This window comes from Ranitomeya variabilis, chromosome 6 (assembly GCF_051348905.1).
Source record: "Ranitomeya variabilis isolate aRanVar5 chromosome 6, aRanVar5.hap1, whole genome shotgun sequence".
Taxonomy (NCBI): Eukaryota; Metazoa; Chordata; class Amphibia; order Anura; family Dendrobatidae; genus Ranitomeya; species Ranitomeya variabilis.
The window spans coordinates 499,142,396-499,214,484 of NC_135237.1; positions in this window are offsets into that span (position 1 = coordinate 499,142,396).

Genomic DNA, 72,089 nt, shown 5'->3' on the forward strand with positions numbered 1-72,089 from the left:
TTATGCCCCTACCTGTTCATCTATAGTAGTAGGCTTGTAGCAAACTCCAATTAGCAGCTTTCCATTATTGACATCCCAATGTACAGTACACCTAACTGTACTGACTCTACATTGTTGCTGCTCCCCCCAATGTCATAATTGAACACTTGTCTTAAGTTAGATTTAATAAAAATTATACACCCCTCCACCTTTTCTGCCTTTTCCATCCTTTCTAAATGTAGTGTAACCCTCTATGTCTCCAGTTCATACATTTTGTTTGCAAGACTTCTTGCTTTTGCCAGTAGACATTTAATACTTTTAGGACATTTATTACTCTCTTACCTTCCTATGTTCCTTGCATGCCCCAGCCCCCCCTAAATCCTCATTAATCCCTACTGTCTTAGTCTCTTTCTCTGCTCTATCCCCTTTTTAGCACATCTACCCTTCCTACCCCCAGGATTCTAGTTGAAACCTCCTTTATCCCTCTATTTTCCCCCAAGCACAGCTGCACCCTCTCCATTGTGGTGTAACCAATCCCTACTGTAGAGTCTGTAGCCGACAGAGAAGTCAGCCCAGTTCTCCATAAACCCAAACCTTTCCTTTCTGCATCAATTTCTAAGTCACTTATTTATCTCCCTAAGCTCTCGCTGTCTTTCTAGTGATGCTTGTGGCACTTGCACGAAACGGCTGTCCTTTTTAGAAGTCGTTCACTATCCTCCAGCTGAATCTGTTGTTCCATGATTAACAGATGTGCGCAAAAACAGGCATCATTTATAGAAGTGTCGTGAAAAATTGCAAAGTTGCTATTGTTGTACCTGTACATTGTGGCGCCCAGTACATTGTAGTGCCCAGTATGTTATGCCCAGCTCGTGCTTCTGGAGACATGCATCAAATTAGAGATATGTACTAAATTAGGCAGGCTCTCATCGCTATAGAAATGCCAAACATGTCAATGCTAAATGTGGTTTAGGCACACTGTGGGGCTTACGAGGGAGGGGGGGCATTTGGATTTGGGTGTGCAGAATTCGCTGAATTACTTTTTGGGGGAGAGGTGTTTTTCCAGAGCCTTTGTACTACCGGTAAAATGAAAGCCCCCTATATTTCCATTAACAGATGACAGATCTGAGTGGGGACTTTCTTTTTTGTGGATTGAGTTGAAGCTTTTATTGGGAACATATTTTACCTAACATTTTGGATCACATTTATCCTGTGCTCTGCACTGACCACTTACATCAGGGTTTCCATCTAAATCTCCAAATTACGTGATTTAGGTGAAACCTCCGAGTGATCCATTCACTATAATGAGGCAGCAGAGTTACTCTGGACTCCAACTGACCTCTGTGTTTTTCTTTTCAGGGTGCATAAAACTGACCGACTGCTCCTTAATGCAAACCTAAAAAGACGCATACAACCGGATCATAGTCCAGACGGAGTCTGCAGTGTGCCCTTCTGCCTCATTATAGGGAATCTTCCGCCGGAGGTTCTGTCTGAACCATGTATTCAAGAGATTTAGGTGAAAGCACTCAGCGTAGAGCACAGGATAAATGTGAGCCTAGCTTTACTGTGATCTTTGGGAGGCAGAATGAAAAAATCAAAAGGAGGTGAAGAATTGGTTTTATTTATTTTTTACACCGTTCCTCATTCGGTATAAGTGATAAGGTGATACCAGATTTATATTGAGTTTTTATGTTTGGCTGCTGCCACACACTAAAAGATGTTTTGTTTTTTTTGCAAAAACAAGTTTTTGAATTCCCATATTTTGAAAGCTATAATTTTTCCATATTTCTGCCAACAGAGTCATGTGAGGGCTTTTTTGTTGCAGGGCAAGTTCACGTCTTTATTTGTACCATTTTTGGTTACATAACTTTTTTGATCGCTTTCTATTTTTGGGAGGCATAATGAACAAAAAACAGCAACTCTAGAATTTTTTTTGCGGGGGGGATTTTTATGCCATTCTGCATGCTGTAAAATAGATAAGGCGGCTTTATTCTTTGAGTCACTATGATTACAACGATACTACATTTAAATCTTTTTTAATATTTTGGCACTTTTACACAATAAAAACTATTTTATATAAAAAATTATTATTACGACAGTATTAACCCAAACGATTTTAATAATGAAACATAACCTGGTGCCTGCACCAGAGTGTTAGCCCAAATGATTTTGATTATGAAATGTGGACTGGTGCCTGCTTCACAGTATTACCACAAAGGATTTATATTATGAAATGAAAGCTGATGCCTACACCAGTGTATTAGCCAAAAATATTTTGATTGTAAAATGCGGGCTTGTGCCTGCACTAGAGTATTAACCCAAATTATTTTGATTTTGAAATGAGGCCTGGAGCCTCCACCAGAGTATTTGCGCAAACGATTTTGATTATGAAATGTGGCCTGGTGCCTGCACCAGTGTATTAACCCAAACAATAAAAAGCTGTAAAATTAAAACCATTTTATAGAAAAAAAAAAATCGTTATTTTTGCATTTCTTTTTACTGAGAGCTATATATTTTTTTACTTTTCTGAGAGCTTGATTTTTGCATGACAAATGTTTTCAACAATACCATTTTTATTTACAACAAACTTTTTGATTGTGTTTTATTTAATTTTCTGTTCGGCTGTATGATTAAAAACCATAGTTTTAGCCTTTTTTTTTTTTTTTTTACAGTGTTAACTGAATGACTTAAGTAGTGTCACAGTTTTATAGGTCATGCAAGCCTTATTCATGGTTAAAGACCAGGGTGAATATGCGTAACACGTTTATTCACGCTGGTCTTTAACCATGAATAAGACTCGCATGAGCTGAAATGCGTTACTTTCATCAATACTGGCCAGAATTGCCCACTACAATGTTTTGACTTTTATTCTTCTACAATAAATTCTGGACTTTTAACGCATTCACTTGCACTGTGATAAATTTCTTCCTTTTGATTTCTTGTGCATAGCCGGATTCCGGGCTTGTCCGTGCACACCTACAATTGGACTGATGCTGCAACAAGTGGTGAGCTGACTCTCCTTTTTCCTGTCCCAGTCTTAGTTTTTCAAGTTTTATGGGTCGTTCGGGACTTTTCTATTTATATTTATTTACATAAAAATAGTTATTTATGGGTACACTATATATTTATTTTTTTATTATTATTTTGTGATATTTTTTTTTATAATTTTACGATGTTTTTTACTTTTTTTACTTTTTTACGTAGTTTCTATATGGTGCTTTCACTTTTAGCAGTCTGATAACTTATAAAGCATATAAATGCTTTATACATATTAGTTCTTCACTGACACAAGTTTGTTAGACCATGCACGGAGTATGGTCTATCAAGCTTGCTAGCCCTGGTGACCTGGATGTCGACTATGTTGAAATCTCATGGCAAGAAGCGGCCCCTCACGATGATGTCACAGGGCCGCCTCCCCTCCGCTCCTGTGTTCGGGTGATCACCATGATGTATAAATATACCTCATCGATCACAAAGTAGTTCCCAACCATGACCTATATATATATACTGCAAATGTCAAGAAGTGGACAAATATAAAAATGTATTGAACATTCATTCTGCAACTATATTGGAAATTAATTCTTGTGATTTTTCCTTTTCTCTTCAAAGCTTCTCTTGATACCTTTTCTCTTATTGAAGGCCTGCAGATCTTCTCTGGGAAGCATCCAGCAGTAGTCCCCCATCATATTCACATTCAATCTACCTTGGTATCATCATTACATCTCCTTGATATCCTGATGAAATTTTTCTCCTTGCTCTTTGCTTACATCATCAAGGTTTTCATGAAAGTTGTCCAAATGGGAATGTAAAAAATGTAACTTCCAATTCATCAGACAACCCAAGGCTTTGAAATCTTTCAGCATGTTCTCCATGATGGATCTTTGTTGTTACCTAGAAATTTCTTCATGACTTCCCAAGTCCTTTTCTCAAAAGCTTTCATTTTTGTTTCAAACATGTTGTCTTTCATGAGATTCTGAATATAAGAACAAAAATGCCTTCCTTCAGTTTTGCTTTGGATATTCCCTGAAACTTGATACACAGGTGCTTAAAAGTCTCTCCTTCTTAGGGGAGAGCTTTCACAAACTTCTTCATCAGTCCAAGCTTAGTGTTTAGTGGTGGCAGGAGAACTTTAGTGGGATCTACTAAACTTTCCGCAACTATGTTCTTGAGTCCAGGTTGCAAAGATGTTCTCGTTGGCCAACTTTTTTGGCTCCAGTGATGAGTCTTATCCCAGCAGTCCCATTCATACAAAAAGTATGGCTACTTTGTGTATCTTTGTGTATATGGTGGCACAGTGGTTAGCACAGTAGCCTTGCAGCGCTGGAGTCCAGGGTTCAATCCCATCCAAGGACAACATCTGCAAAGAGTTTGTATGTTCTCTCCGTGTTTGCGTGGGTTACCTCCGGGCACTCCGGTTTCCTCTCACATTCCAAAGACATACTGATAGGGAATTTAGATTGTGAGCCCCATTGGGGACAGCGATGATAATGTGTGGAAAACTGTAAAGTGCTGTGGAATATGTTAGCGCTATATAAAAATAAAGATTATTAAATAAAGATTATTATCCTCCTTGCCGATCAAGGAGCAAAGAGAGAACTTTCGGATCACCACTAATTGACCATCCTTGATCCTGGGAGTTGAGTTTCTTGTGAATAAAATCTAAATTCTCTTAGCTTTCCTTCAAGTGCACAGAATACCCTACAGGTACTGAAGCATACTTGCAGCCATTGTGCAGTAGCACAGTTTTAAGAACTCTTTTGGATGAATTAGTGAAGAGTCTCCACTCACTCACATTGAACTCCATGTTACATTTTTCCATCAGCCCAGGAACATCACTGCAATACACTAGAGCACCATCTTGATCAAAGTATAGAAGGAATTCCTTTTATCTGCTTCTATACCATGAAAAACAGGTAACAGGATTGAGCATGTTCGTTCCCTTTAGTCTAGGGCCTAAAAGGCCTGCAGAATGTTTAAGAAGGTTCAAGTCCCTGACTAAATTATTTAATTATTTAATTTCAGCTGTTAAAAAAGCTGTGGTTCGTTTGGACTAGTATGAAAGTCTTCTCCAGAATCCTGCCATCTCAGGTGTATCTTCAAGTTTCTCCAGAGGTGAAAGGACAGGTATTTCTGGACCGTGAGGCACAAGACAGGGAGAACTGCTGATGGGGGCCCAGGTATATAATTTCCTTCTTTTTTTTAAGGTTGAATCCGTTCACATTGCACGTACAAAAGTAGCAGCCATTACTATGATGCCGTGGTTCCCTCCACATCATAGGCACGCCAAAGCAAAAATGCTCTTTCTTCCCTTTAGATCACTGTTATAGTTCTTCCACGCAAACAGAAAACAGTACATGTGGAGCCCACGACTTGTCCTGATCACCTAGTTTTACACCTAAGTATGCATAATACACTTTTTTTTCCCTTTCGTGATTTCTTCACAACAAAACAACCTCAAAAGTTGTGAATTACAACACCCCCTTGTAGCCATTTCAATCACATTGTTAGAAACAGAAGCTTAATCCACCACAACCACTAAATACTGAAAGGAATCAGGATAAGCACACCACCACACTTCTATGAACTTTGTCTTAAGGAAAATCTGCCTTTACTCCCCATAGCAACCAATCACAGGGCAGCTTTCAGTTCGTATACTGCTGAGGTAAAATGAAAGATATGCTATGATTGTATGCTATGGATGCCATCACACTCTTTGGAAGCTGGGTTAATAAAATCATCTCAACCCACAGTAGCCAATCGCAGCACAGTGTCCATTAATTTCTAACCAAACTAATGACATCAAAATCATCCACCAAAGGTCACACAAAGGGTTCAAAGTATGGAGCAAGAAAAAGCTTATGGAGTCAGTGTTTGTGACAAAACTGAACGTGATGGAATTTTTTTCTATATTTTTACTGAGTTCAGTGATCGAAAGTTTAAAAAAATCTCCTCTTACTTTTCAAACTATTTTACCCATGCAGACTCATTAGGCACATGTGTGGTCAAGTAGTTCAAGGGCCAAACCATTAAGGTATCTAGATATAAACAGCATATTAAATTTGAAGCAAACCCGGGTTTATTTATAGTGATGGGCGAGCACTAAAATGCTCGGGTACTCGTTGCTCAGGTCGAGCAAATTGGAATACTCGGGTACTCGGCCAGAACAACGAGCCCAATGTAAGTCTATGGAAGACCCGAGTATTTTTACACGATCCCCCCGGGGGTCATTTTAAGGTCTAAAAATGTCTTAAAATGATGGAAACACTGCTTAAATGACACAGGAACCTCATGGGGATCGCCCCTGGAAGCATTCCTGACTCCTACTTCACAGTCCTAATCATTTTTTTCCCAGATTCATGCCATTTTTCCCGGTGCCCCAAAAAACACATGAAAACGAAAACAAAACGGGTTTTGCTTGGAAATATGTCAAGGTACATCTTTTGCAAGTTAATGATTTGCCTGTAAGGCCAAATATTTCACCCCAGACCGAAAATGTCCTCTCCCACTTTAGCTTAATTCAGACGCTGAGTTTTTGAAGCGTTTTTCAACTTTAACATTGCTTTCAACCACTACAAATGCATTCACTGGGAAATGTCATTGTAACATTTAACACCCCTAGCTGGCCATGTGGTGTGTGACACATAAGCAGACCCATCTTGTTTCATTTACGAAGGAGGGACTCTTAAAGTCACAGGGCCTATTTTTACTGGTGCATCAGGCGGCATTAATCTTCTTAAAGGGCCATTATGAAACAGTGGGTCTCCAAAGCTTTTGTAGCCTATGCTGTGAGTGGATGGGCTGCCAAGAATTACAACGCACAACAATACCCCCGTCATAAGATGTCCAGGGGGGACTCCTGAACAAGTGTTGCATTGAATTCAAGGCCTGCCCTGCTACCAATTCATATGCACCCCAATAAGCCTTTGAACCCACATAGTGGATGGGCCCATTAAAATCCACTTCACAATATGCATTTTGTGCACCATACTCCTTTGTTTTACACATTGGCGGCAAGGTCAGCCCTGCTGTATAGTCAGTCATATGCACCCCATTACGCTTTGGAACCCACATACTGGATGGGCCCATGAAAATCCACTTCACAATATGCATTTTGTGCTCCATACTCCTTTGTTTTATACATTGGCAGGAAGGTGAGCCCTGCTGCATAGTCAGTCATATGCACCCCATTACGCCTTGGAACCCACATACTGGATGGGCCCATGAAAATCCACTTCACAATATGCATTTTGTGCTCCATACTGCTTTGTTTTATACATTGGCAGGAAGGCGAGCCCTGCTGCAGTCATATGCACTCCATTAGGCCTTGGAACCCACATACTGGATGGACCCAGGAAAATTCACTCGTATTTTTTAATGGTATGATGGTTCCCTCTTTGCACAATTATTAACATGAGAATTTTGCAATTTTATTTGACATATTTTTAACACTAAGGTTCAGCTTTAAAAAAGGCAAATACTTGCAATACAAGGCAATTTTATTGCAAACTACAAAATTCAAGGAATAGTATGATTGAATAGTGTGAGTGCGTACACTTTTGTATGTGTTAACATACACAGGTTAATAAGTACATATAAGGATTAAATAAATATAGTGATTACGTATATATGAAGATTAACTACATACAGTATAGTTAGATCATCACCAAGAGGCTTTTAAACATCATCCGTCTGGAATATCAGAGAAGCAACGCCAAGACAGAGAACCCCTGGGAGATTACCTACACTGCATGGGCGTCCCCAATTATTCAGGTATCAGCACACTGTACATGTACAGGTACCCCAGTTTTGGCATCTGTCTTAGTCATGTTTCTCTGGTCTTATATAGTGAAAAACACTATGTAGTAACTCTAGTTTCACCCACACCTTCAAGTGGCCACTTTTCAAGGTTGGATGAAACTGAGATATCATGGAGCCATCAGACAAGGGGCCATAAACCACTAAAAATTAAAAGCCACAAGGAGTTAGATCAAACCACCACCGGCATAGTTTCAGTAAACCTTAATGTTTTACAATGACAAACAGCAAACATATAGAGGCTTAGAACTGTTTGTGAAGTGAATAAACAAACATTTATCAAGATTGTGTAACTATGAGCATTGTCTTTCACATCTTGTTTACAAATCGCCATTTGTATATTCTTCATTTGTACATTTGAGGCAGACAAAGTTAAGGCTTGCAAGGAGAGAAACAAATATAGTGTACAAAGCTATATTTTTAATGAACTACTGAGGCAAAGTAACAGCATTACTTTATCAAATTTATTTGAAGTGTATTATGTCCAATGTTAGCAACCAGGCAACACAAAAAGGAACTTTTCAAGTGAGCTCTTTAAGGTACACAAATGTTATGAAGTATTTGCCAATAGGGTTGAGCGACTTTCATTTTTGTAAGATCGAGTCGGGTTTTGTGAAACCCGACTTTGTCCAGAGTCGAGTCGAGTGCAGTCGGCCGATTATCGCTAAAAGTCGGGGATCGACCGAAACACGAAACCCAATGCAAGTCAATGGGGAAGCATAGTCGGCAGTGAGTGGAGGCCAGGAAAACACCTACAGTGCCCATTTTAATGCCAAAAACATCCATTCTTGTTTCTGAAGCTTGTCAATCTTAATTAACTTTATAATAATAGTTGGGCATTGGAACTTGGGGGTCATTTGGCAAAAGTTGTGGGGGGTAGGGCTGGTTCAAGGTTTTAGTAGGCCCAGGAAACGTGGACTACGTCACGGCGGTGGAGCAGGGAGAGGTAAGTATTTCAACGTTGCAAGTGCTGTGATCCTGAGCAAGCAGGGGGGGCCAACTCATTCGCATTGGCACTGGCACAGGGCCCCTCAAAGTACAGCGGTGTGTTTGCACGGCGGGGGCGCCTCCCACCAGCAGCGACACTTTTGCGTACTCTGAGGGGCCCTGTGCCAGTGACGTCGCCAATGAGTATGCCCCCCCCTCCTGATGAAGGAACCTGCACTTTCATCTGCACCTTCCTCTTTGTCCCTGTGTAAGGTGGTATAACATGCGGGAAGGGGAACCTTACTTTCAGCAGGGTCAGATTCTGGCTGTGTAGAGTGCAAGGGGAATGTAGTGGTCTAGGTCAATGTACCAGCAGACTTATCTAGCAGTGGCTGGGCAATGGGCAGGATGAGGAGGAAACAGATATAGGGCCAAAGAATAAAGTAGGCTAAATGCAGTTCAAAATTGGTAACAGGACTAAACAGGCAGCATTGCTTTGTTCAGTGGAGTAGTAAACCCAGGAGCAGCAGACACTGTTTTAAGGGCCCAACCACACTAGTAGGCCAAATGCAGTTTAATATCTGCTACTATAGGCCAAAAGCCAGAAGGTTGAAGCTCAGCTTTATTCAGTTGAGGAAAAACACCAGGGAGGGGCAGAAACCGTTAGTAGGCCGTAACCACCAATTTTTTAAAAAACAGCACTTAATGAGAGCCAGAAGGTTGAAGCTCAGCTTTATTCAGTTGAGGGAAAACACCAGGGAGGGGCAGACACCGTTAGTAGGCCGTAACCAAAGTTGAAGGCCAAATGCAGTTTAATATCTGATACTATAGGCCGAAAGCCAGAAGGTTGAAGCTCAGCTTTATTCAGTTGAGGAAAAACACCAGGGAGGGGCAGACACCGTTAGTAGGCCCTAACCACCAATTTTTTAAAAAAACAGCACTTAATGAGAGCCAGAAGGTTGAAGCTCAGCTTTATTCAGTTGAGGGAAAACACCAGGGAGGGGCAGACACCGTTAGTAGGCCGTAACCAAAGTTGAAGGCCAAATGCAGTTTAATATCTGATACTATAGGCCGAAAGCCAGAAGGTTGAAGCTCAGCTTTATTCAGTTGAGGAAAAACACCAGGGAGGGGCAGACACCGTTAGTAGGCCCTAACCACCAATTTTTTAAAAAACAGCACTTAATGAGAGCCAGAAGGTTGAAGCTCAGCTTTATTCAGTTGAGGAAAAACACCAGGGAGGGGCAGACACTGTTAGTAGGCCCCAACCACCATTTTTTGGTTAAAAAAGCACTTAATGAGAGCCTAAAGGTTGAAGCTCAGATTTAGACAGTGGAGGACAATTTGAATTAGGGACTGCAGACAGACTTAGTAGGCTGTCCCCTGTGGACCATGCATCCACCACATTAACCCATTGCGCCGTAATGGACACGTAACCTTCCGTGGCCATGCCTACAGGTCCATGCGTCTGTTGTCAGGTGCACCTTTGTACTCACAGATTGCCAGAGTGCATGGACAATGCGGTCTTTTGCATGCTGGTGGAGGGTTGGGATGGCTTTTCTAGAAAAGAAGTGCCGACTGGGTAGCTCGTAGCGTGGTACAGCGTAGTCCATCATGGCTTTATTAATAATAAATAAAATATATAAATAGGCTCTATGAACTTCTAAATAGGTTCCAGGGGTACACGGGCAGCATTGGTGTGGTCAGTGGAGGAGTATTGCAAGGAGTGACCGCAGACAGGCTAACGAAGGCCTAACATAACAAAAAATATGCTCATGGCAGTTTTAAATCGGTTACATGTGTGACGCCCGGGAGACCGAGGTACCCAGCACCAGATCAAAGAGGTCCATCTCTTGAGGGGGATGTCACTAGTGGCTTGACCCGGTGCTGTGGCCTCAGGCGATGCACAGTGCAAGGGATATCATGAAGGAACAGACACTTACTTGATCAGCAGCAGGTCCTCTCAGCTGTGATGACCCCGATCCTGGATCGATGGCTATTGTCCAAATGAAAGACTGAGGCGCTGAAACGTTTAACCAGTTTACTTCAACAAAAAGGGATTTGCAACCAATACTGTCACCGGAGTCTGTTTAAGAACTCTGAATTACTTTACCCCTGTCAGGATTTCCACCTCTTATTATGCGCAGTTTCTGTATGGCCCTGCTGCTGTTTGTGACCTGGCTGCCGACCCAATCTGTCTCTTCTGTGCTCTGGTTCGACGGACAACCCGAGTCCTTTTTTGTCGGCTTACCCCCTCTGGGAGTACCGCTGAACTCTGTGTCTGTTGCTGCGTCTTACCCTGGTGAAGCTGATATCACCTCACTTTCTTCCGGTTGCTGTATTATATATAACGAATATAGCCACGGATCCGGTATCCGTCTCTGCGCCTATTTTGGGTAGAAATTATTGCTACCCGGTTCTCACAATGTCCTTTTTCTCTATTCCTCTTTTCCTACTATGGGTATTACGGGCCTATAATCCGTCATAGGGCTGTTAGGAGTTCAGTTATACGACCTCTCACTTTCAGCTCCTCAACCCAACTGCCAGTCCTTTTCTCAGACCAGAATAGATCAAGGGGAGTCTCTGGAGCTCCCCCTTCTGGCCGGAGATGGTAGTGCAGTCTGGCTATTTTAATATTTGTATTTGGTGTCAATAACTATTTTTGTGGCAAATACCCCTAGGGGCGCCACACATGGATACACAGGCAGCATTGTGGTCAGCGGAGGAGGATTGCAAGGAGTGACCGCAGACAGGCTAACGAAGGCCTAAAATGACAAAAAATAGGCTCATGGCATTTTTAAATAGGTTACATGGATACACAGGCAGCATTGTGGTCAGCGGAGGAGTATTGCAAGGAGTGACCGCAGACAGGCTAACGAAGGCCTAAAATAACAAAAAATAGGCTCATGGCATTTTTAAATAGGTTACATGGATACACAGGCAGCATTGTGGTCAGCGGAGGAGGATTGCAAGGAGTGACCGCAGACAGGCTAGTGAAGGCCTAACATAACAAAAAATAGGCTCATGGCAGTTTTAAATCGGTTACATGGATACACAGGCAGCATTGTGGTCAGCGGAGGAGGATTGCAAGGAGTGACCGCAGACAGGCTAACGAAGGCCTAAAATAACAAAAAATAGGCTCATGGCATTTTTAAATAGGTTACATGGATACACAGGCAGCATTGTGGTCAGCGGAGGAGTATTGCAAGGAGTGACCGCAGACAGGCTAACGAAGGCCTAAAATAACAAAAAATAGGCTCATGGCATTTTTAAATAGGTTACATGGATACACAGGCAGCATTGTGGTCAGCGGAGGAGTATTGCAAGGAGTGACCGCAGACAGGCTAACGAAGGCCTAAAATAACAAAAAATAGGCTCATGGCATTTTTAAATAGGTTACATGGATACACAGGCAGCATTGTGGTCAGCGGAGGAGGATTGCAAGGAGTGTCTGACACAGTTAGTACTCACAAAAAATAAATAGATGTTAATGTCTCGCAAAACAACAAAAAAAAAATAGGTGGCATACTTAGGTACAGGGTGGGCTCATCTGCTGAGTTTCTGACAAAGTAATTTGGCAGTAACTTGGTATTTACTGGTGTCAATATAGGACACTGACCCAGACTACTTTAACTAGCATCATAGATGTCAACAAATTGGTATTGTCAGTGCCAGGCATTGAATGATGTCAGCGCATAGATTAAACATTGGTGGAGCTGTGCAAGATAATTTTGCACGTGGTAGAGCACATGTTTGAGCTGGGGGGGTGGGGGAACTCTCTTGTGGCCGGCGGTACCGTCCCAGGGCCCCTCATGTTACAACGGTGTGTCTGACGTTGGGTGCGCACCACCACCGCCAGAGACACTACACTGTACTATGAGGGACCCAGTGGCAGTGCCGTCGACCAAAAGCGGGCACACCCACCTCTTCAGACAAACAGCACTGTAACGGGTGCTTGCGACAAGTGGCGAGACCACGGCCCCGTGGGGGGAGTTTTCCCATTGGGGGAGGTGTAAACATGTCGTATGCTGGACAAACAGCTGCTGCAAATTAAGAGATTGGAACACTCAGTAAGACCAGTCCACAAGCAAGACCTTTTTATAGGAAAGCTAGGTGTCAGCCGGGAAAGGTGGGGTAAAATAATTTGAAATCCAGGAGTGGTTCATTTTAATGAAGGTGAGATCATCCACATTTTGGGTAGCCAGACGAGTCCTTTTTTCGGTTAATATTGAACCAGCAGCACTGAATACTCTTTCTGATAGCACACTAGCTGCTGGGCAAGCAAGCTCCTGCAATGCATATTCTGCCAATTCAGGCCAGGTGTCTAATTTGGATGCCCAGTAATCAAATGGGAATGACGCTTGAGGGAGAACATCGATAAGGGATGAAAAATAGTTAGTAACCATACTGGACAAATGTTGTCTTCTGTCACTTTGAATAGATGCTGCAGTACCTGTCCTGTCTGCGGTCATTGCGAAATCACTCCACAACCTGGTCAGAAAACCCCTCTGTCCAACGCCACTTCTGATCTGTGCACCTCTAACACCTCTGCCCTGTAGCCCCCTGCAGCTTGTGTGAGAACCATCACCAGCGCTGTGTGCTGGGAATGCCTGAATCAAACGGTCTACAAGAGTAGCTTGTTTGGTTGCTAATATTTGTTCGAGGTTCTCATGTGGCATAATATTTTGCAATTTGCCTTTATAGCGAGGGTCAATGATGCAGGCCAACCAGTAATCGTCATCGCTCATCATTTTAATAATGCGTGTGTCCTTTTTGAGGATACGTAAGGCATAATCCGCCATGTGGGCCAAAGTTCCAGTTGTCAAATCTGCGGTTGTGCTGGTTTAAGGGGCAGTTACAGGCAAATCTACGTCACTTGTCTCCCTTAAAAAAACAGAACCCGGCCTTGCAACGCCACTAATTTCTGTTGGCCCAGGAGAAGCTTCCTCATTAAAAATGTACTCATCCCCATCATCCTCCTCGTCCTCCTCCTCCTCTTCGCCCGCTACCGCGTCCTCTACACGGCCCTGACCAGACAATGGCTGACTGTCATCAAGGCTTTCCTCTTCCTCGGCTGCAGACGCCTGCTCCTTTATGTGCATCAAACTTTGCATCAGCAGACGCATTAGGGGGATGCTCATGCTTATTATGGCGTTATCTGCACTAACCAGCCGTGTGCATTCCTCAAAACACTGAAGGACTTGACACAGGTCTTGTAGCTTCGACCACTGCACACCTGACAACTGCATGTCTGCCATCCAACTGCCTGCCCGTGTATCCTCCCACAAATACATAACAGCACGCCTCTGTTCGCACACTCTCTGAAGCATGTGCAGTGTGGAGTTCCACCTTGTTGCAACGTCGATGATTAGGTGATGCTGAGGAAGGTTCAAACAACGCTGATAGTTCTGCATACGGCTGGAGTGTACGGGCGAACGGCGGATATGCGAGCAAAGTCTGCGCACTTTGAGGAGCAGGTCGGGTAACACCGGATAACTTTTCAGGAAGCACTGCACCACCAGGTTTAAGGTGTGAGCCAGGCAAGGAATGTGTTTCAGTTGGGAAAGGGCTATGGCAGCCATGAAATTCCTTCCATTATCACTCACTATCTTGCCTGCCTCAAGATGTACAGTGCCCAGCCATGACTGAGTTTCTTGGTGCAAGAACTCGGACAGAACTTCCGCGGTGTGTCTGTTGTCGCCCAAACACTTCATTGCCAATACAGCCTGCTGACGCTTGCCACTAGCTGTCCCATAAGGGCACACCTGGTGTGCAACAGTGGCAGCTGCGGATGGAGTAGATGTGTGACTGCGGTCTGTGGACGAGCTCTCGCTTCTGCAGGAGGAGGAGGAAGAGGAGGAGGGGGGGCGAACGCCTACAGCCAACTCTTTCCTTGACCGTGGGCTAGGCAGAACTGTCCCAATATTGCTGTCCCCTGTGGAGCCTGCATCCACCACATTTACCCAGTGTGCCGTGATGGACACGTAATGTCCCTGGCCATGCCTACTGGTCCATGCATCTGTTGTCAGGTGCACCTTTGCAGTCACAGACTGCCTGAGTGCATGGATGATGCGGTCTTTAACATGCTGTTGGAGGGCTGGGATGGCTTTTCTAGAAAAGGTGAGCTGGACTGGAGAGCTGGAGATCGTGGAACTAGCGGTGGTGCCGGTGGACATGGGTGAGTGACAGAGGGTTGGAGATGTTATTCTTGCCGGTGCCCAACATGCAGTGTTTCCTACTGCAAACCTGGTGATTCCCTGACTGCTTTGGCCTGGCGACGAAAGCGGCACACATACTGCAGGTGGTGCGGGAAGTGGTGGGTTTACAGTGAGGGAAGGGATGTAGCGTTGCTGACTAGCTTCAATGGCCGAGGGTGCTGCAACCTTTAGGGATGTTTGGTAGTTAGTCCAGGCTTGCAAATGCATGGTGGATAAATGTCTATGCATGCAACTTGTATTTAGACTTTTAAGATTCTGACCTCTGCTTAAGGTAGTTGAACATTTTTGACAGATGACTTTGCGCTGATCATTTGGATGTTGTTTAAAAAAATGCCAGACTGCACTCTTTCTACTATCGGATACCTTTTCAGGCATTGCATACTGAGCTTCTTTAACCGGATGGCCACGCTGTCCTCCAACAGGTTTTGGTTTTGCCACGCGTTTTTGGCCAGATACGGGCCCCGTAGTTGGAACCTGTTGTGAGGTTGATGCCTGCTGCGGCTCCTCCTCCTCCGCTTCAGAACTACTGCCGCCTGCACCCTGTTCCCCCAATGGCTGCCAATCGGGGTCAACAACTGGGTCATCTATGACCTCCTCTTCTATGTCGTGTGCAACTTCGTCTGTGTCACCGTGTAAGCCGGTGGTATAGCGTTCGTGACGGGGCACCATAGTCTCCGCTGGGTTTGATTCTGCCTCAGTACACTGCGAGGGCAATGTTCTGGTCTGAGTCAAAGGAACAGCATAGTAATCTGGCTGTGGCTGTGCATCTGTGCACTCCATGTCCGATTCAACTTCTAATGGGCATGGCCTGTTAACTGTTTCACTGTCTAACCCAGGAACGGTATGTCTAAAGAACTCCATGGAGTAACCTGTTGTGTCGACTGATGCATCCTTCACTGTTGTTCTGGGTGAAGGACACAAGGAAGCGACTTGTTCCCGACCGGGAGCATCCACTGACGATGCACTGCTCTGACATTTGGCACTTTCCGAGGAGGAGGAGAAAGAGCTAGAGGCAGAGTCAGCTATGAAAGCCAATACTTGTTCCTCCTGCCCCGGCTTCAAAAGTGGTTTTCCTACTCCCAGAAAAGAGAGCGTTCGAGGCCTTGTGTAGCCAGACAACGAACCTGGCTCAACAACTTGAGACTTAGGTGCTGTACTGCTTTTACCACGGCCACCTGATGCACCACCACCACTACCATCATTACCGCCCACGGCCACGACCTCTTCCACTAGACTTCCTCATTGTTTGCAACACGTAATCAAAGTAACGGTATTTGTTACTGTAAAAAAAAATAAGGTGAACTCAAACTTCTGTAGGATTTATATCCTTTACAGGTGCATGACACTGAAAGGAAAATCAGGCCCAATGTTACACACTTGGTTTTCTGTGCCCCAATAATTTGAGACAGATGGCACACACAGGAACGGCACTCAAGCAGAAATGCCAATCTTAATCTCCCACTATTTTTTTTTTCAGGGAGAATTGAAAAAAAAACAAAAAAAACAAACAAAAAAATATTACACACTAGGTTTTCTGTGGCACACAATGAGAGACAGATGCCACACACAGGACTGGCACAGAGGCAGACTTGCCAATCTTTATCTCCCAGACTCCCACTCTTAATTTTTTTTTTACAGGGAGAATTTACCCCCCCCCAAAAAAAGGCCAAGTATTACACAGTGGTTTTCGGTGGCACACAATGAGAGACAGATGCCACACACAGCAATGGCACAGAGGCAGACTTGCCAATATTTATCTCCCACTAATTATATTTTTTTGAAAAGGGAGAATTTGTAAAAAAAAAAAAAATGGCCAAGTATTACACAGTGGTTTTCGGTGGCACACAATGAGAGACAGATGCCACACACAGCAATGGGGCAGAGGCAGACTTGCCAATCTTTATCTTCCAGACTCCCACTCTTAATTTTTTTTTTTACAGGGAGAATTTACCCCCCACCAAAAAAAAGGCCAAGTATTACACAGTGGTTTTCGGTGGCACACAATGAGAGACAGATGCCACACACAGCAATGGCACAGAGGCAGACTTGCCAATATTTATCTCCCACTAATTATTTTTTTTGAAAAGGGAGAATTTGTAAAAAAAAAAAAAATGGCCAAGTATTACACAGTGGTTTTCGGTGGCACACAATGAGAGACAGATGCCACACACAGCAATGGCACAGAGGCAGACTTGCCAATATTTATCTCCCACTAATTATTTTTTTTTTTTGAAAAGGGAGAATTTGTAAGAAAAAAAAAATGGCCAAGTATTACACAGTGGTTTTCGGTGGCACACAATGAGAGACAGATGCCACACACAGCAATGGCACAGAGGCAGACTTGCCAATATTTGTCTCCCACTAATAATTTTTTTTGGAAAAGGGAGAATTTACCCCCCAAAAAAATGGCCAAGTATTACACAGTGGTTTTCGGTGGCACACAATGAGAGACAGATGCCACACACAGCAATGGCACAGAGGCAGACTTGCCAATATTTATCTCCCACTAATTATTTTTTTTTTTTGAAAAGGGAGAATTTGTAAAAAAAAAAAAATGGCCAAGTATTACACAGTGGTTTTCAGTGGCACACAATGAGAGACAGATGCCACACACAGCAATGGCACAGAGGCAGACTTGCCAATATTTGTTTCCCACTAATTATTTTTTTTGGAAAAGGGAGAATTTGTAAAAAAAAAAAAAAAAAAGGCCAAGTATTACACAGTGGTTTTCGGTGGCACACAATGAGAGACAGATGCCACAAACAGCAATGGCACAGAGGCAGACTTGCCAATATTTATCTCCCACTAATTATTTTTTTTGAAAAGGGAGAATTTGTAAAAAAAAAAAAAATGGCCAATTATTACACAGTGGTTTTCGGTGGCACACAATGAGAGACAGATGCCACACACAGCAATGGCACAGAGGCAGACTTGCCAATATTTATCTCCCACTAATTATTTTTTTTGGAAAAGGGAGAATTTGTAAAAAAAAAAAAAAAAAAAGGCCAAGTATTACACAGTGGTTTTCGGTGGCACACAATGAGAGACAGATGCCACACACAGCAATGGCACAGAGGCAAACTTGCCAATATTTATCTCCCACTAATTATTTTTTTTTGAAAAGGGAGAATCTGTAAAAAAAAAAAAAAAATGGCCAAGTATTACACAGTGGTTTTTGGTGGCACACAATGAGAGACAGATGCCACACACAGCAATGGCACAGAGGCAGACTTGCCAATATTTATCTCCCACTAATTATTTTTTTTGGAAACGGGAGAATTTGTAAAAAAAATAAAAAAATGGCCAAGTATTACACAGTGGTTTTCGGTGGCACACAATGAGAGACAGATGCCACACACAGCAATGGCACAGAGGCAAACTTGCCAATATTTATCTCCCACTAATTATTTTTTTTTGAAAAGGGAGAATTTACCCCCCCCCCAAAAAAAATGGTCAAGTATTACACAGTGGTTTTCGGTGGCACACAATGAGAGACAGATGCCACACACAGCAATGGCACAGAGGCAGACTTGCCAATATTTATCTCCCACTAATTATTTTTTTGGGAAAAGGGAGAATTTGTAAAAAAAAAAAAAAAAGGCCAAGTATTATACAGTGGTTTTCGGTGGCACACAATGAGAGACAGATGCCACACACAGCAATGGCACAGAGGCAGACTTGCCAATATTTATCTCCCACTAATTATTTTTTTTTGAAAAGGGAGAATTTGTAAAAAAAAAAAAATGGCCAAGTATTACACAGTGGTTTTCGGTGGCACACAATGAGAGACAGATGCCACACACAGCAATGGCACAGAGGCAGACTTGCCAATATTTATCTCCCACTAATTATTTTTTTGGGAAAAGGGAGAATTTGTAAAAAAAAAAAAAGGCCAAGTATTACACAGTGGTTTTCGGTGGCACACAATGAGAGACAGATGCCACACACAGCAATGGCACAGAGGCAGACTTGCCAATATTTATCTCCCACTAATTATTTTTTTTTGAAAAGGGAGAATTTGTAAAAAAAAAAATAAAAAATGGCCAAGTATTACACAGTGGTTTTCGGTGGCACACAATGAGAGACAGATGCCACACACAGCAATGGCACAGAGGCAGACTTGCCAATATTAGTCTCCCACTAATATTTTTTTTTGGAAAAGGGAGAATTTACCCCCCCAAAAAAAATGGCCAAGTATTACACAGTGGTTTTCGGTGGCACACAATGAGAGACAGATGCCACACACAGCAATGGCACAGAGGCAGACTTGCCAATATTTATCTCCCACTAATTATTTTTTTTTTTGAAAAGGGAGAATTTGTAAAAAAAAAAAAAAATGGCCAAGTATTACACAGTGGTTTTCGGTGGCACACAATGAGAGACAGATGCCACACACAGCAATGGCACAGAGGCAGACTTGCCAATATTTATTTCCCACTAATTATTTTTTTTGAAAAGGGAGAATTTGTAAAAAAAAAAAAAATGGCCAAGTATTACACAGTGGTTTTCGGTGGCACACAATGAGAGACAGATGCCACACACAGCAATGGCACAGAGGCAGACTTGCCAATATTTGTCTCCCACTCTTAATTTTTTTTTTTACAGGGAGAATTTACCCCCCACCAAAAAAAAGGCCAAGTATTACACAGTGGTTTTCGGTGGCACACAATGAGAGACAGATGCCACACACAGCAATGGCACAGAGGCAGACTTGCCAATATTTATCTCCCACTAATTATTTTTTTTGAAAAGGGAGAATTTGTAAAAAAAAAAAAAATGGCCAAGTATTACACAGTGGTTTTCGGTGGCACACAATGAGAGACAGATGCCACACACAGCAATGGCACAGAGGCAGACTTGCCAATATTTATCTCCCACTAATTATTATTTTTTTTTGAAAAGGGAGAATTTGTAAGAAAAAAAAAATGGCCAAGTATTACACAGTGGTTTTTGGTGGCACACAATGAGAGACAGATGCCACACACAGCAATGGCACAGAGGCAGACTTGCCAATATTTGTCTCCCACTAATAATTTTTTTTGGAAAAGGGAGAATTTACCCCCCCAAAAAAATGGCCAAGTATTACACAGTGGTTTTCGGTGGCACACAATGAGAGACAGATGCCACACACAGCAATGGCACAGAGGCAGACTTGCCAATATTTATCTCCCACTAATTATTTTTTTTTTTTGAAAAGGGAGAATTTGTAAAAAAAAAAAAATGGCCAAGTATTACACAGTGGTTTTCAGTGGCACACAATGAGAGACAGATGCCACACACAGCAATGGCACAGAGGCAGACTTGCCAATATTTATTTCCCACTAATTATTTTTTTTGGAAAAGGGAGAATTTGTAAAAAAAAAAAAAAAAAGGCCAAGTATTACACAGTGGTTTTCGGTGGCACACAATGAGAGACAGATGCCACAAACAGCAATGGCACAGAGGCAGACTTGCCAATATTTATCTCCCACTAATTATTTTTTTTGAAAAGGGAGAATTTGTAAAAAAAAAAAAAATGGCCAATTATTACACAGTGGTTTTCGGTGGCACACAATGAGAGACAGATGCCACACACAGCAATGGCACAGAGGCAGACTTGCCAATATTTATCTCCCACTAATTATTTTTTTTGGAAAAGGGAGAATTTGTAAAAAAAAAAAAAAAAAAAGGCCAAGTATTACACAGTGGTTTTCGGTGGCACACAATGAGAGACAGATGCCACACACAGCAATGGCACAGAGGCAAACTTGCCAATATTTATCTCCCACTAATTATTTTTTTTTGAAAAGGGAGAATCTGTAAAAAAAAAAAAAAAATGGCCAAGTATTACACAGTGGTTTTTGGTGGCACACAATGAGAGACAGATGCCACACACAGCAATGGCACAGAGGCAGACTTGCCAATATTTATCTCCCACTAATTATTTTTTTTGGAAAAGGGAGAATTTGTAAAAAAAATAAAAAAATGGCCAAGTATTACACAGTGGTTTTCGGTGGCACACAATGAGAGACAGATGCCACACACAGCAATGGCACAGAGGCAAACTTGCCAATATTTATCTCCCACTAATTATTTTTTTTTGAAAAGGGAGAATTTACCCCCCCCCCAAAAAAAAATGGTCAAGTATTACACAGTGGTTTTCGGTGGCACACAATGAGAGACAGATGCCACACACAGCAATGGCACAGAGGCAGACTTGCCAATATTTATCTCCCACTAATTATTTTTTTGGGAAAAGGGAGAATTTGTAAAAAAAAAAAAAAAAGGCCAAGTATTATACAGTGGTTTTCGGTGGCACACAATGAGAGACAGATGCCACCCACAGCAATGGCACAGAGGCAGACTTGCCAATATTTATCTCCCACTAATTATTTTTTTTTGAAAAGGGAGAATTTGTAAAAAAAAAAAAATGGCCAAGTATTACACAGTGGTTTTCGGTGGCACACAATGAGAGACAGATGCCACACACAGCAATGGCACAGAGGCAGACTTGCCAATATTTATCTCCCACTAATTATTTTTTTGGGAAAAGGGAGAATTTGTAAAAAAAAAAAAAGGCCAAGTATTACACAGTGGTTTTCGGTGGCACACAATGAGAGACAGATGCCACACACAGCAATGGCACAGAGGCAGACTTGCCAATATTTATCTCCCACTAATTATTTTTTTTTGAAAAGGGAGAATTTGTAAAAAAAAAAATAAAAAATGGCCAAGTATTACACAGTGGTTTTCGGTGGCACACAATGAGAGACAGATGCCACACACAGCAATGGCACAGAGGCAGACTTGCCAATATTTGTCTCCCACTAATATTTTTCTTTGGAAAAGGGAGAATTTACCCCCCCCAAAAAAATGGCCAAGTATTACACAGTGGTTTTCGGTGGCACACAATGAGAGACAGATGCCACACACAGCAATGGCACAGAGGCAGACTTGCCAATATTTATCTCCCACTAATTATTTTTTTTTTTGAAAAGGGAGAATTTGTAAAAAAAAAAAAAAATAGCCAAGTATTACACAGTGGTTTTCGGTGGCACACAATGAGAGACAGATGCCACACACAGCAATGGCACAGAGGCAGACTTGCCAATATTTATTTCCCACTAATTATTTTTTTTGGAAAAGGGAGAATTTGTAAAAAAAAAAAAAGGCCAAGTATTACACAGTGGTTTTCTGTGGCACACAATGAGAGACAGATGCCACAAACAGCAATGGCACAGAGGCAGACTTGCCAATATTTATCTCCCACTAATTATTTTTTTTGAAAAGGGAGAATTTGTAAAAAAAAAAAAATGGCCAAGTATTACACAGTGGTTTTCGGTGGCACACAATGAGAGACAGATGCCACACACAGCAATGGCACAGACGCAGACTTGCCAATATTTATCTCCCACTAATTATTTTTTTTGGAAAAGGGAGAATTTGTAAAAAAAAAAAAAAAAAAGGCCAAGTATTACACAGTGGTTTTCGGTGGCACACAATGAGAGACAGATGCCACACACAGCAATGGCACAGAGGCAGACTTGCCAATATTTATCTCCCACTAACTATTTTTTTTTTTTGAAAAGGGAGAATTTGTAAAAAAAAAAAAAAAATGGCCAAGTATTACACAGTGGTTTTCGGTGGCACACAATGAGAGACAGATGCCACACACAGCAATGGCACAGACGCAGACTTGCCAATATTTATCTCCCACTAATTATTTTTTTTGGAAAAGGGAGAATTTGTAAAAAAAAAAAAAAAAAAGGCCAAGTATTACACAGTGGTTTTCGGTGGCACACAATGAGAGACAGATGCCACACACAGCAATGGCACAGAGGCAGACTTGCCAATATTTATCTCCCACTAACTATTTTTTTTTTTTGAAAAGGGAGAATTTGTAAAAAAAAAAAAAAATGGCCAAGTATTACACAGTGGTTTTCGGTGGCACACAATGAGAGACAGATGCCACACACAGCAATGGCACAGAGGCAGACTTGCCAATATTTATCTCCCACTAATTATTTTTTTTGAAAAGGGAGAATTTGTAAAAAAAAAAAAATGGCCAAGTATTACACAGTGGTTTTCGGTGGCACACAATGAGAGACAGATGCCACACACAGCAATGGCACAGAGGCAGACTTGCCAATATTTATCTCCCACTAATTATTTTTTTTTGAAAAGGGAGAATTTGTAAAAAAAAAAAAAATGGCCAAGTATTACACAGTGGTTTTCGGTGGCACACAATGAGAGACAGATGCCACACACAGCAATGGCACAGAGGCAGACTTGCCAATATTTATCTCCCACTAATTATTTTTTTGGGAAAAGGGAGAATTTGTAAAAAAAAAAAAAGGCCAAGTATTACACAGTGGTTTTCGGTGGCACACAATGAGAGACAGATGCCACACACAGCAATGGCACAGAGGCAGACTTGCCAATATTTATCTCCCACTAATTAATTTTTTTTGAAAAGGGAGAATTTGTAAAAAAAAAAAAAAAAAATGGCCAAGTATTACACAGTGGTTTTCGGTGGCACACAATGAGAGACAGATGCCACACACAGCAATGGCACAGAGGCAGACTTGCCAATATTTATCTCCCACTAATTATTTTTTTTTGAAAAGGGAGAATTTGTAAAAAAAAAAAAAAAAAATGGCCAAGTATTACACAGTGGTTTTCGGTGGCACACAATGAGAGACAGATGCCACACACAGCAATGGCACAGAGGCAGACTTGCCAATATTTGTCTCCCACTAATATTTTTTTTTTGAAAAGGGAGAAGTTACCCCCCCAAAAAAATGGCCAAGTATTACACAGTGGTTTTCGGTGGCACACAATGAGAGACAGATGCCACACACAGCAATGGCACAGAGGCAGACTTGCCAATATTTATCTCCCACTAATTATTTTTTTTTGAAAAGGGAGAATTTGTAAAAAAAAAAAAAAAAAAAATGGCCAAGTATTACACAGTGGTTTTCGGTGGCACACAATGAGAGACAGATGCCACACACAGCAATGGCACAGAGGCAGACTTGCCAATATTTGTCTCCCACTAATATTTTTTTTTGGAAAAGAGAGAAGTTACCCCCCCCAAAAAAATGGCCAAGTATTACACAGTGGTTTTTGGTGGCACACAATGAGAGACAGATGCCACACACAGCAATGGCACAGAGGCAGACTTGCCAATATTTATTTCCCACTAATTATTTTTTTTGGAAAAGGGAGAATTTGTAAAAAAAAAAAAAGGCCAAGTATTACACAGTGGTTTTCTGTGGCACACAATGAGAGACAGATGCCACAAACAGCAATGGCACAGAGGCAGACTTGCCAATATTTATCTCCCACTAATTATTTTTTTTGAAAAGGGAGAATTTGTAAAAAAAAAAAAAAGGACAAGTATTACACAGTGGTTTTCGGTGGCACACAATGAGAGACAGATGCCACACACAGCAATGGCACAGAGGCAGACTTGCCAATATTTGTCTCCCACTAATATTTTTTTTTGGAAAAGGGAGAATTTACCCCCCCCCAAAAAAATGGCCAAGTATTACACAGTGGTTTTCGGTGGCACACAATGAGAGACAGATGCCACACACAGCAATGGCACAGAGGCAGACTTGCCAATATTTATCTCCCACTAATTATTTTTTTTGGAAAAGGGAGAATTTGTAAAAAAAAAAAAAAAAAATGGCCAAGTATTACACAGTGGTTTTCGGTGGCACACAATGAGAGACAGATGCCACACACAGCAATGGCACAGAGGCAGACTTGCCAATATTTGTCTCCCACTAATATTTTTTTTTTGAAAAGGGAGAAGTTACCCCCCCCAAAAAAATGGCCAAGTATTACACAGTGGTTTTCGGTGGCACACAATGAGAGACAGATGCCACACACAGCAATGGCACAGAGGCAGACTTGCCAATATTTATCTCCCACTAATTATTTTTTTTGGAAAAGGGAGAATTTGTAAAAAAAAAAAAAAAAAATGGCCAAGTATTACACAGTGGTTTTCGGTGGCACACAATGAGAGACAGATGCCACACACAGCAATGGCACAGAGGCAGACTTGCCAATATTTGTCTCCCACTAATATTTTTTTTTTGAAAAGGGAGAAGTTACCCCCCCAAAAAAAATGGCCAAGTATTACACAGTGGTTTTCGGTGGCACACAATGAGAGACAGATGCCACACACAGCAATGGCACAGAGGCAGACTTGCCAATATTTATCTCCCACTAATTATTTTTTTTTGAAAAGGGAGAATTTGTAAAAAAAAAAAAAAAAAATGGCCAAGTATTACACAGTGGTTTTCGGTGGCACACAATGAGAGTCAGATGCCACACACAGCAATGGCACAGAGGCAGACTTGCCAATATTTATCTCCCACTAATTATTTTTTTTTTTGAAAAGGGAGAATTTGTAAAAAAAAAAAAAAATGGCCAAGTATTACACAGTGGTTTTTGGTGGCACACAATGAGAGACAGATGCCACACACAGCAATGGCACAGAGGCAGACTTGCCAATATTTATTTCCCACTAATTATTTTTTTTGGAAAAGGGAGAATTTGTAAAAAAAAAAAAAGGCCAAGTATTACACCGTGGTTTTCTGTGGCACACAATGAGAGACAGATGCCACACACAGCAATGGCACAGAGGCAGACTTGCCAATATTTATCTCCCACTAATTATTTTTTTTGGAAAAGGGAGAATTTGTAAAAAAAAAAAAAAAAAAGGCCAAGTATTACACAGTGGTTTTCGGTGGCACACAATGAGAGACAGATGCCACACACAGCAATGGCCCAGAGGCAGACTTGCCAATATTTATCTCCCACTAACTATTTTTTTTTTTGAAAAGGGAGAATTTGTAAAAAAAAAAAAAATGGCCTAGTATTACACAGTGGTTTTCGGTGGCACACAATGAGAGACAGATGCCACACACAGCAATGGCACAGAGGCAGACTTGCCAATATTTATTTCCCACTAATTATTTTTTTTGGAAAAGGGAGAATTTGTAAAAAAAAAAAAAGGCCAAGTATTACACAGTGGTTTTCTGTGGCACACAATGAGAGACAGATGCCACAAACAGCAATGGCACAGAGGCAGACTTGCCAATATTTATCTCCCACTAATTATTTTTTTTGAAAAGGGAGAATTTGTAAAAAAAAAAAAATGGCCAAGTATTACACAGTGGTTTTCGGTGGCACACAATGAGAGACAGATGCCACACACAGCAATGGCACAGAGGCAGACTTGCCAATATTTATCTCCCACTAATTATTTTTTTTGGAAAAGGGAGAATTTGTAAAAAAAAAAAAAAAAAAGGCCAAGTATTACACAGTGGTTTTCGGTGGCACACAATGAGAGACAGATGCCACACACAGCAATGGCCCAGAGGCAGACTTGCCAATATTTATCTCCCACTAACTATTTTTTTTTTTTGAAAAGGGAGAATTTGTAAAAAAAAAAAAAAATGGCCAAGTATTACACAGTGGTTTTCGGTGGCACACAATGAGAGACAGATGCCACACACAGCAATGGCACAGAGGCAGACTTGCCAATTTTTATTTCCCACTAATTAATTTTTTTGGAAAAGGGAGAATTTGTAAAAAAAAAAAGGCCAAGTATTACACAGTGGTTTTCTGTGGCACACAATGAGAGACAGATGCCACAAACAGCAATGGCACAGAGGCAGACTTGCCAATATTTATCTCCCACTAATTATTTTTTTTGAAAAGGGAGAATTTGTAAAAAAAAAAAAATGGCCAAGTATTACACAGTGGTTTTCGGTGGCACACAATGAGAGACAGATGCCACACACAGCAATGGCACAGAGGCAGACTTGCCAATATTTATCTCCCACTAATTATTTTTTTGGGAAAAGGGAGAATTTGTAAAAAAAAAAAAAAGGCCAAGTATTATACAGTGGTTTCCGGTGGCACACAATGAGAGACAGATGCCACACACAGCAATGGCACAGAGGCAGACTTGCCAATATTTATCTCCCACTAATTATTTTTTTTTTGAAAAGGGAGAATTTGTAAAAAAAAAAAAAATGGCCAAGTATTACACAGTGGTTTTCGGTGGCACACAATGAGAGACAGATGCCACACACAGCAATGGCACAGAGGCAGACTTGCCAATATTTATCTCCCACTAATTATTTTTTTGGGAAAAGGGAGAATTTGTAAAAAAAAAAAAAGGCCAAGTATTACACAGTGGTTTTCGGTGGCACACAATGAGAGACAGATGCCACACACAGCAATGGCACAGAGGCAGACTTGCCAATATTTATCTCCCACTAATTATTTTTTTTTGAAAAGGGAGAATTTGTAAAAAAAAAAAATGGCCAAGTATTACACAGTGGTTTTCGGTGGCACACAATGAGAGACAGATGCCACACACAGCAATGGCACAGAGGCAGACTTGCCAATATTTGTCTCCCACTAATATTTTTTTTTGGAAAAGGGAGAATTTACCCCCCCAAAAAAAGTGGCCAAGTATTACACAGTGGTTTTCGGTGGCACACAATGAGAGACAGATGCTACACACAGCAATGGTACAGAGGCAGACTTGCCAATATTTATCTCCCACTAATTATTTTTTTTTGAAAAGGGAGAATTTGTAAAAAAAAAAAAAAAAAATGGCCAAGTATTACACAGTGGTTTTCGGTGGCACACAATGAGACAGATGCCACACACAGCAATGGCACAGAGGCAGACTTGCCAATATTTGTCTCCCACTAATATTTTTTTTTGGAAAAGGGAGAAGTTACCCCCCCAAAAAAATGGCCAAGTATTACACAGTGGTTTTCGGTGGCACACAATGAGAGACAGATGCCACACACAGCAATGGCACAGAGGCAGACTTGCCAATATTTATCTCCCACTAATTATTTTTTTTTTGAAAAGGGAGAATTTGTAAAAAAAAAAAAAAATGGCCAAGTATTGCACAGTGGTTTTCGGTGGCACACAATGAGAGACAGATGCCACACACAGCAATGGCACAGAGGCAGACTTGCCAATATTTATTTCCCACTAATTATTTTTTTTGGAAAAGGGAGAATTTGTAAAAAAAAAAAAAGGCCAAGTATTACACAGTGGTTTTCTGTGGCACACAATGAGAGACAGATGCCACAAACAGCAATGGCACAGAGGCAGACTTGCCAATATTTATCTCCCACTAATTATTTTTTTTGAAAAGGGAGAATTTGTAAAAAAAAAAAAATGGCCAAGTATTACACAGTGGTTTTCGGTGGCACACAATGAGAGACAGATGCCACACACAGCAATGGCACAGACGCAGACTTGCCAATATTTATCTCCCACTAATTATTTTTTTTGGAAAAGGGAGAATTTGTAAAAAAAAAAAAAAAAAGGCCAAGTATTACACAGTGGTTTTCGGTGGCACACAATGAGAGACAGATGCCACACACAGCAATGGCCCAGAGGCAGACTTGCCAATATTTATCTCCCACTAACTATTTTTTTTTTTTTGAAAAGGGAGAATTTGTAAAAAAAAAAAAAAATGGCCAAGTATTACACAGTGGTTTTCGGTGGCACACAATGAGAGACAGATGCCACACACAGCAATGGCACAGAGGCAGACTTGCCAATTTTTATTTCCCACTAATTAATTTTTTTGGAAAAGGGAGAATTTGTAAAAAAAAAAAGGCCAAGTATTACACAGTGGTTTTCTGTGGCACACAATGAGAGACAGATGCCACAAACAGCAATGGCACAGAGGCAGACTTGCCAATATTTATCTCCCACTAATTATTTTTTTTGAAAAGGGAGAATTTGTAAAAAAAAAAAAATGGCCAAGTATTACACAGTGGTTTTCGGTGGCACACAATGAGAGACAGATGCCACACACAGCAATGGCACAGAGGCAGACTTGCCAATATTTATCTCCCACTAATTATTTTTTTGGGAAAAGGGAGAATTTACCCCCCCCCAAAAAAAAATAGTCAAGTATTACACAGTGGTTTTCAGTGGCACACAATGAGAGACAGATGCCACACACAGCAATGGCACAGAGGCAGACTTGCCAATATTTATCTCCCACTAATTATTTTTTTGGGAAAAGGGAGAATTTGTAAAAAAAAAAAAAAAAAGGCCAAGTATTATACAGTGGTTTTCGGTGGCACACAATGAGAGACAGATGCCACACACAGCAATGGCACAGAGGCAGACTTGCCAATATTTATCTCCCACTAAATATTTTTTTTTGAAAAGGGAGAATTTGTAAAAAAAAAAAAAATTGCCAAGTATTACACAGTGGTTTTCGGTGGCACACAATGAGAGACAGATGCCACACACAGCAATGGCACAGAGGCAGACTTGCCAATATTTATCTCCCACTAATTATTTTTTTTGGAAAAGGGAGAATTTGTAAAAAAAAAAAAAGGCCAAGTATTACACAGTGGTTTTCGGTGGCACACAATGAGAGACATATGCCACACACAGCAATGGCACAGAGGCAGACTTGCCAATATTTATCTCCCACTAATTATTTTTTTTTGAAAAGGGAGAATTTGTAAAAAAAAAAAAAAATGGCCAAGTATTACACAGTGGTTTTCGGTGGCACACAATGAGAGACAGATGCCACACACAGCAATGGCACAGAGGCAGACTTGCCAATATTTATCTCCTACTAATTATTTGTTTTTTGAAAAGGGAGAATTTACCCCCCCCCAAAAAATGGCCAAGTAATACACAGTGGTTTTCGGTGGCACACAATGAGAGACAGATGCCACACACAGCAATGGCACAGAGGCAGACTTGCCAATATTTATCTCCTACTAATTATTTTTTTTTGAAAAGGGAGAATTTACCACCCCCCAAAAAAAATGGCCAAGTAATACACAGTGGTTTTCGGTGGCACACAATGAGAGACAGATGCCACACACAGCAATGGCACAGAGGCAGACTTGCCAATATTTGTCTCCCACTAATAATTTTTTTTGGAAAAGGGAGAATTTACCCCCCCCCAAAAAAATGGCCAAGTATTACACAGTGGTTTTCGGTGGCACACAATGAGAGACAGATGCCACACACAGCAATGGCACAGAGGCAGACTTGCCAATATTTATTTCCCACTAATTATTTTTTTTGGAAAAGGGAGAATTTGTAAAAAAAAAAAAAAGGCCAAGTATTACACAGTGGTTTTTGGTGGCACACAATGAGAGACAGATGCCACACACAGCAATGGCACAGAGGCAGACTTGCCAATATTTATCTCCCACTAATTATTTTTTTTGGAAAAGGGAGAATTTGTAAAAAAAATACAAAAAATGGCCAAGTATTACACAGTGGTTTTCGGTGGCACACAATGAGAGACAGATGCCACACACAGCAATGGCACAGAGGCAGACTTGCCAATTTTTATTTCCCACTAATTAATTTTTTTGGAAAAGGGAGAATTTGTAAAAAAAAAAAGGCCAAGTATTACACAGTGGTTTTCTGTGGCACACAATGAGAGACAGATGCCACAAACAGCAATGGCACAGAGGCAGACTTGCCAATATTTATCTCCCACTAATTATTTTTTTTGAAAAGGGAGAATTTGTAAAAAAAAAAAAATGGCCAAGTATTACACAGTGGTTTTCGGTGGCACACAATGAGAGACAGATGCCACACACAGCAATGGCACAGAGGCAGACTTGCCAATATTTATCTCCCACTAATTATTTTTTTGGGAAAAGGGAGAATTTGTAAAAAAAAAAAAAAAAAGGCCAAGTATTACACAGTGGTTTTCGGTGGCACACAATGAGAGACAGATGCCACACACAGCAATGGCACAGAGGCAGACTTGCCAATATTTATCTCCCACTAATTATTTTTTTTGAAAAGGGAGAGTTTACCCCCCCCCAAAAAAATGGCCAAGTATTACACAGTGGTTTTCGGTGGCACACAATGAGAGACAGATGCCACACACAGCAATGGCACAGAGGCAAACTTGCCAATATTTATCTCCCACTAATAATTTTTTTTTGAAAAGGGAGAATTTACCCCCCCCCAAAAAAAAATGGTCAAGTATTACACAGTGGTTTTCAGTGGCACACAATGAGAGACAGATGCCACACACAGCAATGGCACAGAGGCAGACTTGCCAATATTTATCTCCCACTAATTATTTTTTTGGGAAAAGGGAGAATTTGTAAAAAAAAAAAAAAAAGGCCAAGTATTATACAGTGGTTTTCGGTGGCACACAATGAGAGACAGATGCCACACACAGCAATGGCACAGAGGCAGACTTGCCAATATTTATCTCCCACTAAATATTTTTTTTTGAAAAGGGAGAATTTGTAAAAAAAAAAAAATGGCCAAGTATTACACAGTGGTTTTCGGTGGCACACAATGAGAGACAGATGCCACACACAGCAATGGCACAGAGGCAGACTTGCCAATATTTATCTCCCACTAATTATTTTTTTTGGAAAAGGGAGAATTTGTAAAAAAAAAAAAAGGCCAAGTATTACACAGTGGTTTTCGGTGGCACACCATGAGAGACAGATGCCACACACAGCAATGGCACAGAGGCAGACTTGCCAATATTTATCTCCCACTAATTATTTTTTTTTGAAAAGGGAGAATTTGTAAAAAAAAAAAAAATGGCCAAGTATTACACAGTGGTTTTCGGTGGCACACAATGAGAGACAGATGCCACACACAGCAATGGCACAGAGGCAGACTTGCCAATATTTATCTCCTACTAATTATTTGTTTTTTGAAAAGGGAGAATTTACCCCCCCCAAAAAAAAATGGCCAAGTAATACACAGTGGTTTTCGGTGGCACACAATGAGAGACAGATGCCACACACAGCAATGGCACAGAGGCAGACTTGCCAATATTTATCTCCTACTAATTATTTTTTTTTGAAAAGGGAGAATTTACCACCCCCAAAAAAAAATGGCCAAGTAATACACAGTGGTTTTCGGTGGCACACAATGAGAGACAGATGCCACACACAGCAATGGCACAGAGGCAGACTTGCCAATATTTGTCTCCCACTAATAATTTTTTTTGGAAAAGGGAGAATTTACCCCCCCCCAAAAAAATGGCCAAGTATTACACAGTGGTTTTCGGTGGCACACAATGAGAGACAGATGCCACACACAGCAATGGCACAGAGGCAGACTTGCCAATATTTATTTCCCACTAATTATTTTTTTTGGAAAAGGGAGAATTTGTAAAAAAAAAAAAAAAGGCCAAGTATTACACAGTGGTTTTCGGTGGCACACAATGAGAGACAGATGCCACACACAGCAATGGCACAGAGGCAGACTTGCCAATATTTATCTCCCACTAATTATTTTTTTTGGAAAAGGGAGAATTTGTAAAAAAAATACAAAAAATGGCCAAGTATTACACAGTGGTTTTCGGTGGCACACAATGAGAGACAGATGCCACACACAGCAATGGCACAGAGGCAGACTTGCCAATATTTATCTCCCACTAATTATTTTTTTTTGAAAAGGGAGAGTTTACCCCCCCCCAAAAAAATGGCCAAGTATTACACAGTGGTTTTCGGTGGCACACAATGAGAGACAGATGCCACACACAGCAATGGCACAGAGGCAGACTTGCCAATATTTATCTCCCACTAATTATTTTTTTGGGAAAAGGTAGAATTTGTAAAAAAAAAAAAAAAGGCCAAGTATTATACAGTGGTTTTCGGTGGCACACAATGAGAGACAGATGCCACACACAGCAATGGCACAGAGGCAGACTTGCCAATATTTATCTCCCACTAATTATTTTTTTTGAAAAGGGAGAATTTGTAAAAAAAAAAAATGGCCAAGTATTACACAGTGGTTTTCGGTGGCACACAATGAGAGACAGATGCCACACACAGCAATGGCACAGAGGCAGACTTGCCAATATTTATCTCTCACTAATTATTTTTTTTGGAAAAGGGAGAATTTGTAAAAAAAATAAAAAAAATGGCCAAGTATTACACAGTGGTTTTCGGTGGCACACAATGAGAGACAGATGCCACACACAGCAATGGCACAGAGGCAGACTTGCCAATATTTATCTCCCACTAATTATTTTTTTTTGAAAAGGGAGAGTTTACCCCCCCCAAAAAAATGGCCAAGTATTACACAGTGGTTTTCGGTGGCACACAATGAGAGACAGATGCCACACACAGCAATGGCACAGAGGCAAACTTGCCAATATTTATCTCCCACTAATTATGTTTTTTTGAAAAGGGAGAATTTACCCCCCCCCAAAAAAAAAAATGGTCAAGTATTACACAGTGGTTTTCGGTGGCACACAATGAGAGACAGATGCCACACACAGCAATGGCACAGAGGCAGACTTGCCAATATTTATCTCCCACTAATTATTTTTTTTTGAAAAGGGAGAATCTGTAAAAAAAAAAAAAATGGCCAAGTATTACACAGTGGTTTTCGGTGGCACACAATGAGAGACAGATGCCACACACAGCAATGGCACAGAGGCAGACTTGCCAATATTTATCTCCCACTAATTATTTTTTTTGGAAAAGGGAGAATTTGTAAAAAAAATAAAAAAATGGCCAAGTATTACACAGTGGTTTTCGGTGGCACACAATGAGAGACAGATGCCACACACAGCAATGGCACAGAGGCAAACTTGCCAATATTTATCTCCCACTAATTATTTTTTTTTGAAAAGGGAGAATTTACCCCCCCCAAAAAAAAATGGTCAAGTATTACACAGTGGTTTTCGGTGGCACACAATGAGAGACAGATGCCACACACAGCAATGGCACAGAGGCAGACTTGCCAATATTTATCTCCCACTAATTATTTTTTTGGGAAAAGGGAGAATTTGTAAAAAAAAAAAAAAAGGCCAAGTATTATACAGTGGTTTTCGGTGGCACACAATGAGAGACAGATGCCACACACAGCAATGGCACAGAGGCAGACTTGCCAATATTTATCTCCCACTAATTATTTTTTTTTGAAAAGGGAGAATTTGTAAAAAAAAAAAAAATGGCCAAGTATTACACAGTGGTTTTCGGTGGCACACAATGAGAGACAGATGCCACACACAGCAATGGCAACGAGGCAGACTTGCCAATATTTATCTCCCACTAATTATTTTTTTGGGAAAAGGGAGAATTTGTAAAAAAAAAAAAAGGCCAAGTATTACACAGTGGTTTTCGGTGGCACACAATGAGAGACAGATGCCACACACAGCAATGGCACAGAGGCAGACTTGCCAATATTTATCTCCCACTAATTATTTTTTTTTGAAAAGGGAGAATTTGTAAAAAAAAAAAAATGGCCAAGTATTACACAGTGGTTTTCGGTGGCACACAATGAGAGACAGATGCCACACACAGCAATGGCACAGAGGCAGACTTGCCAATATTTATCTCCCACTAATTATTTTTTTGGGAAAAGGGAGAATTTGTAAAAAAAAAAAAAAAAAGGCCAAGTATTACACAGTGGTTTTCGGTGGCACACAATGAGAGACAGATGCCACACACAGCAATGGCACAGAGGCAGACTTGCCAATATTTATCTCCCACTAATTATTTTTTTTGAAAAGGGAGAGTTTACCCCCCCCAAAAAAATGGCCAAGTATTACACAGTGGTTTTCGGTGGCACACAATGAGAGACAGATGCCACACACAGCAATGGCACAGAGGCAAACTTGCCAATATTTATCTCCCACTAATTATTTTTTTTTGAAAAGGGAGAATTTACCCCCCCCCCCCAAAAAAAAAGGTCAAGTATTACACAGTGGTTTTCGGTGGCACACAATGAGAGACAGATGCCACACACAGCAATGGCACAGAGGCAGACTTGCCAATATTTATCTCCCACTAATTATTTTTTTGGGAAAAGGGAGAATTTGTAAAAAAAAAAAAAAAAGGCCAAGTATTATACAGTGGTTTTCGGTGGCACACAATGAGAGACAGATGCCACACACAGCAATGGCACAGAGGCAGACTTGCCAATATTTATCTCCCACTAATTATTTTTTTTTGAAAAGGGAGAATTTGTAAAAAAAAAAAAAATGGCCAAGTATTACACAGTGGTTTTCGGTGGCACACAATGAGAGACAGATGCCACACACAGCAATGGCACAGAGGCAGACTTGCCAATATTTATCTCCCACTAATTATTTTTTTGGGAAAAGGGAGAATTTGTAAAAAAAAAAAAAGGCCAAGTATTACACAGTGGTTTTCGGTGGCACACAATGAGAGACAGATGCCACACACAGCAATGGCACAGAGGCAGACTTGCCAATATTTATCTCCCACTAATTATTTTTTTTTGAAAAGGGAGAATTTGTAAAAAAAAAAAAATGGCCAAGTATTACACAGTGGTTTTCGGTGGCACACAATGAGAGACAGATGCCACACACAGCAATGGCACAGAGGCAGACTTGCCAATATTTATCTCCCACTAATTATTTTTTTGGGAAAAGGGAGAATTTGTAAAAAAAAAAAAAAAAAGGCCAAGTATTACACAGTGGTTTTCGGTGGCACACAATGAGAGACAGATGCCACACACAGCAATGGCACAGAGGCAGACTTGCCAATATTTATCTCCCACTAATTATTTTTTTTGAAAAGGGAGAGTTTACCCCCCCCAAAAAAATGGCCAAGTATTACACAGTGGTTTTCGGTGGCACACAATGAGAGACAGATGCCACACACAGCAATGGCACAGAGGCAAACTTGCCAATATTTATCTCCCACTAATTATTTTTTTTTGAAAAGGGAGAATTTACCCCCCCCCCCAAAAAAAAAAGGTCAAGTATTACACAGTGGTTTTCGGTGGCACACAATGAGAGACAGATGCCACACACAGCAATGGCACAGAGGCAGACTTGCCAATATTTATCTCCCACTAATTATTTTTTTGGGAAAAGGGAGAATTTGTAAAAAAAAAAAAAAAAGGCCAAGTATTATACACTGGTTTTCGGTGGCACACAATGAGAGACAGATGCCACACACAGCAATGGCACAGAGGCAGACTTGCCAATATTTATCTCCCACTAATTATTTTTTTTTGAAAAGGGAGAATTTGTAAAAAAAAAAAAAATGGCCAAGTATTACACAGTGGTTTTCGGTGGCACACAATGAGAGACAGATGCCACACACAGCAATGGCACAGAGGCAGACTTGCCAATATTTATCTCCCACTAATTATTTTTTTGGGAAAAGGGAGAATTTGTAAAAAAAAAAAAAGGCCAAGTATTACACAGTGGTTTTCGGTGGCACACAATGAGAGACAGATGCCACACACAGCAATGGCACAGAGGCAGACTTGCCAATATTTATCTCCCACTAATTATTTTTTTTTGAAAAGGGAGAATTTGTAAAAAAAAAAAAATGGCCAAGTATTACACAGTGGTTTTCGGTGGCACACAATGAGAGACAGATGCCACACACAGCAATGGCACAGAGGCAGACTTGCCAATATTTATCTCCCACTAATTATTTTTTTGGGAAAAGGGAGAATTTGTAAAAAAAAAAAAAAAAAGGCCAAGTATTACACAGTGGTTTTCGGTGGCACACAATGAGAGACAGATGCCACACACAGCAATGGCACAGAGGCAGGCTTGCCAATATTTATCTCCCACTAATTATTTTTTTTGAAAAGGGAGAGTTTACCCCCCCAAAAAAATGGCCAAGTATTACACAGTGGTTTTCGGTGGCACACAATGAGAGACAGATGCCACACACAGCAATGGCACAGAGGCAGACTTGCCAATATTTATCTCCCACTAATTATTTTTTTGGGAAAAGGGAGAATTTGTAAAAAAAAAAAAAAAAGGCCAAGTATTATACACTGGTTTTCGGTGGCACACAATGAGAGACAGATGCCACACACAGCAATGGCACAGAGGCAGACTTGCCAATATTTATCTCCCACTAATTATTTTTTTTTGAAAAGGGAGAATTTGTAAAAAAAAAAAAAATGGCCAAGTATTACACAGTGGTTTTCGGTGGCACACAATGAGAGACAGATGCCACACACAGCAATGGCACAGAGGCAGACTTGCCAATATTTATCTCCCACTAATTATTTTTTTGGGAAAAGGGAGAATTTGTAAAAAAAAAAAAAAAAAGGCCAAGTATTACACAGTGGTTTTCGGTGGCACACAATGAGAGACAGATGCCACACACAGCAATGGCACAGAGGCAGGCTTGCCAATATTTATCTCCCACTAATTATTTTTTTTGAAAAGGGAGAGTTTACCCCCCCAAAAAAATGGCCAAGTATTACACAGTGGTTTTCGGTGGCACACAATGAGAGACAGATGCCACACACAGCAATGGCACAGAGGCAAACTTGCCAATATTTATCTCCCACTAATTATTTTTTTTTGAAAAGGGAGAATTTACCCCCCCCCAAAAAAAAAATGGTCAAGTATTACACAGTGGTTTTCGGTGGCACACAATGAGAGACAGATGCCACACACAGCAATGGCACAGAGGCAGACTTGCCAATATTTATCTCCCACTAATTATTTTTTTGGGAAAAGGGAGAATTTGTAAAAAAAAAAAAAAAAGGCCAAGTATTATACAGTGGTTTTCGGTGGCACACAATGAGAGACAGATGCCACACACAGCAATGGCACAGAGGCAGACTTGCCAATATTTATCTCCCACTAAATATTTTTTTTTGAAAAGGGAGAATTTGTAAAAAAAAAAAAATGGCCAAGTATTACACAGTGGTTTTCGGTGGCACACAATGAGAGACAGATGCCACACACAGCAATGGCACAGAGGCAGACTTGCCAATATTTATCTCCCACTAATTATTTTTTTTGGAAAAGGGAGAATTTGTAAAAAAAAAAAAAAGACCAAGTATTACACAGTGGTTTTCGGTGGCACACAATGAGAGACAGATGCCACACACAGCAATGGCACAGAGGCAGACTTGCCAATATTTATCTCCCACTAATTATTTTTTTTTGAAAAGGGAGAATTTGTAAAAAAAAAAAAATGGCCAAGTATTACACAGTGGTTTTTGGTGGCACACAATGAGAGACAGATGTCACACACAGCAATGGCACAGAGGCAGACTTGCCAATATTTATCTCCTACTAATTATTTGTTTTTTGAAAAGGGAGAATTTACCCCCCCCAAAAAAAAATGGCCAAGTAATACACAGTGGTTTTCGGTGGCACACAATGAGAGACAGATGCCACACACAGCAATGGCACAGAGGCAGACTTGCCAATATTTATCTCCTACTAATTATTTTTTTTTGAAAAGGGAGAATTTACCCCCCCCCAAAAAAAATGGCCAAGTAATACACAGTGGTTTTCGGTGGCACACAATGAGAGACAGATGCCACACACAGCAATGGCACAGAGGCAGACTTGCCAATATTTGTCTCCCACTAATAATTTTTTTTGGAAAAGGGAGAATTTACCCCCCCCAAAAAATGGCCAAGTATTACACAGTGGTTTTCGGTGGCACACAATGAGAGACAGATGCCACACACAGCAATGGCACAGAGGCAGACTTGCCAATTTTTATTTCCCACTAATTAATTTTTTTGGAAAAGGGAGAATTTGTAAAAAAAAAAAGGCCAAGTATTACACAGTGGTTTTCTGTGGCACACAATGAGAGACAGATGCCACAAACAGCAATGGCACAGAGGCAGACTTGCCAATATTTATCTCCCACTAATTATTTTTTTTGAAAAGGGAGAATTTGTAAAAAAAAAAAAATGGCCAAGTATTACACAGTGGTTTTCGGTGGCACACAATGAGAGACAGATGCCACACACAGCAATGGCACAGAGGCAGACTTGCCAATATTTATCTCCCACTAATTATTTTTTTGGGAAAAGGGAGAATTTGTAAAAAAAAAAAAAAAAAGGCCAAGTATTACACAGTGGTTTTCGGTGGCACACAATGAGAGACAGATGCCACACACAGCAATGGCACAGAGGCAGACTTGCCAATATTTATCTCCCACTAATTATTTTTTTTGAAAAGGGAGAGTTTACCCCCCCCAAAAAAATGGCCAAGTATTACACAGTGGTTTTCGGTGGCACACAATGAGAGACAGATGCCACACACAGCAATGGCACAGAGGCAAACTTGCCAATATTTATCTCCCACTAATTATTTTTTTTTGAAAAGGGAGAATTTACCCCCCCCCAAAAAAAAATGGTCAAGTATTACACAGTGGTTTTCAGTGGCACACAATGAGAGACAGATGCCACACACAGCAATGGCACAGAGGCAGACTTGCCAATATTTATCTCCCACTAATTATTTTTTTGGGAAAAGGGAGAATTTGTAAAAAAAAAAAAAAAAGGCCAAGTATTATACAGTGGTTTTCGGTGGCACACAATGAGAGACAGATGCCACACACAGCAATGGCACAGAGGCAGACTTGCCAATATTTATCTCCCACTAAATATTTTTTTTTGAAAAGGGAGAATTTGTAAAAAAAAAAAAATGGCCAAGTATTACACAGTGGTTTTCGGTGGCACACAATGAGAGACAGATGCCACACACAGCAATGGCACAGAGGCAGACTTGCCAATATTTATCTCCCACTAATTATTTTTTTTGGAAAAGGGAGAATTTGTAAAAAAAAAAAAAGGCCAAGTATTACACAGTGGTTTTCGGTGGCACACAATGAGAGACAGATGCCACACACAGCAATGGCACAGAGGCAGACTTGCCAATATTTATCTCCCACTAATTATTTTTTTGGGAAAAGGGAGAATTTGTAAAAAAAAAAAAAAAAGGCCAAGTATTACACAGTGGTTTTCGGTGGCACACAATGAGAGACAGATGCCACACACAGCAATGGCACAGAGGCAGACTTGCCAATATTTATCTCCCACTAATTATTTTTTTTGAAAAGGGAGAGTTTACCCCCCCCAAAAAAATGGCCAAGTATTACACAGTGGTTTTCGGTGGCACACAATGAGAGACAGATGCCACACACAGCAATGGCACAGAGGCAAACTTGCCAATATTTATCTCCCACTAATTATTTTTTTTTGAAAAGGGAGAATTTACCCCCCCCCAAAAAAAAATGGTCAAGTATTACACAGTGGTTTTCAGTGGCACACAATGAGAGACAGATGCCACACACAGCAATGGCACAGAGGCAGACTTGCCAATATTTATCTCCCACTAATTATTTTTTTGGGAAAAGGGAGAATTTGTAAAAAAAAAAAAAAAGGCCAAGTATTATACAGTGGTTTTCGGTGGCACACAATGAGAGACAGATGCCACACACAGCAATGGCACAGAGGCAGACTTGCCAATATTTATCTCCCACTAAATATTTTTTTTTGAAAAGGGAGAATTTGTAAAAAAAAAAAAATGGCCAAGTATTACACAGTGGTTTTCGGTGGCACACAATGAGAGACAGATGCCACACACAGCAATGGCACAGAGGCAGACTTGCCAATATTTATCTCCCACTAATTATTTTTTTTGGAAAAGGGAGAATTTGTAAAAAAAAAAAAAGGCCAAGTATTACACAGTGGTTTTCGGTGGCACACAATGAGAGACAGATGCCACACACAGCAATGGCACAGAGGCAGACTTGCCAATATTTATCTCCCACTAATTATTTTTTTTTGAAAAGGGAGAATTTGTAAAAAAAAAAAAAATGGCCAAGTATTACACAGTGGTTTTCGGTGGCACACAATGAGAGACAGATGCCACACACAGCAATGGCACAGAGGCAGACTTGCCAATATTTATCTCCTACTAATTATTTGTTTTTTGAAAAGGGAGAATTTACCCCCCCCAAAAAAAATGGCCAAGTAATACACAGTGGTTTTCGGTGGCACACAATGAGAGACAGATGCCACACACAGCAATGGCACAGAGGCAGACTTGCCAATATTTATCTCCTACTAATTATTTTTTTTTGAAAAGGGAGAATTTACCACCCCCCAAAAAAAATGGCCAAGTAATACACAGTGGTTTTCGGTGGCACACAATGAGAGACAGATGCCACACACAGCAATGGCACAGAGGCAGACTTGCCAATATTTGTCTCCCACTAATAATTTTTTTTGGAAAAGGGAGAATTTACCCCCCCCCAAAAAAATGGCCAAGTATTACACAGTGGTTTTCGGTGGCACACAATGAGAGACAGATGCCACACACAGCAATGGCACAGAGGCAGACTTGCCAATATTTATTTCCCACTAATTATTTTTTTTGGAAAAGGGAGAATTTGTAAAAAAAAAAAAAAAGGCCAAGTATTACACAGTGGTTTTCGGTGGCACACAATGAGAGACAGATGCCACACACAGCAATGGCACAGAGGCAGACTTGCCAATATTTATCTCCCACTAATTATTTTTTTTGGAAAAGGGAGAATTTGTAAAAAAAATACAAAAAATGGCCAAGTATTACACAGTGGTTTTCGGTGGCACACAATGAGAGACAGATGCCACACACAGCAATGGCACAGAGGCAGACTTGCCAATATTTATCTCCCACTAATTATTTTTTTTTGAAAAGGGAGAGTTTACCCCCCCCCAAAAAAATGGCCAAGTATTACACAGTGGTTTTCGGTGGCACACAATGAGAGACAGATGCCACACACAGCAATGGCACAGAGGCAGACTTGCCAATATTTATCTCCCACTAATTATTTTTTTGGGAAAAGGTAGAATTTGTAAAAAAAAAAAAAAAGGCCAAGTATTATACAGTGGTTTTCGGTGGCACACAATGAGAGACAGATGCCACACACAGCAATGGCACAGAGGCAGACTTGCCAATATTTATCTCCCACTAATTATTTTTTTTGAAAAGGGAGAATTTGTAAAAAAAAAAAATGGCCAAGTATTACACAGTGGTTTTCGGTGGCACACAATGAGAGACAGATGCCACACACAGCAATGGCACAGAGGCAGACTTGCCAATATTTATCTCTCACTAATTATTTTTTTTGGAAAAGGGAGAATTTGTAAAAAAAATAAAAAAAATGGCCAAGTATTACACAGTGGTTTTCGGTGGCACACAATGAGAGACAGATGCCACACACAGCAATGGCACAGAGGCAGACTTGCCAATATTTATCTCCCACTAATTATTTTTTTTTGAAAAGGGAGAGTTTACCCCCCCCAAAAAAATGGCCAAGTATTACACAGTGGTTTTCGGTGGCACACAATGAGAGACAGATGCCACACACAGCAATGGCACAGAGGCAAACTTGCCAATATTTATCTCCCACTAATTATGTTTTTTTGAAAAGGGAGAATTTACCCCCCCCCAAAAAAAAATGGTCAAGTATTACACAGTGGTTTTCGGTGGCACACAATGAGAGACAGATGCCACACACAGCAATGGCACAGAGGCAGACTTGCCAATATTTATCTCCCACTAATTATTTTTTTTGAAAAGGGAGAATTTGTAAAAAAAATAAAAATGGCCAATTATTACACAGTGGTTTTCGGTGGCACACAATGAGAGACAGATGCCACACACAGCAATGGCACAGAGGCAGACTTGCCAATATTTATCTCCCACTAATTATTTTTTTTTGAAAAGGGAGAATCTGTAAAAAAAAAAAAAAATGGCCAAGTATTACACAGTGGTTTTCGGTGGCACACAATGAGAGACAGATGCCACACACAGCAATGGCACAGAGGCAGACTTGCCAATATTTATCTCCCACTAATTATTTTTTTTGGAAAAGGGAGAATTTGTAAAAAAAATAAAAAAATGGCCAAGTATTACACAGTGGTTTTCGGTGGCACACAATGAGAGACAGATGCCACACACAGCAATGGCACAGAGGCAAACTTGCCAATATTTATCTCCCACTAATTATTTTTTTTTGAAAAGGGAGAATTTACCCCCCCCCCCAAAAAAAATGGTCAAGTATTACACAGTGGTTTTCGGTGGCACACAATGAGAGACAGATGCCACACACAGCAATGGCACAGAGGCAGACTTGCCAATATTTATCTCCCACTAATTATTTTTTTGGGAAAAGGGAGAATTTGTAAAAAAAAAAAAAAAGGCCAAGTATTATACAGTGGTTTTCGGTGGCACACAATGAGAGACAGATGCCACACACAGCAATGGCACAGAGGCAGACTTGCCAATATTTATCTCCCACTAATTATTTTTTTTTGAAAAGGGAGAATTTGTAAAAAAAAAAAAAATGGCCAAGTATTACACAGTGGTTTTCGGTGGCACACAATGAGAGACAGATGCCACACACAGCAATGGCAACGAGGCAGACTTGCCAATATTTATCTCCCACTAATTATTTTTTTGGGAAAAGGGAGAATTTGTAAAAAAAAAAAAGGCCAAGTATTACACAGTGGTTTTCGGTGGCACACAATGAGAGACAGATGCCACACACAGCAATGGCACAGAGGCAGACTTGCCAATATTTATCTCCCACTAATTATTTTTTTTTGAAAAGGGAGAATTTGTAAAAAAAAAAAAATGGCCAAGTATTACACAGTGGTTTTCGGTGGCACACAATGAGAGACAGATGCCACACACAGCAATGGCACAGAGGCAGACTTGCCAATATTTATCTCCCACTAATTATTTTTTTGGGAAAAGGGAGAATTTGTAAAAAAAAAAAAAAAAAGGCCAAGTATTACACAGTGGTTTTCGGTGGCACACAATGAGAGACAGATGCCACACACAGCAATGGCACAGAGGCAGACTTGCCAATATTTATCTCCCACTAATTATTTTTTTTGAAAAGGGAGAGTTTACCCCCCCCAAAAAAATGGCCAAGTATTACACAGTGGTTTTCGGTGGCACACAATGAGAGACAGATGCCACACACAGCAATGGCACAGAGGCAAACTTGCCAATATTTATCTCCCACTAATTATTTTTTTTTGAAAAGGGAGAATTTACCCCCCCCCCCAAAAAAAAAGGTCAAGTATTACACAGTGGTTTTCGGTGGCACACAATGAGAGACAGATGCCACACACAGCAATGGCACAGAGGCAGACTTGCCAATATTTATCTCCCACTAATTATTTTTTTGGGAAAAGGGAGAATTTGTAAAAAAAAAAAAAAAAGGCCAAGTATTATACAGTGGTTTTCGGTGGCACACAATGAGAGACAGATGCCACACACAGCAATGGCACAGAGGCAGACTTGCCAATATTTATCTCCCACTAATTATTTTTTTTTGAAAAGGGAGAATTTGTAAAAAAAAAAAAAATGGCCAAGTATTACACAGTGGTTTTCGGTGGCACACAATGAGAGACAGATGCCACACACAGCAATGGCACAGAGGCAGACTTGCCAATATTTATCTCCCACTAATTATTTTTTTGGGAAAAGGGAGAATTTGTAAAAAAAAAGGCCAAGTATTACACAGTGGTTTTCGGTGGCACACAATGAGAGACAGATGCCACACACAGCAATGGCACAGAGGCAGACTTGCCAATATTTATCTCCCACTAATTATTTTTTTTTGAAAAGGGAGAATTTGTAAAAAAAAAAAAATGGCCAAGTATTACACAGTGGTTTTCGGTGGCACACAATGAGAGACAGATGCCACACACAGCAATGGCACAGAGGCAGACTTGCCAATATTTATCTCCCACTAATTATTTTTTTGGGAAAAGGGAGAATTTGTAAAAAAAAAAAAAAAAGGCCAAGTATTACACAGTGGTTTTCGGTGGCACACAATGAGAGACAGATGCCACACACAGCAATGGCACAGAGGCAGACTTGCCAATATTTATCTCCCACTAATTATTTTTTTTGAAAAGGGAGAGTTTACCCCCCCCAAAAAAATGGCCAAGTATTACACAGTGGTTTTCGGTGGCACACAATGAGAGACAGATGCCACACACAGCAATGGCACAGAGGCAAACTTGCCAATATTTATCTCCCACTAATTATTTTTTTTTGAAAAGGGAGAATTTACCCCCCCCCAAAAAAAAAATGGTCAAGTATTACACAGTGGTTTTCGGTGGCACACAATGAGAGACAGATGCCACACACAGCAATGGCACAGAGGCAGACTTGCCAATATTTATCTCCCACTAATTATTTTTTTGGGAAAAGGGAGAATTTGTAAAAAAAAAAAAAAAAGGCCAAGTATTATACAGTGGTTTTCGGTGGCACACAATGAGAGACAGATGCCACACACAGCAATGGCACAGAGGCAGACTTGCCAATATTTATCTCCCACTAAATATTTTTTTTTGAAAAGGGAGAATTTGTAAAAAAAAAAAAATGGCCAAGTATTACACAGTGGTTTTCGGTGGCACACAATGAGAGACAGATGCCACACACAGCAATGGCACAGAGGCAGACTTGCCAATATTTATCTCCCACTAATTATTTTTTTTGGAAAAGGGAGAATTTGTAAAAAAAAAAAAAAGACCAAGTATTACACAGTGGTTTTCGGTGGCACACAATGAGAGACAGATGCCACACACAGCAATGGCACAGAGGCAGACTTGCCAATATTTATCTCCCACTAATTATTTTTTTTTGAAAAGGGAGAATTTGTAAAAAAAAAAAAATGGCCAATTATTACACAGTGGTTTTTGGTGGCACACAATGAGAGACAGATGTCACACACAGCAATGGCACAGAGGCAGACTTGCCAATATTTATCTCCTACTAATTATTTGTTTTTTGAAAAGGGAGAATTTACCCCCCCCAAAAAAAAATGGCCAAGTAATACACAGTGGTTTTCGGTGGCACACAATGAGAGACAGATGCCACACACAGCAATGGCACAGAGGCAGACTTGCCAATATTTATCTCCTACTAATTATTTTTTTTTGAAAAGGGAGAATTTACCCCCCCCCCAAAAAAATGGCCAAGTAATACACAGTGGTTTTCGGTGGCACACAATGAGAGACAGATGCCACACACAGCAATGGCACAGAGGCAGACTTGCCAATATTTGTCTCCCACTAATAATTTTTTTTGGAAAAGGGAGAATTTACCCCCCCCAAAAAATGGCCAAGTATTACACAGTGGTTTTCGGTGGCACACAATGAGAGACAGATGCCACACACAGCAATGGCACAGAGGCAGACTTGCCAATATTTATTTCCCACTAATAATTTTTTTTGGAAAAGGGAGAATTTGTAAAAAAAAAAAAAAAAGGCCAAGTATTACACAGTGGTTTTCGGTGGCACACAATGAGAGACAGATGCCACACACAGCAATGGCACAGAGGCAGACTTGCCAATATTTATCTCCCACTAATTATTTTTTTTGGAAAAGGGAGAATTTGTAAGAAAAATACAAAAAAAGGCCAAGTATTACACAGTGGTTTTCGGTGGCACACAATAAGAGACAGATGCCACACACAGCAATGGCACAGAGGCAGACTTGCCAATTTTTATCTCCCACTAATTATTTTTTTTTGAAAAGGGAGAGTTTACCCCCCCCAAAAAAAAATGGCCAAGTATTACACAGTGGTTTTCGGTGGCACACAATGAGAGACAGATGCCACACACAGCAATGGCACAGAGGCAGACTTGCCAATATTTATCTCCCACTAATTATTTTTTTGGGAAAAGGGAGAATTTGTAAAAAAAAAAAAAAAGGCCAAGTATTATACAGTGGTTTTCGGTGGCACACAATGAGAGACAGATGCCACACACAGCAATGGCACAGAGGCAGACTTGCCAATATTTATCTCCCACTAATTATTTTTTTTGAAAAGGGAGAATTTGTAAAAAAAAAAAAATGGCCAAGTATTACACAGTGGTTTTCGGTGGCACACAATGAGAGACAGATGCCACACACAGCAATGGCACAGAGGCAGACTTGCCAATATTTATCTCCCACTAATTATTTTTTTTGGAAAAGGGAGAATTTGTAAAAAAAAAAAAGGCCAAGTATTACACAGTGGTTTTCGGTGGCACACAATGAGAGACAGATGCCACACACAGCAATGGCACAGAGGCAGACTTGCCAATATTTATCTCCCACTAATTATTTTTTTTTGAAAAGGGAGAATTTGTAAAAAAAAAAAAAAAATGGCCAAGTATTACACAGTGGTTTTCGGTGGCACACAATGAGAGACAGATGCCACACACAGCAATGGCACAGAGGCAAACTTGCCAATATTTATCTCCTACTAATTATTTTTTTTTGAAAAGGGAGAATTTACCCCCCCCAAAAAAAATGGCCAAGTATTACACAGTGGTTTTCGGTGGCACACAATGAGAGACAGATGCCACACACAGCAATGGCACAGAGGCAGACTTGCCAATATTTATCTCCCACTAATTATTTTTTTTGGAAAAGGGAGAATTTGTAAAAAAATTAAAAAAAGTGGCCAAGTATTACACAGTGGTTTTCGGTGGCACACAATGAGAGACAGATGCCACACACAGCAATGGCACAGAGGCAGACTTGCCAATATTTATCTCCCACTAATTATTTTTTTTGGAAAAGGGAGAATTTGTAAAAAAAATAAAAAAATGGCCAAGTATTACACAGTGGTTTTCGGTGGCACACAATGAGAGACAGATGCCACACACAGCAATGGCACAGAGGCAAACTTGCCAATATTTATCTCCCACTAATTATTTTTTTTTGAAAAGGGAGAATTTACCCCCCCCCCAAAAAAAATGGTCAAGTATTACACAGTGGTTTTCGGTGGCACACAATGAGAGACAGATGCCACACACAGCAATGGCACAGAGGCAGACTTGCCAATATTTATCTCCCACTAATTATTTTTTTTTGAAAAGGGAGAATTTGTAAAAAAAAAAAAAAAAATGGCCAAGTATTACACAGTGGTTTTCGGTGGCACACAATGAGAGACAGATGCCACACACAGCAATGGCACAGAGGCAGACTTGCCAATATTTGTCTCCCACTAATATTTTTTTTTGGAAAAGGGAGAATTTACCCCCCCCCAAAAAATGGCCAAGTATTACACAGTGGTTTTCGGTGGCACACAATGAGAGACAGATGCCACACACAGCAATGGCACAGAGGCAGACTTGCCAATATTTATCTCCCACTAATTATTTTTTTTTTTGAAAAGGGAGAATTTGTAAAAAAAAAAAAAAATGGCCAAGTATTACACAGTGGTTTTCGGTGGCACACAATGAGAGACAGATGCCACACACAGCAATGGCACAGAGGCAGACTTGCCAATATTTATTTCCCACTAATTATTTTTTTTGGAAAAGGGAGATTTTGTAAAAAAAAAAAAAGGCCAAGTATTACACAGTGGTTTTCTGTGGCACACAATGAGAGACAGATGCCACAAACAGCAATGGCACAGACGCAGACTTGCCAATATTTATCTCCCACTAATTATTTTTTTTGAAAAGGGAGAATTTGTAAAAAAAAAAAAATGGCCAAGTATTACACAGTGGTTTTCGGTGGCACACAATGAGAGACAGATGCCACACACAGCAATGGCACAGACGCAGACTTGCCAATATTTATCTCCCACTAATTATTTTTTTTGGAAAAGGGAGAATTTGTAAAAAAAAAAAAAAAAAAGGCCAAGTATTACACAGTGGTTTTCGGTGGCACACAATGAGAGACAGATGCCACACACAGCAATGGCACAGAGGCAGACTTGCCAATATTTATCTCCCACTAACTATTTTTTTTTTTGAAAAGGGAGAATTTGTAAAAAAAAAAAAAAATGGCCAAGTATTACACAGTGGTTTTCGGTGGCACACAATGAGAGACAGATGCCACACACAGCAATGGCACAGAGGCAGACTTGCCAATTTTTATTTCCCACTAATTAATTTTTTTGGAAAAGGGAGAATTTGTAAAAAAAAAAAGGCCAAGTATTACACAGTGGTTTTCTGTGGCACACAATGAGAGACAGATGCCACAAACAGCAATGGCACAGAGGCAGACTTGCCAATATTTATCTCCCACTAATTATTTTTTTTGAAAAGGGAGAATTTGTAAAAAAAAAAAAATGGCCAAGTATTACACAGTGGTTTTCGGTGGCACACAATGAGAGACAGATGCCACACACAGCAATGGCACAGAGGCAGACTTGCCAATATTTATCTCCCACTAATTATTTTTTTGGGAAAAGGGAGAATTTGTAAAAAAAAAAAAAAAAAGGCCAAGTATTACACAGTGGTTTTCGGTGGCACACAATGAGAGACAGATGCCACACACAGCAATGGCACAGAGGCAGACTTGCCAATATTTATCTCCCACTAATTATTTTTTTTTGAAAAGGGAGAATTTACCCCCCCCCCAAAAAAAATGGTCAAGTATTACACAGTGGTTTTCGGTGGCACACAATGAGAGACAGATGCCACACACAGCAATGGCACAGAGGCAGACTTGCCAATATTTATCTCCCACTAATTATTTTTTTGGGAAAAGGGAGAATTTGTAAAAAAAAAAAAAAAGGCCAAGTATTATACAGTGGTTTTCGGTGGCACACAATGAGAGACAGATGCCACACACAGCAATGGCACAGAGGCAGACTTGCCAATATTTATCTCCCACTAATTATTTTTTTTTGAAAAGGGAGAATTTGTAAAAAAAAAAAAAATGGCCAAGTATTACACAGTGGTTTTCGGTGGCACACAATGAGAGACAGATGCCACACACAGCAATGGCAACGAGGCAGACTTGCCAATATTTATCTCCCACTAATTATTTTTTTGGGAAAAGGGAGAATTTGTAAAAAAAAAAAAGGCCAAGTATTACACAGTGGTTTTCGGTGGCACACAATGAGAGACAGATGCCACACACAGCAATGGCACAGAGGCAGACTTGCCAATATTTATCTCCCACTAATTATTTTTTTTTGAAAAGGGAGAATTTGTAAAAAAAAAAAAATGGCCAAGTATTACACAGTGGTTTTCGGTGGCACACAATGAGAGACAGATGCCACACACAGCAATGGCACAGAGGCAGACTTGCCAATATTTATCTCCCACTAATTATTTTTTTGGGAAAAGGGAGAATTTGTAAAAAAAAAAAAAAAAAGGCCAAGTATTACACAGTGGTTTTCGGTGGCACACAATGAGAGACAGATGCCACACACAGCAATGGCACAGAGGCAGACTTGCCAATATTTATCTCCCACTAATTATTTTTTTTGAAAAGGGAGAGTTTACCCCCCCCCAAAAAATGGCCAAGTATTACACAGTGGTTTTCGGTGGCACACAATGAGAGACAGATGCCACACACAGCAATGGCACAGAGGCAAACTTGCCAATATTTATCTCCCACTAATTATTTTTTTTTGAAAAGGGAGAATTTACCCCCCCCCAAAAAAAAAAAGGTCAAGTATTACACAGTGGTTTTCGGTGGCACACAATGAGAGACAGATGCCACACACAGCAATGGCACAGAGGCAGACTTGCCAATATTTATCTCCCACTAATTATTTTTTTGGGAAAAGGGAGAATTTGTAAAAAAAAAAAAAAAAGGCCAAGTATTATACAGTGGTTTTCGGTGGCACACAATGAGAGACAGATGCCACACACAGCAATGGCACAGAGGCAGACTTGCCAATATTTATCTCCCACTAATTATTTTTTTTTGAAAAGGGAGAATTTGTAAAAAAAAAAAAAATGGCCAAGTATTACACAGTGGTTTTCGGTGGCACACAATGAGAGACAGATGCCACACACAGCAATGGCACAGAGGCAGACTTGCCAATATTTATCTCCCACTAATTATTTTTTTGGGAAAAGGGAGAATTTGTAAAAAAAAAGGCCAAGTATTACACAGTGGTTTTCGGTGGCACACAATGAGAGACAGATGCCACACACAGCAATGGCACAGAGGCAGACTTGCCAATATTTATCTCCCACTAATTATTTTTTTTTGAAAAGGGAGAATTTGTAAAAAAAAAAAAATGGCCAAGTATTACACAGTGGTTTTCGGTGGCACACAATGAGAGACAGATGCCACACACAGCAATGGCACAGAGGCAGACTTGCCAATATTTATCTCCCACTAATTATTTTTTTGGGAAAAGGGAGAATTTGTAAAAAAAAAAAAAAAAAGGCCAAGTATTACACAGTGGTTTTCGGTGGCACACAATGAGAGACAGATGCCACACACAGCAATGGCACAGAGGCAGACTTGCCAATATTTATCTCCCACTAATTATTTTTTTTGAAAAGGGAGAGTTTACCCCCCCAAAAAAAATGGCCAAGTATTACACAGTGGTTTTCGGTGGCACACAATGAGAGACAGATGCCACACACAGCAATGGCACAGAGGCAAACTTGCCAATATTTATCTCCCACTAATTATTTTTTTTTGAAAAGGGAGAATTTACCCCCCCCCAAAAAAAAAATGGTCAAGTATTACACAGTGGTTTTCGGTGGCACACAATGAGAGACAGATGCCACACACAGCAATGGCACAGAGGCAGACTTGCCAATATTTATCTCCCACTAATTATTTTTTTGGGAAAAGGGAGAATTTGTAAAAAAAAAAAAAAAAGGCCAAGTATTATACAGTGGTTTTCGGTGGCACACAATGAGAGACAGATGCCACACACAGCAATGGCACAGAGGCAGACTTGCCAATATTTATCTCCCACTAAATATTTTTTTTTGAAAAGGGAGAATTTGTAAAAAAAAAAAAATGGCCAAGTATTACACAGTGGTTTTCGGTGGCACACAATGAGAGACAGATGCCACACACAGCAATGGCACAGAGGCAGACTTGCCAATATTTATCTCCCACTAATTATTTTTTTTGGAAAAGGGAGAATTTGTAAAAAAAAAAAAAAGACCAAGTATTACACAGTGGTTTTCGGTGGCACACAATGAGAGACAGATGCCACACACAGCAATGGCACAGAGGCAGACTTGCCAATATTTATCTCCCACTAATTATTTTTTTTTGAAAAGGGAGAATTTGTAAAAAAAAAAAAATGGCCAATTATTACACAGTGGTTTTTGGTGGCACACAATGAGAGACAGATGTCACACACAGCAATGGCACAGAGGCAGACTTGCCAATATTTATCTCCTACTAATTATTTGTTTTTTGAAAAGGGAGAATTTACCCCCCCCAAAAAAAAATGGCCAAGTAATACACAGTGGTTTTCGGTGGCACACAATGAGAGACAGATGCCACACACAGCAATGGCACAGAGGCAGACTTGCCAATATTTATCTCCTACTAATTATTTTTTTTTTGAAAAGGGAGAATTTACCCCCCCCCAAAAAAAATGGCCAAGTAATACACAGTGGTTTTCGGTGGCACACAATGAGAGACAGATGCCACACACAGCAATGGCACAGAGGCAGACTTGCCAATATTTATTTCCCACTAATTATTTTTTTTGGAAAAGGGAGAATTTGTAAAAAAAAAAAAAAAAGGCCAAGTATTACACAGTGGTTTTCGGTGGCACACAATGAGAGACAGATGCCACACACAGCAATGGCACAGAGGCAGACTTGCCAATATTTATCTCCCACTAATTATTTTTTTTGGAAAAGGGAGAATTTGTAAAAAAAATACAAAAAAAGGCCAAGTATTACACAGTGGTTTTCGGTGGCACACAATAAGAGACAGATGCCACACACAGCAATGGCACAGAGGCAGACTTGCCAATATTTATCTCCCACTAATTATTTTTTTTTGAAAAGGGAGAGTTTACCCCCCCAAAAAAAAATGGCCAAGTATTACACAGTGGTTTTCGGTGGCACACAATGAGAGACAGATGCCACACACAGCAATGGCACAGAGGCAGACTTGCCAATATTTATCTCCCACTAATTATTTTTTTGGGAAAAGGGAGAATTTGTAAAAAAAAAAAAAAAGGCCAAGTATTATACAGTGGTTTTCGGTGGCACACAATGAGAGACAGATGCCACACACAGCAATGGCACAGAGGCAGACTTGCCAATATTTATCTCCCACTAATTATTTTTTTTGAAAAGGGAGAATTTGTAAAAAAAAAAAAATGGCCAAGTATTACACAGTGGTTTTCGGTGGCACACAATGAGAGACAGATGCCACACACAGCAATGGCACAGAGGCAGACTTGCCAATATTTATCTCCCACTAATTATTTTTTTTGGAAAAGGGAGAATTTGTAAAAAAAAAAAAGGCCAAGTATTACACAGTGGTTTTCGGTGGCACACAATGAGAGACAGATGCCACACACAGCAATGGCACAGAGGCAGACTTGCCAATATTTATCTCCCACTAATTATTTTTTTTTGAAAAGGGAGAATTTGTAAAAAAAAAAAAAAAATGGCCAAGTATTACACAGTGGTTTTCGGTGGCACACAATGAGAGACAGATGCCACACACAGCAATGGCACAGAGGCAAACTTGCCAATATTTATCTCCTACTAATTATTTTTTTTTGAAAAGGGAGAATTTACCCCCCCCAAAAAAAATGGCCAAGTATTACACAGTGGTTTTCGGTGGCACACAATGAGAGACAGATGCCACACACAGCAATGGCACAGAGGCAGACTTGCCAATATTTATCTCCCACTAATTATTTTTTTTGGAAAAGGGAGAATTTGTAAAAAAATTAAAAAAAGTGGCCAAGTATTACACAGTGGTTTTCGGTGGCACACAATGAGAGACAGATGCCACACACAGCAATGGCACAGAGGCAGACTTGCCAATATTTATCTCCCACTAATTATTTTTTTTGGAAAAGGGAGAATTTGTAAAAAAAATAAAAAAATGGCCAAGTATTACACAGTGGTTTTCGGTGGCACACAATGAGAGACAGATGCCACAAACAGCAATGGCACAGAGGCAAACTTGCCAATATTTATCTCCCACTAATTATTTTTTTTTGAAAAGGGAGAATTTACCCCCCCCCAAAAAAAAATGGTCAAGTATTACACAGTGGTTTTCGGTGGCACACAATGAGAGACAGATGCCACACACAGCAATGGCACAGAGGCAGACTTGCCAATATTTATCTCCCACTAATTATTTTTTTTTGAAAAGGGAGAATTTGTAAAAAAAAAAAAAAAAATGGCCAAGTATTACACAGTGGTTTTCGGTGGCACACAATGAGAGACAGATGCCACACACAGCAATGGCACAGAGGCAGACTTGCCAATATTTGTCTCCCACTAATATTTTTTTTTGGAAAAGGGAGAATTTACCCCCCCCAAAAAAATGGCCAAGTATTACACAGTGGTTTTCGGTGGCACACAATGAGAGACAGATGCCACACACAGCAATGGCACAGAGGCAGACTTGCCAATATTTATCTCCCACTAATTATTTTTTTTTTTGAAAAGGGAGAATTTGTAAAAAAAAAAAAAAATGGCCAAGTATTACACAGTGGTTTTCGGTGGCACACAATGAGAGACAGATGCCACACACAGCAATGGCACAGAGGCAGACTTGCCAATATTTATTTCCCACTAATTATTTTTTTTGGAAAAGGGAGATTTTGTAAAAAAAAAAAAAGGCCAAGTATTACACAGTGGTTTTCTGTGGCACACAATGAGAGACAGATGCCACAAACAGCAATGGCACAGAGGCAGACTTGCCAATATTTATCTCCCACTAATTATTTTTTTTGAAAAGGGAGAATTTGTAAAAAAAAAAAAATGGCCAAGTATTACACAGTGGTTTTCGGTGGCACACAATGAGAGACAGATGCCACACACAGCAATGGCACAGACGCAGACTTGCCAATATTTATCTCCCACTAATTATTTTTTTTGGAAAAGGGAGAATTTGTAAAAAAAAAAAAAAAAAAGGCCAAGTATTACACAGTGGTTTTCGGTGGCACACAATGAGAGACAGATGCCACACACAGCAATGGCACAGAGGCAGACTTGCCAATATTTATCTCCCACTAACTATTTTTTTTTTTTGAAAAGGGAGAATTTGTAAAAAAAAAAAAAAATGGCCAAGTATTACACAGTGGTTTTCGGTGGCACACAATGAGAGACAGATGCCACACACAGCAATGGCACAGAGGCAGACTTGCCAATTTTTATTTCCCACTAATTAATTTTTTTGGAAAAGGGAGAATTTGTAAAAAAAAAAAGGCCAAGTATTACACAGTGGTTTTCTGTGGCACACAATGAGAGACAGATGCCACAAACAGCAATGGCACAGAGGCAGACTTGCCAATATTTATCTCCCACTAATTATTTTTTTTGAAAAGGGAGAATTTGTAAAAAAAAAAAAATGGCCAAGTATTACACAGTGGTTTTCGGTGGCACACAATGAGAGACAGATGCCACACACAGCAATGGCACAGAGGCAGACTTGCCAATATTTATCTCCCACTAATTATTTTTTTGGGAAAAGGGAGAATTTGTAAAAAAAAAAAAAAAAAGGCCAAGTATTACACAGTGGTTTTCGGTGGCACACAATGAGAGACAGATGCCACACACAGCAATGGCACAGAGGCAGACTTGCCAATATTTATCTCCCACTAATTATTTTTTTGGGAAAAGGGAGAATTTGTAAAAAAAAAAAAAAAGGCCAAGTATTATACAGTGGTTTTCGGTGGCACACAATGAGAGACAGATGCCACACACAGCAATGGCACAGAGGCAGACTTGCCAATATTTATCTCCCACTAATTATTTTTTTTTTGAAAAGGGAGAATTTGTAAAAAAAAAAAAAATGGCCAAGTATTACACAGTGGTTTTCGGTGGCACACAATGAGAGACAGATGCCACACACAGCAATGGCACAGAGGCAGACTTGCCAATATTTATCTCCCACTAATTATTTTTTTGGGAAAAGGGAGAATTTGTAAAAAAAAAAAAGGCCAAGTATTACACAGTGGTTTTCGGTGGCACACAATGAGAGACAGATGCCACACACAGCAATGGCACAGAGGCAGACTTGCCAATATTTGTCTCCCACTAATATTTTTTTTTGGAAAATGGAGAATTTACCCCCCCCCAAAAAAATGGCCAAGTATTACACAGTGGTTTTCGGTGGCACACAATGAGAGACAGATGCCACACACAGCAATGGCACAGAGGCAGACTTGCCAATATTTATCTCCCACTAATTATTTTTTTTGAAAAGGGAGAATTTGTAAAAAAAAAAAAAAAATGGCCAAGTATTACACAGTGGTTTTCGGTGGCACACAATGAGACAGATGCCACACACAGCAATGGCACAGAGGCAGACTTGCCAATATTTGTCTCCCACTAATATTTTTTTTTGGAAAAGGGAGAAGTTACCCCCCCAAAAAAAATGGCCAAGTATTACACAGTGGTTTTCGGTGGCACACAATGAGAGACAGATGCCACACACAGCAATGGCACAGAGGCAGACTTGCCAATATTTATCTCCCACTAATTATTTTTTTTTGAAAAGGGAGAATTTGTAAAAAAAAAAAAAAAATGGCCAAGTATTACACAGTGGTTTTCGGTGGCACACAATGAGAGACAGATGCCACACACAGCAATGGCACAGAGGCAGACTTGCCAATATTTGTCTCCCACTAATATTTTTTTTTGGAAAAGGGAGAATTTACCCCCCCAAAAAAAATGGCCAAGTATTACACAGTGGTTTTCGGTGGCACACAATGAGAGACAGATGCCACACACAGCAATGGCACAGAGGCAGACTTGCCAATATTTATCTCCCACTAATTATTTTTTTTTGAAAAGGGAGAATTTGTAAAAAAAAAAAAAAAAAATGGCCAAGTATTACACAGTGGTTTTCGGTGGCACACAATGAGACAGATGCCACACACAGCAATGGCACAGAGGCAGACTTGCCAATATTTGTCTCCCACTAATATTTTTTTTTGGAAAAGGGAGAAGTTACCCCCCCCAAAAAAATGGCCAAGTATTACACAGTGGTTTTCGGTGGCACACAATGAGAGACAGATGCCACACACAGCAATGGCACAGAGGCAGACTTGCCAATATTTATCTCCCACTAATTATTTTTTTTTGAAAAGGGAGAATTTGTAAAAAAAAAAAAAAAATGGCCAAGTATTACACAGTGGTTTTCGGTGGCACACAATGAGAGACAGATGCCACACACAGCAATGGCACAGAGGCAGACTTGCCAATATTTGTCTCCCACTAATATTTTTTTTTGGAAAAGGGAGAATTTACCCCCCCCAAAAAAATGGCCAAGTATTACACAGTGGTTTTCGGTGGCACACAATGAGAGACAGATGCCACACACAGCAATGGCACAGAGGCAGACTTGCCAATATTTATCTCCCACTAATTATTTTTTTTTTGAAAAGGGAGAATTTGTAAAAAAAAAAAAAAAAAATGGCCAAGTATTACACAGTGGTTTTCGGTGGCACACAATGAGAGACAGATGCCACACACAGCAATGGCACAGAGGCAGACTTGCCAATATTTATCTCCCACTAATTATTTTTTTTTGAAAAGGGAGAATTTGTAAAAAAAAAAAAAAAAAATGGCCAAGTATTACACAGTGGTTTTCGGTGGCACACAATGAGAGACAGATGCCACACACAGCAATGGCACAGAGGCAGACTTGCCAATATTTGTCTCCCACTAATATTTTTTTTTGGAAAAGGGAGAAGTTACCCCCCCAAAAAAAATGGCCAAGTATTACACAGTGGTTTTCGGTGGCACACAATGAGAGACAGATGCCACACACAGCAATGGCACAGAGGCAGACTTGCCAATATTTATCTCCCACTAATTATTTTTTTTTGAAAAGGGAGAATTTGTAAAAAAAAAAAAAAAAAATGGCCAAGTATTACACAGTGGTTTTCGGTGGCACACAATGAGAGACAGATGCCACACACAGCAATGGCACAGAGGCAGACTTGCCAATATTTGTCTCCCACTAATATTTTTTTTTGAAAAAGGGAGAAGTTACCCCCCCCCAAAAAATGGCCAAGTATTACACAGTGGTTTTCGGTGGCACACAATGAGAGACAGATGCCACACACAGCAATGGCACAGAGGCAGACTTGCCAATATTTATCTCCCACTAATTATTTTTTTTTTTGAAAAGGGAGAATTTGTAAAAAAAAAAAAAATGGCCAAGTATTACACAGTGGTTTTCGGTGGCACACAATGAGAGACAGATGCCACACACAGCAATGGCACAGAGGCAGACTTGCCAATATTTATCTCCCACTAATTATTTTTTTGGGAAAAGGGAGAATTTGTAAAAAAAAAGGCCAAGTATTACACAGTGGTTTTCGGTGGCACACAATGAGAGACAGATGCCACACACAGCAATGGCACAGAGGCAGACTTGCCAATATTTATCTCCCACTAATTATTTTTTTTTGAAAAGGGAGAATTTGTAAAAAAAAAAAAATGGCCAAGTATTACACAGTGGTTTTCGGTGGCACACAATGAGAGACAGATGCCACACACAGCAATGGCACAGAGGCAGACTTGCCAATATTTATCTCCCACTAATTATTTTTTTGGGAAAAGGGAGAATTTGTAAAAAAAAAAAAAAAAAGGCCAAGTATTACACAGTGGTTTTCGGTGGCACACAATGAGAGACAGATGCCACACACAGCAATGGCACAGAGGCAGACTTGCCAATATTTATCTCCCACTAATTATTTTTTTTGAAAAGGGAGAGTTTACCCCCCCAAAAAAAATGGCCAAGTATTACACAGTGGTTTTCGGTGGCACACAATGAGAGACAGATGCCACACACAGCAATGGCACAGAGGCAAACTTGCCAATATTTATCTCCCACTAATTATTTTTTTTTTTGAAAAGGGAGAATTTGTAAAAAAAAAAAAAATGGCCAAGTATTACACAGTGGTTTTCGGTGGCACACAATGAGAGACAGATGCCACACACAGCAATGGCACAGAGGCAGACTTGCCAATATTTATTTCCCACTAATTATTTTTTTTAGAAAAGGGAGAATTTGTAAAAAAAAAAAAGGCCAAGTATTACACAGTGGTTTTCTGTGGCACACAATGAGAGACAGATGCCACAAACAGCAATGGCACAGAGGCAGACTTGCCAATATTTATCTCCCACTAATTATTTTTTTTGAAAAGGGAGAATTTGTAAAAAAAAAAAATGGCCAAGTATTACACAGTGGTTTTCGGTGGCACACAATGAGAGACAGATGCCACACACAGCAATGGCACAGAGGCAGACTTGCCAATATTTATCTCCCACTAATTATTTTTTTGGGAAAAGGGAGAATTTGTAAAAAAAAAAAAAGGCCAAGTATTACACAGTGGTTTTCGGTGGCACACAATGAGAGACAGATGCCACACACAGCAATGGCACAGAGGCAGACTTGCCAATATTTATCTCCCACTAATTATTTTTTTTTGAAAAGGGAGAATTTGTAAAAAAAAAAAAATGGCCAAGTATTACACAGTGGTTTTCGGTGGCACACAATGAGAGACAGATGCCACACACAGCAATGGCACAGAGGCAGACTTGCCAATATTTATCTCCCACTAATTATTTTTTTGGGAAAAGGGAGAATTTGTAAAAAAAAAAAAAAAAAGGCCAAGTATTACACAGTGGTTTTCGGTGGCACACAATGAGAGACAGATGCCACACACAGCAATGGCACAGAGGCAGACTTGCCAATATTTATCTCCCACTAATTATTTTTTTTGAAAAGGGAGAGTTTACCCCCCCCAAAAAAATGGCCAAGTATTACACAGTGGTTTTCGGTGGCACACAATGAGAGACAGATGCCACACACAGCAATGGCACAGAGGCAAACTTGCCAATATTTATCTCCCACTAATTATTTTTTTTTGAAAAGGGAGAATTTACCCCCCCCCCCCAAAAAAAAAAGGTCAAGTATTACACAGTGGTTTTCGGTGGCACACAATGAGAGACAGATGCCACACACAGCAATGGCACAGAGGCAGACTTGCCAATATTTATCTCCCACTAATTATTTTTTTGGGAAAAGGGAGAATTTGTAAAAAAAAAAAAAAAAGGCCAAGTATTATACAGTAGTTTTCGGTGGCACACAATGAGAGACAGATGCCACACACAGCAATGGCACAGAGGCAGACTTGCCAATATTTATCTCCCACTAAATATTTTTTTTTGAAAAGGGAGAATTTGTAAAAAAAAAAAAATGGCCAAGTATTACACAGTGGTTTTCGGTGGCACACAATGAGAGACAGATGCCACACACAGCAATGGCACAGAGGCAGACTTGCCAATATTTATCTCCCACTAATTATTTTTTTTGGAAAAGGGAGAATTTGTAAAAAAAAAAAAAAGGCCAAGTATTACACAGTGGTTTTCGGTGGCACACAATGAGAGACAGATGCCACACACAGCAATGGCCCAGAGGCAGACTTGCCAATATTTATCTCCCACTAACTATTTTTTTTTTTTTGAAAAGGGAGAATTTGTAAAAAAAAAAAAAAATGGCCAAGTATTACACAGTGGTTTTCGGTGGCACACAATGAGAGACAGATGCCACACACAGCAATGGCACAGAGGCAGACTTGCCAATATTTATCTCCCACTAATTATTTTTTTGGGAAAAGGGAGAATTTGTAAAAAAAAAAAAAAAAAGGCCAAGTATTATACAGTGGTTTTCGGTGGCACACAATGAGAGACAGATGCCACACACAGCAATGGCACAGAGGCAGACTTGCCAATATTTATCTCCCACTAATTATTTTTTTTTGAAAAGGGAGAATTTGTAAAAAAAAAAAAATGGCCAAGTATTACACAGTGGTTTTCGGTGGCACACAATGAGAGACAGATGCCACACACAGCAATGGCACAGAGGCAGACTTGCCAATATTTATCTCCCACTAATTATTTTTTTGGGAAAAGGGAGAATTTGTAAAAAAAAAAAAAAAAAGGCCAAGTATTACACAGTGGTTTTCGGTGGCACACAATGAGAGACAGATGCCACACACAGCAATGGCACAGAGGCAGACTTGCCAATATTTATCTCCCACTAATTATTTTTTTTGAAAAGGGAGAGTTTACCCCCCCAAAAAAAATGGCCAAGTATTACACAGTGGTTTTCGGTGGCACACAATGAGAGACAGATGCCACACACAGCAATGGCACAGAGGCAAACTTGCCAATATTTATCTCCCACTAATTATTTTTTTTTTAAAAGGGAGAATTTACCCCCCCCCCCCAAAAAAAAAAGGTCAAGTATTACACAGTGGTTTTCGGTGGCACACAATGAGAGACAGATGCCACACACAGCAATGGCACAGAGGCAGACTTGCCAATATTTATCTCCCACTAATTATTTTTTTGGGAAAAGGGAGAATTTGTAAAAAAAAAAAAAAAAGGCCAAGTATTATACAGTAGTTTTCGGTGGCACACAATGAGAGACAGATGCCACACACAGCAATGGCACAGAGGCAGACTTGCCAATATTTATCTCCCACTAAATATTTTTTTTTGAAAAGGGAGAATTTGTAAAAAAAAAAAAAATGGCCAAGTATTACACAGTGGTTTTCGGTGGCACACAATGAGAGACAGATGCCACACACAGCAATGGCACAGAGGCAGACTTGCCAATATTTATCTCCCACTAATTATTTTTTTTGGAAAAGGGAGAATTTGTAAAAAAAAAAAAAAGGCCAAGTATTACACAGTGGTTTTCGGTGGCACACAATGAGAGACAGATGCCACACACAGCAATGGCCCAGAGGCAGACTTGCCAATATTTATCTTCCACTAACTATTTTTTTTTTTTTGAAAAGGGAGAATTTGTAAAAAAAAAAAAAAATGGCCAAGTATTACACAGTGGTTTTCGGTGGCACACAATGAGAGACAGATGCCACACACAGCAATGGCACAGAGGCAGACTTGCCAATATTTATCTCCCACTAATTATTTTTTTGGGAAAAGGGAGAATTTGTAAAAAAAAAAAAAAAAAGGCCAAGTATTATACAGTGGTTTTTGGTGGCACACAATGAGAGACAGATGCCACACACAGCAATGGCACAGAGGCAGACTTGCCAATATTTATCTCCCACTAATTATTTTTTTTTGAAAAGGGAGAATTTGTAAAAAAAAAAAAAATGGCCAAGTATTACACAGTGGTTTTCGGTGGCACACAATGAGAGACAGATGCCACACACAGCAATGGCACAGAGGCAGACTTGCCAATATTTATCTCCCACTAATTATTTTTTTTTGAAAAGGGAGAATTTGTAAAAAAAAAAAAATGGCCAAGTATTACACAGTGGTTTTCGGTGGCACACAATGAGAGACAGATGCCACACACAGCAATGGCACAGAGGCAGACTTGCCAATATTTATCTCCCACTAATTATTTTTTTGGGAAAAGGGAGAATTTGTAAAAAAGAAAAAAAAAAGGCCAAGTATTACACATTGGTTTTCGGTGGCACACAATGAGAGACAGATGCCACACACAGCAATGGCACAGAGGCAGACTTGCCAATATTTATCTCCCACTAATTATTTTTTTTGAAAAGGGAGAGTTTACCCCCCCCAAAAAAATGGCCAAGTATTACACAGTGGTTTTCGGTGGCACACAATGAGAGACAGATGCCACACACAGCAATGGCACAGAGGCAAACTTGCCAATATTTATCTCCCACTAATTATTTTTTTTTGAAAAGGGAGAATTTACCCCCCCCCCAAAAAAAAATGGTCAAGTATTACACAGTGGTTTTCGGTGGCACACAATGAGAGACAGATGCCACACACAGCAATGGCACAGAGGCAGACTTGCCAATATTTATCTCCCACTAAATATTTTTTTTTGAAAAGGGAGAATTTGTAAAAAAAAAAAAATGGCCAAGTATTACACAGAGGTTTTCGGTGGCACACAATGAGAGACAGATGCCACACACAGCAATGGCACAGAGGCAGACTTGCCAATATTTATCTCCCACTAATTATTTTTTTTGGAAAAGGGAGAATTTGTAAAAAAAAAAAAAAGGCCAAGTATTACACAGTGGTTTTCGGTGGCACACAATGAGAGACAGATGCCACACACAGCAATGGCACAGAGGCAGACTTGCCAATATTTATCTCCCACTAATTATTTTTTTTTGAAAAGGGAGAATTTGTAAAAAAAAAAAAATGGCCAAGTATTACACAGTGGTTTTTGGTGGCACACAATGAGAGACAGATGTCACACACAGCAATGGCCCAGAGGCAGACTTGCCAATATTTATCTCCCACTAACTATTTTTTTTTTTTTGAAAAGGGAGAATTTGTAAAAAAAAAAAAAAATGGCCAAGTATTACACAGTGGTTTTCGGTGGCACACAATGAGAGACAGATGCCACACACAGCAATGGCACAGAGGCAGACTTGCCAATATTTATCTCCCACTAATTATTTTTTTGGGAAAAGGGAGAATTTGTAAAAAAAAAAAAAAAAGGCCAAGTATTATACAGTGGTTTTCGGTGGCACACAATGAGAGACAGATGCCACACACAGCAATGGCACAGAGGCAGACTTGCCAATATTTATCTCCCACTAATTATTTTTTTTTGAAAAGGGAGAATTTGTAAAAAAAAAAAAAATGGCCAAGTATTACACAGTGGTTTTCGGTGGCACACAATGAGAGACAGATGCCACACACATCAATGGCACAGAGGCAGACTTGCCAATATTTATCTCCCACTAATTATTTTTTTGGGAAAAGGGAGAATTTGTAAAAAAAAAAAAAGGCCAAGTATTACACAGTGGTTTTCGGTGGCACACAATGAGAGACAGATGCCACACACAGCAATGGCACAGAGGCAGACTTGCCAATATTTATCTCCCACTAATTATTTTTTTTTGAAAAGGGAGAATTTGTAAAAAAAAAAAAATGGCCAAGTATTACACAGTGGTTTTCGGTGGCACACAATGAGAGACAGATGCCACACACAGCAATGGCACAGAGGCAGACTTGCCAATATTTATCTCCCACTAATTATTTTTTTGGGAAAAGGGAGAATTTGTAAAAAAAAAAAAAAAAAAGGCCAAGTATTACACAGTGGTTTTCGGTGGCACACAATGAGAGACAGATGCCACACACAGCAATGGCACAGAGGCAGACTTGCCAATATTTATCTCCCACTAATTATTTTTTTTGAAAAGGGAGAGTTTACCCCCCCAAAAAAAATGGCCAAGTATTACACAGTGGTTTTCGGTGGCACACAATGAGAGACAGATGCCACACACAGCAATGGCACAGAGGCAAACTTGCCAATATTTATCTCCCACTAATTATTTTTTTTTGAAAAGGGAGAATTTACCCCCCCCAAAAAAAAAAAATGGCCAAGTATTACACAGAGGTTTTCGGTGGCACACAATGAGAGACAGATGCCACACACAGCAATGGCACAGAGGCAGACTTGCCAATATTTATCTCCCACTAATTATTTTTTTTGGAAAAGGGAGAATTTGTAAAAAAAAAAAAAAGGCCAAGTATTACACAGTGGTTTTCGGTGGCACACAATGAGAGACAGATGCCACACACAGCAATGGCACAGAGGCAGACTTGCCAATATTTATCTCCCACTAATTATTTTTTTTTGAAAAGGGAGAATTTGTAAAAAAAAAAAAATGGCCAAGTATTACACAGTGGTTTTTGGTGGCACACAATGAGAGACAGATGTCACACACAGCAATGGCCCAGAGGCAGACTTGCCAATATTTATCTCCCACTAACTATTTTTTTTTTTTTGAAAAGGGAGAATTTGTAAAAAAAAAAAAAAATGGCCAAGTATTACACAGTGGTTTTCGGTGGCACACAATGAGAGACAGATGCCACACACAGCAATGGCACAGAGGCAGACTTGCCAATATTTATCTCCCACTAATTATTTTTTTGGGAAAAGGGAGAATTTGTAAAAAAAAAAAAAAAAGGCCAAGTATTATACAGTGGTTTTCGGTGGCACACAATGAGAGACAGATGCCACACACAGCAATGGCACAGAGGCAGACTTGCCAATATTTATCTCCCACTAATTATTTTTTTTTGAAAAGGGAGAATTTGTAAAAAAAAAAAAAATGGCCAAGTATTACACAGTGGTTTTCGGTGGCACACAATGAGAGACAGATGCCACACACATCAATGGCACAGAGGCAGACTTGCCAATATTTATCTCCCACTAATTATTTTTTTGGGAAAAGGGAGAATTTGTAAAAAAAAAAAAAGGCCAAGTATTACACAGTGGTTTTCGGTGGCACACAATGAGAGACAGATGCCACACACAGCAATGGCACAGAGGCAGACTTGCCAATATTTATCTCCCACTAATTATTTTTTTTTGAAAAGGGAGAATTTGTAAAAAAAAAAAAATGGCCAAGTATTACACAGTGGTTTTCGGTGGCACACAATGAGAGACAGATGCCACACACAGCAATGGCACAGAGGCAGACTTGCCAATATTTATCTCCCACTAATTATTTTTTTTTGAAAAGGGAGAATTTGTAAAAAAAAAAAAATGGCCAAGTATTACACAGTGGTTTTTGGTGGCACACAATGAGAGACAGATGTCACACACAGCAATGGCACAGAGGCAGACTTGCCAATATTTATCTCCTACTAATTATTTGTTTTTTGAAAAGGGAGAATTTACCCCCCCCCAAAAAAAATGGCCAAGTAATACACAGTGGTTTTCGGTGGCACACAATGAGAGACAGATGCCACACACAGCAATGGCACAGAGGCAGACTTGCCAATATTTATCTCCTACTAATTATTTTTTTTTGAAAAGGGAGAATTTACCCCCCCCCAAAAAAAATGGCCAAGTAATACACAGTGGTTTTCGGTGGCACACAATGAGAGACAGATGCCACACACAGCAATGGCACAGAGGCAGACTTGCCAATATTTGTCTCCCACTAATAATTTTTTTTGGAAAAGGGAGAATTTACCCCCCCAAAAAAATGGCCAAGTATTACACAGTGGTTTTCGGTGGCACACAATGAGAGACAGATGCCACACACAGCAATGGCACAGAGGCAGACTTGCCAATATTTATCTCCCACTAACTATTTTTTTTTTTTTGAAAAGGGAGAATTTGTAAAAAAAAAAAAAAATGGCCAAGTATTACACAGTGGTTTTCGGTGGCACACAATGAGAGACAGATGCCACACACAGCAATGGCACAGAGGCAGACTTGCCAATATTTATCTCCCACTAATTATTTTTTTGGGAAAAGGGAGAATTTGTAAAAAAAAAAAAAAAAGGCCAAGTATTATACAGTGGTTTTCGGTGGCACACAATGAGAGACAGATGCCACACACAGCAATGGCACAGAGGCAGACTTGCCAATATTTATCTCCCACTAATTATTTTTTTTTGAAAAGGGAGAATTTGTAAAAAAAAAAAAAATGGCCAAGTATTACACAGTGGTTTTCGGTGGCACACAATGAGAGACAGATGCCACACACATCAATGGCACAGAGGCAGACTTGCCAATATTTATCTCCCACTAATTATTTTTTTGGGAAAAGGGAGAATTTGTAAAAAAAAAAAAAGGCCAAGTATTACACAGTGGTTTTCGGTGGCACACAATGAGAGACAGATGCCACACACAGCAATGGCACAGAGGCAGACTTGCCAATATTTATCTCCCACTAATTATTTTTTTTTGAAAAGGGAGAATTTGTAAAAAAAAAAAAATGGCCAAGTATTACACAGTGGTTTTCGGTGGCACACAATGAGAGACAGATGCCACACACAGCAATGGCACAGAGGCAGACTTGCCAATATTTATCTCCCACTAATTATTTTTTTTTGAAAAGGGAGAATTTGTAAAAAAAAAAAAATGGCCAAGTATTACACAGTGGTTTTTGGTGGCACACAATGAGAGACAGATGTCACACACAGCAATGGCACAGAGGCAGACTTGCCAATATTTATCTCCTACTAATTATTTGTTTTTTGAAAAGGGAGAATTTACCCCCCCCCAAAAAAAATGGCCAAGTAATACACAGTGGTTTTCGGTGGCACACAATGAGAGACAGATGCCACACACAGCAATGGCACAGAGGCAGACTTGCCAATATTTATCTCCTACTAATTATTTTTTTTTGAAAAGGGAGAATTTACCCCCCCCCAAAAAAAATGGCCAAGTAATACACAGTGGTTTTCGGTGGCACACAATGAGAGACAGATGCCACACACAGCAATGGCACAGAGGCAGACTTGCCAATATTTGTCTCCCACTAATAATTTTTTTTGGAAAAGGGAGAATTTACCCCCCCAAAAAAATGGCCAAGTATTACACAGTGGTTTTCGGTGGCACACAATGAGAGACAGATGCCACACACAGCAATGGCACAGAGGCAGACTTGCCAATATTTATTTCCCACTAATTATTTTTTTTGGAAAAGGGAGAATTTGTAAAAAAAAAAAAAAAAAAGGCCAAGTATTACACAGTGGTTTTCGGTGGCACACAATGAGAGACAGATGCCACACACAGCAATGGCACAGAGGCAGACTTGCCAATATTTATCTCCCACTAATTATTTTTTTTGGAAAAGGGAGAATTTGTAAAAAAAATAGAAAAAAAGGCCAAGTATTACACAGTGGTTTTCGGTGGCACACAATAAGAGACAGATGCCACACACAGCAATGGCACAGAGGCAGACTTGCCAATATTTATCTCCCACTAATTATTTTTTTTTGAAAAGGGAGAGTTTACCCCCCCCAAAAAAATGGCCAAGTATTACACAGTGGTTTTCGGTGGCACACAATGAGAGACAGATGCCACACACAGCAATGGCACAGAGGCAGACTTGCCAATATTTATCTCCCACTAATTATTTTTTTGGGAAAAGGGAGAATTTGTAAAAAAAAAAAAAAAAGGCCAAGTATTATACAGTGGTTTTCGGTGGCACACAATGAGAGACAGATGCCACACACAGCAATGGCACAGAGGCAGACTTGCCAATATTTATCTCCCACTAATTATTTTTTTTGAAAAGGGAGAATTTGTAAAAAAAAAAAAATGGCCAAGTATTACACAGTGGTTTTCGGTGGCACACAATGAGAGACAGATGCCACACACAGCAATGGCACAGAGGCAGACTTGCCAATATTTATCTCCCACTAATTATTTTTTTTGGAAAAGGGAGAATTTGTAAAAAAAAAAAAGGCCAAGTATTACACAGTGGTTTTCGGTGGCACACAATGAGAGACAGATGCCACACACAGCAATGGCACAGAGGCAGACTTGCCAATATTTATCTCCCACTAATTATTTTTTTTTGAAAAGGGAGAATTTGTAAAAAAAAAAAAAAAATGGCCAAGTATTACACAGTGGTTTTCGGTGGCACACAATGAGAGACAGATGCCACACACAGCAATGGCACAGAGGCAAACTTGCCAATATTTATCTCCTACTAATTATTTTTTTTTGAAAAGGGAGAATTTACCCCCCCCCAAAAAAATGGCCAAGTATTACACAGTGGTTTTCGGTGGCACACAATGAGAGACAGATGCCACACACAGCAATGGCACAGAGGCAGACTTGCCAATATTTATCTCCCACTAATTATTTTTTTTGGAAAAGGGAGAATTTGTAAAAAAATTAAAAAAAGTGGCCAAGTATTACACAGTGGTTTTCGGTGGCACACAATGAGAGACAGATGCCACACACAGCAATGGCACAGAGGCAGACTTGCCAATATTTATCTCCCACTAATTATTTTTTTTTGAAAAGGGAGAGTTTACCCCCCCCAAAAAAATGGCCAAGTATTACACAGTGGTTTTCGGTGGCACACAATGAGAGACAGATGCCACACACAGCAATGGCACAGAGGCAAACTTGCCAATATTTATCTCCCACTAATTATGTTTTTTTGAAAAGGGAGAATTTACCCCCCCCCAAAAAAAAAATGGTCAAGTATTACACAGTGGTTTTCGGTGGCACACAATGAGAGACAGATGCCACACACAGCAATGGCACAGAGGCAGACTTGCCAATATTTATCTCCCACTAATTATTTTTTTGGGAAAAGGGAGAATTTGTAAAAAAAAAAAAAAATGGCCAAGTATTACACAGTGGTTTTCGGTGGCACACAATGAGAGACAGATGCCACACACAGCAATGGCACAGAGGCAGACTTGCCAATTTTTATTTCCCACTAATTAATTTTTTTGGAAAAGGGAGAATTTGTAAAAAAAAAAAGGCCAAGTATTACACAGTGGTTTTCTGTGGCACACAATGAGAGACAGATGCCACAAACAGCAATGGCACAGAGGCAGACTTGCCAATATTTATCTCCCACTAATTATTTTTTTTGAAAAGGGAGAATTTGTAAAAAAAAAAAAATGGCCAAGTATTACACAGTGGTTTTCGGTGGCACACAATGAGAGACAGATGCCACACACAGCAATGGCACAGAGGCAGACTTGCCAATATTTATCTCCCACTAATTATTTTTTTGGGAAAAGGGAGAATTTGTAAAAAAAAAAAAAAAAAGGCCAAGTATTACACAGTGGTTTTCGGTGGCACACAATGAGAGACAGATGCCACACACAGCAATGGCACAGAGGCAGACTTGCCAATATTTATCTCCCACTAATTATTTTTTTGGGAAAAGGGAGAATTTGTAAAAAAAAAAAAAAAGGCCAAGTATTATACAGTGGTTTTCGGTGGCACACAATGAGAGACAGATGCCACACACAGCAATGGCACAGAGGCAGACTTGCCAATATTTATCTCCCACTAATTATTTTTTTTTGAAAAGGGAGAATTTGTAAAAAAAAAAATGGCCAAGTATTACACAGTGGTTTTCGGTGGCACACAATGAGAGACAGATGCCACACACAGCAATGGCACAGAGGCAGACTTGCCAATATTTATCTCCCACTAATTATTTTTTTGGGAAAAGGGAGAATTTGTAAAAAAAAAAAAGGCCAAGTATTACACAGTGGTTTTCGGTGGCACACAATGAGAGACAGATGCCACACACAGCAATGGCACAGAGGCAGACTTGCCAATATTTGTCTCCCACTAATATTTTTTTTTGGAAAAGGGAGAATTTACCCCCCCCAAAAAAAATGGCCAAGTATTACACAGTGGTTTTCGGTGGCACACAATGAGAGACAGATGCCACACACAGCAATGGCACAGAGGCAGACTTGCCAATATTTATCTCCCACTAATTATTTTTTTTTGAAAAGGGAGAATTTGTAAAAAAAAAAAAAAATGGCCAAGTATTACACAGTGGTTTTCGGTGGCACACAATGAGACAGATGCCACACACAGCAATGGCACAGAGGCAGACTTGCCAATATTTGTCTCCCACTAATATTTTTTTTTGGAAAAGGGAGAAGTTACCCCCCCAAAAAAAATGGCCAAGTATTACACAGTGGTTTTCGGTGGCACACAATGAGAGACAGATGCCACACACAGCAATGGCACAGAGGCAGACTTGCCAATATTTATCTCCCACTAATTATTTTTTTTTGAAAAGGGAGAATTTGTAAAAAAAAAAAAAAAAAATGGCCAAGTATTACACAGTGGTTTTCGGTGGCACACAATGAGAGACAGATGCCACACACAGCAATGGCACAGAGGCAGACTTGCCAATATTTGTCTCCCACTAATATTTTTTTTTGGAAAAGGGAGAATTTACCCCCCCCAAAAAAATGGCCAAGTATTACACAGTGGTTTTCGGTGGCACACAATGAGAGACAGATGCCACACACAGCAATGGCACAGAGGCAGACTTGCCAATATTTATCTCCCACTAATTATTTTTTTTTGAAAAGGGAGAATTTGTAAAAAAAAAAAAAAAAAATGGCCAAGTATTACACAGTGGTTTTCGGTGGCACACAATGAGAGACAGATGCCACACACAGCAATGGCACAGAGGCAGACTTGCCAATATTTGTCTCCCACTAATATTTTTTTTTGGAAAAGGGAGAAGTTACCCCCCCAAAAAAAATGGCCAAGTATTACACAGTGGTTTTCGGTGGCACACAATGAGAGACAGATGCCACACACAGCAATGGCACAGAGGCAGACTTGCCAATATTTATCTCCCACTAATTATTTTTTTTTGAAAAGGGAGAATTTGTAAAAAAAAAAAAAAAAAATGGCCAAGTATTACACAGTGGTTTTCGGTGGCACACAATGAGAGACAGATGCCACACACAGCAATGGCACAGAGGCAGACTTGCCAATATTTGTCTCCCACTAATATTTTTTTTTGGAAAAGGGAGAAGTTACCCCCCCCAAAAAAATGGCCAAGTATTACACAGTGGTTTTCGGTGGCACACAATGAGAGACAGATGCCACACACAGCAATGGCACAGAGGCAGACTTGCCAATATTTATCTCCCACTAATTATTTTTTTTTTTGAAAAGGGAGAATTTGTAAAAAAAAAAAAAAATGGCCAAGTATTACACAGTGGTTTTCGGTGGCACACAATGAGAGACAGATGCCACACACAGCAATGGCACAGAGGCAGACTTGCCAATATTAATTTCCCACTAATTATTTTTTTTGGAAAAGGGAGAATTTGTAAAAAAAAAAAAGGCCAAGTATTACACAGTGGTTTTCTGTGGCACACAATGAGAGACAGATGCCACAAACAGCAATGGCACAGAGGCAAACTTGCCAATATTTATCTCCCACTAATTATTTTTTTTGAAAAGGGAGAATTTGTAAAAAAAAAAAATGGCCAAGTATTACACAGTGGTTTTCGGTGGCACACAATGAGAGACAGATGCCACACACAGCAATGGCACAGAGGCAGACTTGCCAATATTTATCTCCCACTAATTATTTTTTTGGGAAAAGGGAGAATTTGTAAAAAAAAAAAAAGGCCAAGTATTACACAGTGGTTTTCGGTGGCACACAATGAGAGACAGATGCCACACACAGCAATGGCACAGAGGCAGACTTGCCAATATTTATCTCCCACTAATTATTTTTTTTTGAAAAGGGAGAATTTGTAAAAAAAACAAAATGGCCAAGTATTACACAGTGGTTTTCGGTGGCACACAATGAGAGACAGATGCCACACACAGCAATGGCACAGAGGCAGACTTGCCAATATTTATCTCCCACTAATTATTTTTTTGGGAAAAGGGAGAATTTGTAAAAAAAAAAAAAAAGGCCAAGTATTACACAGTGGTTTTCGGTGGCACACAATGAGAGACAGATGCCACACACAGCAATGGCACAGAGGCAGACTTGCCAATATTTATCTCCCACTAATTATTTTTTTTGAAAAGGGAGAGTTTACCCCCCCCAAAAAAATGGCCAAGTATTACACAGTGGTTTTCGGTGGCACACAATGAGAGACAGATGCCACACACAGCAATGGCACAGAGGCAAACTTGCCAATATTTATCTCCCACTAATTATTTTTTTTTGAAAAGGGAGAATTTACCCCCCC